This window comes from Leuresthes tenuis, unplaced genomic scaffold (genome assembly GCF_036924035.1).
Source record: "Leuresthes tenuis unplaced genomic scaffold, fLeuTen1.0.hap1 SCAF_34, whole genome shotgun sequence".
NCBI classification, from domain to species: Eukaryota; Metazoa; Chordata; class Actinopteri; order Atheriniformes; family Atherinopsidae; genus Leuresthes; species Leuresthes tenuis.
The window spans coordinates 75,695-147,783 of NW_027325388.1; the positions used below are offsets into that span (position 1 = coordinate 75,695).

A 72,089-nucleotide genomic window follows, 5' to 3' on the forward strand; every position below is an offset into this window, starting at 1 on the left:
TCAGAAAGGCTTTTTTCTCTCTTTTCTACATTATGGACTGTGGGGACACAAAACCGCTCTCTCTCTTTTTTTTTTTGATTGTGTGCCAGGGCGTTGTCTCATGTATTAGATTATGCTTAAGATACGAATGGGTTTATCAGTCACATCAGAATCCATACATACTGATCCTCCCGTAATAAAATGGTCGGATCTTATCAAACACACTTTGTTTCTTGTGACAAGTCAGCGAAACAGCGTATACACGTCAAGACACTGAATCAAGTTTGCCACAAGAACTCATAAGTTTGGCAGTATTGCTCTGCCGTCAGCAATCATACACCCATTTTATTTTCATGAGACATGTGCAGGCACCTGTTCATCTACTGTTCTATCACTATGAATTAGTTTATCTATTATCAATAAGGATACTTCTACAACTACTATCAAAGTATGTCTTCTTATGTTGTCAGTTGCTATATATGAATAAGTGGGTTGCTACTGAAAAGCATTAAGCATGTCACACAGCCCAAACATATAACATTTCAGGACACACCACACAGTTAACAACCACAGTGAAGCGTGTCAAAGCCCAAACATGTAACATTCAACAGGACACTTACACAACACATTCAAATCAAACAGTCAGACAACATACAAGAACATATACCCCAGCCGGGTAGGAAGGTCCAGCGCTCGGCCGTAACCCTTCTGTCTGTTTGGACTCTCACATACATTCGGTTAATCATAGAAAAACGAGAACAAAACTTTTTAGCCCCTTAAATTCATAAAACAGACATGATAGTCTGAGACGATAGGACTGCTTTTTAGTTTTTATTTGAATAAAAGAGGGTTTCCCGGTTGTGTCATTAGTGAGACAGAGATTTCATGGGTAAGTGAAACTTTTGAAGCAGTCCGAAGAAGTGTGAAGTACTCCGAAGAAGTGTGAGTACAGATTAAGGTCCTCATTGGAGACGTCCTTTGAGTGAAGGAATATATTTCCCCATTCCAAGTCTGAGAATGGGAAACAGTAGGTCTCAGACTTTTGACCCTACCGGGGGACCTAAGCATGATGAAATGAAAAAGACATATGGTCCAGAGGTTTTCCACCAGAAGGTTCTTTTAGTATGTTAGAAATAAGAAAATTAGAAGAAAAGTTTTGCAAATATGAGAAAGAGATGAAGCAAAAAAAAAGAAAATTAAGTTTAAATAAGAAGTAAGAAAGGTATAGAATTTTGGAAAAAATAAAGTGTATTAAGAGAAAGAAAGGAAAATGTTAAACAAATGCCATGACGGAATGATGATAATAATTTAGTATTAGCTGTGCCGGATCCAGACCTGGACTCCTGCCCTCCACAACGCCTGCAACAACAACAGCCAGCCCTGCCACAAGCCTCTGGCTCTCGGGAAGAAGGGACTTCTTCCATCCTCCCTCGGGAAGAAATTCCATCATTCTCACAACATCAGCTACATAGGTCTGATGATGAGGAAAAGGAAGACGTTTGGTTCTCCAGCGTACCTGCCCAAGAACTTTTAACGCAAGTGACAAAAATCCTTTACCCACAATCTGGACTTCAGAGATCTAAACGTGAGAAAAAACAAAACCAGATTCAAACCATGCCTATGGTTAAAGTTGCAGTTCCCACTGGACCATTACTGGTTTATCGACCCTGGACTGAGACTGACATCATGGAAGCATAACAATGCTTACCAGATCCAGAGATTTCTGGACCCCATTTTGCTGACGAGTTGCGAGATTTCTGCGCACAATTCTGCCCGACTGGGGTTGAATTGCGTCGCATATTGGCAAAAAAGTTCAAACCGTCCGACCTCTGCAAAATAGAGGCCAGTATGCTACAACTGGATTTGCGACCTACCAACAGTGAACGAGGACATAATGATAACGCTCAATATGAAGCAGCCAACCAAAGACTGTGTCAAGCCATCACCACTCAATTTCCAACCAAAATCAGAAACAGAAACAGAAACCTGGTGAAGGGACTGATGATTTTGTACACCGCATCCTTGAGGAAGTCAGCAAGCACAGCGGTCATCAGAGACCAAGGGATTTGGGTAATGAATCAGGACCATGGGAGAGTATTGCATGCAATGCAATAATTAAAGGCCTCATGCCAGATGTCGCCACTGAAGTAAAGAACATTTACGTGGGATGGTGTGAGGGTCCTCGTTTGGCTGACGTTCGCCGATATGCTCGCCATGCTCATAACCAAGTTGAGACGCGTAAGACAACCAAAAGGGACAAGTGTGAAAAGGAGCTGCATTTGGCAGCCATGACCATGTATTACGCAGTTGGTGTAAACAGAGGACGAGGCCGAAGTCGAAGACGTGGACGTGTGGGATCAGAGCTATGATCCGAATATTTGTTTTTACTGTGGCCAGACTGGACACTGGAAGAAGGACTGTCCACAGCTGAAAAGTGATGAAATTGGGCAAAAGGCTGACTGAGGGTGGGAGGCAGGTTCTGGACGTCACGCAGCAGCGGAGCCTCCACTAATGGGTGATAGCACAAACACACTCACACATTTTTCCTGCTCTGTGTAGTGAAGAAACGCTTGCCGACTGTGATTCACGTAGTAAAGTTTTGCATGCTATTTCCGTCCTAGAGCAAAGATATTTCTCTCAGAATATGGGAACTTATGTTCATCAGTAGTGACGTCAGGGGAGTTTTATTGTCCTCCAAAGTTAAGTGGAAACCACGTTTACTCTATGTCTGCCTCAGGCCAGGTTGTGAAGGAGAAAATGACAATGCCCATTGCGTGTTGTCACTCCCGATGAGCTCTCCTTCAAACACTAATTTTTGTTATCAGAGTTGTGTCCCATTAACCTGATGGGCTGTGATCTCATGTGTAAATTAGGCATTATTTTAACTTCTACACCAGAGGGTGTTAAGGTTATGTTACAGCCTGACAAAGTTTTCACAGCAGTGCAGTTTGATTCATCGGCACTTACATATGCTTATGAGTGGAAACTTCCCAGCTCTCCTTTTTCACAACAACTAGTGGAAGAAGCAAAAGTGTTAGTTTCACCCCTTTCTGATTTCATGCAACCTACTGATTTGCACTGCACATCACACATTTCTTTGGGGCCTGACAATGACTATGAGAAGAAGTGAAAAAATATGTGCGCCTACTTTATTGGCTGTGTCGCTCACTCCAGAGCACTTCGATTTTTTTAATGTTTGTGGTACTCGCCCTCACATTTCCTTGGCCAAACGTACACACTGGCAGTGACAAGGTGTGGGAGAGTTTGTTGCTACATGTCAGAAATAAATGGAGTGGACTGTTTCACCTGCTGATCCAAATTTGATGTTTTCTGAACGATTGTCAGCATACAAAAAAACATTTTTGAGTACAATGCATTGTCAAATAACTGTGGACTTAATTCCTACCACAGAATCACATTTTGAAGCATGTTTTTTATCTGAAACAGATTTGTCTTCGATACCCATGTTGGCTGAAGTGCCCAATGATCTTTGGGCTAAGAGCAAATATGATGTGGGGTTGATAAAAGGCTGTGAACCAGTAATTGTCACCCCTAAATCAGACTTTTGTCCATGTAAAAAACAGTACCCTTTTAAGCCTGAAGCAATTAAAGGGATTAAACCTGTTTTTCAATCTTTTCAGAAAACAGGCGTTATTGTTCCTTTTGAAAATTCACCTGTGCTTACTCCATTGTTTCCTGTTAAAAAGATTAAAGATGCTGGCCAGCCAGATGAATGGCGTTTTGTACAGGACCTCCAAGCGGTGAATGCTGCAGTTCAGCCACATGCTCCTACTGTGCCCAACCCACACACTATTTTGTCTCAAATTACATCAGATGCACAGTTTTTCTCAGTGGTTGACTTGTCGCCAGTGCACCCTGATAGCCCATTTTGGTTTGCTTTTTAGTTTGAAGGGAGATCTTGGACTTTTACCCGGTTATGCCAGGGGTACTGTGAAAGTCCCACTATTTACAATGCTGCCCTCAAAGCTAGTCTGGATTAACTTCAATCAACCACATATTTTGCAGTATATGGATGACATCCTTTTATGTGGTCCATCTAAACAACAGTGTGAAAAAGACAGTGAATCTGTTGAAACATCTTCCTTCTTATGGCCATAAAGCCAGCCTTTCTAAATTACAGTTTGTACAGGACGAAGTCACCTTTTTGGGTCATGTGATTTCTAAGGATGGGCGCTCACTTTCTCCTAAACGTGTTGCTGCAGTTCAGATCATTCCTAAACCGGTTACTAAAAAACAGCTTATGTCATTCTTAGGTATAACATCTTACTGCAGGAACTTTATTCCTAACTACTCTTTTCTCGAAGCTCTCTTAGGTGCTCTTATCCATGGTAAAGGCATCTGCAGTTCTGACATGCAGCTCCAGTCAGCTGATCGTGTTCCATGGACTCCTGAGGCTGAATCAGCCTTTAGTGAGCTTAAGCTGGCTCTTCAAACAGCACCAACACTTGGCATTCCAGATCCTCATAAACCTTTCATACAGGCAGTTGATGAGAAGCATGGTTGTATGACATCTGTTCTTATGCAGGAACATGGGGCAGGCAAAGGCCAGTGGCTCATTTCTCAGCAAAACTGGACTCTGTGGCTGCAGGCCTGCCTGGTTGTCTTCGTGCTGTTGCAGCTGCAGAGAAAGCTGTCCTGGCCTCCCAAGATATTGTGGGCTACGCTAATTTGACTGTTTTGGTTCCTCATACTGTTGCCATTATTCTTCTCGAGCAGAAAACTTCACATCTTTCAACTGCTTGTTGGCTCAGATACACCTCTGTGCTCCGTGATATGCCAAATGTCACTGTTAAACGTTGTACTGTTCTGAATCCTGCTACTTTGCTTCCGACTCCTGAGGATGGGGAGCCTCATGACTGTGAAGCTGTTTTGGAACAAGTTTGTACACCCCGACCTGATCTTTTAGAGACTCCTCTTCCAAACTCTGACATGATTCTTTTTGTAGATGGATCAGCTTTGCGTGATCCAGCCACAGGTACTAACTGTGTTTGGTTTGCAGTATGTTCTTCACATGACACTTTGTTGTCTGGTTCTCTTCCTAAACATTTCTCCGCTCAAACTACTGAACTTATTGCACTTACTGAAGCTTGTAAGTTGGCAGCTGGTAAGTCTGTCACTATTTACACAGATTCCAGATATGCTTTTGGTGTTGTTCATGACTTTGGTGCGCTGTGGAAACACAGGCATTTCCTTAAATCAGATGGTAAAACTATTCTGAACTCCAAGCAGGTTTCTGATCTTCTTGATGCGATCCATTTGCCTACAGCAATCTCGGTCTGTAAGTGTGCGGCTCACACTAACTCAGACGATCCTGTTGCTTGTGGTAATGCCAGAGCTGATGCTGCAGCTAAGCAAGCAGCTAATTTTTTTCCTGTTTTTGCTTCCCTCTCTTTGCAGGCAGAAGACTCCCTCACAGATCTCCATGCTTTGCAAACTTTTGCCTCTGCAGATGAAATTTGGTCCTCTGGACGCATTTGGTCCTCTGTGGGTGCAAATCATACGGATGGTGTTTGGATGGGACCTGAGGGTAAACCCTGTCTACCTAAACATTTTTTTCCTCATTTTTCAAAATTGACACATGGGTTGAACCATGTGTCAAAAGGAGGGATGCTGAATGCACTCACTGCTCAGTGGTTCACAAAAGGGTTCAGTTCATATGCGCAAAAATACTGTCAGTCATGTATGGTTTGTGCCACACATAATGTAGGAAAGGCATTACACACATCGCAAGTTGCACACCCTCCACCAGAGAAACCTTTTGAACATTTGATGATGGATTTTGTTGAACTCACACCAGCTGAAGGAAAGAAATATGCACTAGTAATAGTGGACGTGTTTAGTAAATGGGTTGAAGTTTTCCCTGCAAAACATGCAAACAGTAATGCAGTGACTAAAGCACTGCTAAACAGAAATCATTCCTAGATGGGGCATTCCAGAGAAGATCAGCAGTGATAATGGCCCACATTTTGTAAACACTGCATTGACTGAGGTTGGTAAATTCCTGGGAATAAGCTTGCGCACACATTGTGCTTATCATCCACAGAGTGGAGGTGCTGTGGAAAGAGAAAATGGTACATTAAAGTCCAAGTTAGCCAAATGTTGTGAAGAAACAGGTCTGCCATGGACAAAAGCATTACCTATTGTGCTTACCTACATGAGAATGAGAATCAGAGCTCAAGTGAATCTCAGCCCATTTGAAATTTTATTTGGCAGACCTCCTAACCTGGGATTGGGACCTGTAACCAGACCCCTCCCTTCCACAACTGTTTGTGATGATGCTATGTTGTCTTACTGTCGAAACCTTTCCACTGTTCTATCTCAAGTTTCACAGGCAGTAAAAGCAGCCCTTCCAGCCACAGAAAACACACCACTCCAACCAGATGACAGGTGGTGAAGGAACTTCGCAGGAAACATTGGAAGTCCAAACGTTGGCAAGGCCCGTTCCAGGTGCTACTGGTCACTCACACAGCTGTTAAAGTTGCAGAGAGAGCAACCTGGATTCATGCCAGTCACTGTAAGAAGGTACCAGAACCAGTAGATGACTTCCACCCTGACATACATCAGCCTAACCAACACGCCCGGAAGGACAAAGATAAGAGTCAGCAGTAAAAGCTGTACTCCACCGGTGTGTTAAGTGCTAGTAACCTCTGACACCGAAGATTGAAACATCCTTACTGAGACCAGCGATGAAGATGATCATACACATGCTGTGAACCATGGAAGAAACTGTTTGTTGTTTGTATTTTCTTATTTGTAACCAGCATGTGCACATTGTATCTTGATTTCACAGGAAGCAATAATACAGGGCTGCTGTATTTCCCCACGACCCGAGAGACCACCAGACGCCCGAAGCCACACAGCGCCCCCCAGCACACACCCAACCGCCCAGAGCGACGGGACAGCAACCCACCACCACCACTATGTGATCAAGCTAATCAGAAGGGACCAGAGAGAATTAAATTCAGCCAATTGATGTTTTGAGGAAGCAGACATTGTTTCCATGCTAATATAATCTAAAAGAAAATTTCTAAACTGGTTAATACACAGATTGTTCTTCGCTTTCCAGTTCATGAGAATAGTTTTCTTTGCTATACATAACACTGTGAGGATCATGTGTGCTAAGCTAAATTCCACGTTGATGTTGTCTAAGTCACCCAGTATGCACAGTGTGGGGCATGCAGGAATGCTACACTTTAGTCATGTTGATAGGTCCGCACAGACTTCAAGCCAGAACTTCTGGACAGGCGCACAAAACCACAAAGCGTGTGCATAATCATCAGGTGTGTTATCTGTGCAATGTGAGCAGATGTTTGAGTGTGTTAAACCCATCCTGAACATCCTTTGTCCTGTATAGTGTGTTCTATGAAGAATTTTGTATTGTATGAGCTGTAAATTAGGATTTCGAGTCATTCTGAAGGTGTTCAAACATATATGTGGCCAGAAGCTATGACTAGAACTGATGGATAAATCTGCCTCCCATTTTGAGGACGGTAGAGACATTGTGTCATCTATCTTAGACAATAATTTATATATTTTTGATAGTAGTTTTGGGGTGCAGATGCTTAGAAATTCTACTACCCTAATCGGGAGTTGTAAGTCTGGTTGGTGGAGGATATATTTCTTTTTTATTATAGACTTAAGTTGTTGATATTCTAGGAATTTATTGCTGCCTATCTCATGTTGTGATATGAGCTCATCAAATGAAATAAAATGTCCATTTTGGATTATATGTTCCAGATGTTTGATTCCTTTGATCTTCCACAGAGTAAAGTTTAGCATTTTTTTGTTTTGCAGGATGTCAGGATTGTTCCAGATGGGTGTAAGCTTACACGGGACAAGTGAAGACTTTGTTATTTTAAGAAATTCCCACCAGGCTGTCAGAGAGGTGCTGATGTTAATGCTTTTGAAACATTTGTGATTTTTTACGTTTTGACTAATAAGTGGCAGGTCAGAGATTTCCAGATTATCACACAATGCTTGTTCTATATTTATCCAAGTTCATCTATTGGGCTAGGTTTAAACCATTTTGATATATACCGTAACCTATTGGCTAAGGAATAGTGCTGAAAATTAGGTAAATCTAATCCACCACTGTCCTTGGTCTTCTGTAGGGTTTTTAAACTAATACGTGGTGGTTTGTTTTTCCACGGAAATTTGGAGATGCATGAATCTAGTGACTTAAACCAAGTAGCAGGTTGGTTTTATGGGGATCATTGAGAACAAATAGTTAACTTTTGGTAGTATCATCATTTTAATGGTTGTAACTCTCCCCATAAGTGATATAGGTAAGGACTTCCAACGAGAGAGATTGTCCTCTACTGTCTTTAATAAGTGCACATAAATTAGCTTTGTTAGCTCTGAGAGCCTGGAGGAAATGTTTATGCCTAAATATCTAATATTTCCTGACTGTAAAGTGATCGCAGGTATATTCTGGACCCTACAGTTAATGGGCAGAACTGTGGTCTTAGACCAATTGATAGAGTAGTCAGAAAGTGCTGAGAATTTATTTATGAGTGTGATCGTGAGTGAGAGACGTCTGTGAGTTCTGAAGGAAAAGTAATACATCATCAGCATAAAGACTTATTTTATGCTCAATATTTTGGGGTTGGATGTCTTTAATATTTCTATCTTGTCTGATAGCAGCTGCTAAAGGTTTGATGAAAATAGCAAAAAGTGAGGGAGAAAGTGAGCAACCCTGTCTTGTACTTCTCTGCAGACTGAAGCTTGGAGAAGTTTGATCATTTGTCCTGACACTTGCATTTGGGGAGTCAGTTATTTTCTTGTGAGGAGATAAGAGACTTTAATAATAATATCTTGCAAGAGAGAACAACACAGTACAGAATACAGAGTTGCTCTGACCACTGAAGCAAAAACACACAGTTATATTGCCCGCTCATCACGTCATCTGTTTTTGGGTATAATTGATTGTTCTTCTAACTTTCCTCCCCAACCATCAGTTGAGGTTACCCAGACACACTCGTAAATACCAGCCTAACCCTGTCCCCCCTAAAGTGCAGCTATCTCATTATAACAAGCCCACCATTGTAAAGAGGAATTTAAGAAAACAGGGCAGGGTGGTACCTTGCAGCTCGGTCATTTGCAGGTTATACACAGTAACACTCAATACAATGCATATAAGAATTATTTTCCATTACATTCCTCCCTTTTGATTATAATAATACCATTATATTAATCAACCCAAAAGAAACAAGGAAAATAATAACTTTATCTGTAAAACATCAGCCTGCATTTGCACACAACGTGAGTTTAAAATGCAGGCATCATAGTAATAAAGGGTCCAATGATAAACAATCAAAACATGAACAATTAAACATGATTATCTTCATCCCTCTCTAAGTCAGCGTCACTAGAGGAAAAATTTTGAAAGCAAGAAAGTTATTTGAGTCATTTGGTCTTTTTCACACTGTTGTTTAGATGGACTACATAAAATGATGTCATCCACATACTGCAAAAGAGCAGAGCCTGTGGTTGATTGAAGTTAATCCAGACTAGCTTTGAGGGCAGCATTGTAAATAGTGGGACTTTCACAGTACCCCTGGCATAACCGGGTAAAAGTCCAAGATCTCCCTTCAAACTAAAAAGCAAACCAAAATGGGCTATCAGGGTGCACTGGCGACAAGTCAACCACTGAGAAAAACTGTGCATCTGATGTAATTTGAGACAAAATAGTGTGTGGGTTGGGCACAGTAGGAGCATGTGGCTGAACTGCAGCATTCACCGCTTGGAGGTCCTGTACAAAACGCCATTCATCTGGCTGGCCAGCATCTTTAATCTTTTTAACAGGAAACAATGGAGTAAGCACAGGTGAATTTTCAAAAGGAACAATAACGCCTGTTTTCTGAAAAGATTGAAAAACAGGTTTAATCCCTTTAATTGCTTCAGGCTTAAAAGGGTATTGTTTTTTACATGGACAAAAGTCTGATTTAGGGGTGACAATTACTGGTTCACAGCCTTTTATCAACCCCACATCATATTTGCTCTTAGCCCAAAGATCATTGGGCACTTCAGCCAACATGGGTATCGAAGACAAATCTGTTTCAGATAAAAAACATGCTTCGAAATGTGATTCTGTGGTAGGAATTAAGTCCACAGTTCTTTGACAATGCATTGTACTCAAAAATGTTTTTTGTATGCTGACAATCGTTCAGAAAACATCAAATTTGGATCAGCAGGTGAAACAGTCCACTCCATTTCTTTCTGACATGTAGCAACAAACTCTCCCACACCTTGTCACTGCCAGTGTGTACGTTTGGCCAAGGAAATGTGAGGGCGAGTACCACAAACATTAAAAAAATCGAAATGCTCTGGAGTGAGCGACACAGCCAATAAAGTAGGCGCACATATTTTTTCACTTCTTCTCATAGTCATTGTCAGGCCCCAAAGAAATGTGTGATGTGCAGTGCAAATCAGTAGGTTGCATGAAATCAGAAAGGGGTGAAACTAACGCTTTTGCTTCTTCCACTAGTTGTTGTGAAAAAGGAGAGCTGGGAAGTTTCCACTCATAAGCATATGTAAGTGCCGATGAATCAAACTGCACTGCTGTGAAAACTTTGTCAGGCTGTAACATAACCTTAACACCCTCTGGTGTAGAAGTTAAAATAATGCCTAATTTACACATGAGATCACAGCCCATCGGGTTAATGGGACACAACTCTGATAACAAAAATGAGTGTTTGAAGGAGAGCTCATCGGGAGTGAAAACACGCAATGGGCATTGTCATTTTCTCCTTCACAACCTGGCCTGATGCAGACATACAGTAAACGTGGTTTCCACTTAACTTTGGAGGACAATCAAACTCCCCTGACGTCACTACTGATGAACATAAGTTCCTATATTCTGAGAGAAATATCTTTGCTCTAGGACGGAAATAGCATGCAAAACTTTACTACGTGAATCACAGTCGGCAAGCGTTGCTTCACTACACAGAGCAGGAAAAATGTGTGAGTGTGTTTGTGCTATCACCCATTAGTGGAGGCTCCGCTGCTGCGTGACGTCCAGAACCTGCCTCCCACCCTCAGTCAGCCTTTTGCCCAAATTCATCACTTTTTAGCTGTGGACAGTCCTTCTTCCAGTGTCCAGTCTGGCCACAGTAAAAACAAATATTCGGATCATAGCTCTGGCGTGGCTCCTCTCCCACACGTCCACGTCTTCGACTTCGGCCTCGTCCTCTGTTTACACCAACTGTGTAATACATGGTCATGGTTGCCACATGCAGCTCCTTTTCACACTTGTCCCTTTTGGTTGTCTTACGCGTCTCAACTTGGTTCTGAGCATGGCGAGCATATCGGCGAACGTCAGCCAAACGAGGACCCTCACACCATCCCACGTAAATGTTCTTTACTTCAGTGGCGACATCTATATAATATTGTCTGGGTCCCGTTAAAACATGTATTTTTCCCATCTAATTCCTTGTTTGCTTTAAAACAAGTATTCCCCATTTTCTATCCCTTCAGTAGCCAACCAGTTTGTATGGAGTACACTGGAGCAACTTGACTGATCAGTAAAACACTGCTTTTGTTGTCACCGCAAGGCTTCCCCCGTCGGTTGTTTCACTGAGACACTACTGAGTAACTACAACTCAACACAGTTTATACACATAACATTCATATACATACTAACAAACAAACAAACAATAATTTATCGCAATTTTCTCATCTCTGTTTGAACGTACACCCAGGTAAATATTCCTGTAGTCTTCTCATACCGACTATGGACCCATTCATTGTTTAACTTCACTGTTTTGCAAATCCTAATTGAATATTACACATTGACATTGAACTTTACTGGATAAGCAGGTCTTCATTGCATTCAGCAGCCTATATGTGAGCATCTATGTGTAAGCTGTTCTTCTTTGCATTTATCAGCAGCAAGCAATTCTTCACTGCACATGCATATGTAAATAGTAAAACAATTCCAATGTGTTAGCGAAACCTTCTATATCACAGTGGTTTCTAAGATCTATTTTAAGTTCTTTGCCATCAGTGAGATGACATAGTTTACAAAGTGTGTCAAATTATCACTGAAGATCTTTTCAGGAATTTCAAATCTAGAAATGAGTTATTTTACGCGTGATTTTGCTACTGAGAGTGCATCTGCTTGTGCACATGGAAATATTTCAGACCATTTGGTAAAAACCTCTGTTGTCACTGAGCAGAATCGTTTCCCTTAACATTAATTTAGTTCAATGAAATCTACACAATAATGAAATAATGAAATACAAACAAATATGTTGAAAAAGATACACTGGCTTAGGGAATTATCTTCGTTTTGGTCTTAGATTGCCCTGTGGAATGTATTTTGCACATATTTGACCTGCTAGACAAAACTTTATTCATTTATTTATTCTAAAAAAAAAAATTCAATAATTAGTAAAACCATATGCTGTAAAAACCTTGTTCATTATTGCTTCCATCCCTCCTGTTGAGACATGACATGGTCCGTGGCTCAATACTGCAGCATATTCAAACAAATTCTTTGGCAGTATGGTTTTCCTTCCGGTCATTCATACGAGTCTATTGTAGATGGCAATTGAATAACATCTAATAATGCTAAAATATTTGTAGTTTATACATTTAGCTGTGGATGTCAACATACCTGTTTTTCCAATGCTGTGTTAACACATGTACAGTTGAGAAGGCATACTGACTGTCAGTGTAAACGTTAACAACCTTTTTGTTATTTAATTTACAAGCTTCAGTTAAAGCTACCAATTCGACTGCTTGAACAGAGTAATTTTTTGGTAGTTGGTGTTTTAAGAAAACTTCAGTTTCTGTTACTACTGCAAATCCTGTAGCATTTGTGCCATCAGGGTTTTTTGCTTGACCTGTTGAATAAATATAGTTATTTCTGCATTTTCATAACGTATATCAGTTAAGTCTGGCCTGGGTAAAACACTGATGGTTATTTCTGACATGCAATCATGAGGCTTTCCATCTGTGGGGTAGGTAGCAGTGTGGATGGATTAAGTGTAGCACATCTCTCGACAACAAGGTGTGGCTGTGAAAGAAGAACTGTTATGTAGGAGAGATGTCTGGTAAAGATATTTTGTTAAGTAACCATATCACAGCCACTGCATGAGGTACCTTAAGTGTTAATGGGTGAAATAACACAATTATTGTTGATGCCTGCACTGCCAATGGCTTCTGGCCATTGATTCAAAAGTACGATCTCGTCCCTGTTTCCCCCTTTCAGTGGACACTTGCCCCTAATTACCGCAATTCAGCAGGGGGTCTTTCATTAGGAGTACTGGACTCCCCCGTGCACGGTTTCAGCTCCGACCCTGGAAAGCGGAAAAAACGTTGAGATCTGGTTTGAGGACCCAATTGTTGAGAAAAGTCTCTCAATGAGACTCAGAGTTGCTGGAGTCAGTTAATGCAAATGTTTAATCTTGCAGCAAGTTCAAGAATGTGTGTGTGAATGGGTGTATGTGTGCGAACGTGTGTGAGTTTGTGTATGTGAGAGTTTAATGAACCTGTTATCCACAGGCAGGTCTTAACTAGTATGGCACAGGTCCAGCCTGTCTCATCTTTTTTGGAAGGTCCAGCGCTCGGCCGTAACCCTTCTGTCTGTTTGGACTCTCACATACATTCGGTTAATCATAGAAAAACGAGAACAAAACTTTTTAGCCCCTTAAATTCATAAAACAGACATGGTGCAGTTATTTCCATTCTAGAAAATAAGAGTAATCACCACCATTCCTATAAATTCTGGATATTCTAACAATCTGAATCTTTTTTAAATGTTCGATGAAGCCCTTTGCTGTTCTGTTTAGAGACTCAGCTGATCATAAACCAAGTTTTGCTCTTGAACCAAGCTTCTAAACTCTTCACCTTTTTCATTTCTCAGTTAGTATTCACTTTAAAACTGATTAAAAGAAAAATTAAATGAATGCCTATCAACAAATGTGGGATCTAAACTCTAGTGCTTTCTCTAAAATAATTTCCTTCAATTCAGAAATGTGTGTGTGTAAGTCACAACACCCGTGACACCAAAACGGCTTTCTTTTCTCTCTTTTCTCTACACTCTGCACTGTGAGCACACACACCAAATCAGAAAGGCTTTTTTCTCTCTTTTCTACATTATGGACTGTGGGGACACAAAACCGCTCTCTCTCTTTTTTTTTTTGATTGTGTGCCAGGGCGTTGTCTCACGTATTAGATTATGCTTAAGATACGAATGGGTTTATCAGTCACATCAGAATCCATACATACTGATCCTCCCGTAATAAAATGGTCGGATCTTATCAAACACACTTTGTTTCTTGTGACAAGTCAGCGAAACAGCGTATACACGTCAAGACACTGAATCAAGTTTGCCAAAAGAACTCATAAGTTTGGCAGTATTGCTCTGCCGTCAGCAATCATACACCCATTTTATTTTCATGAGACATGTGCAGGCACCTGTTCATCTACTGTTCTATCACTATGAATTAGTTTATCTATTATCAATAAGGATACTTCTACAACTACTATCAAAGTATGTCCGGACTTCTTATGTTGTCAGTTGCTATATATGAATAAGTGGGTTGCTACTGAAAAGCATTAAGCATGTCACACAGCCCAAACATATAACATTTCAGGACACTTACACAACACATTCAAATCAAACAGTCAGACAACATACAAGAACATATACCCCAGCCGGCATTGCTCCCTGCCTATTTTCCTACAACTCACTATGTGTGCGCACACCTTTATTCACAAACTCTTCAACTTATACTCTTTTACCGAAGCTGCTACAGCTCGATTGGCCAAATACCCTTAGATCCTATTTCGGTGAATTTGACATCTGCCTTGTTGTTGTTGAGCAGCACTAATGAGTTGTTTCTATTTTTGGCAGGCTTTACCTTTGCGGATGAAGCCCTTTCTGTCTGTGCAAAAGAAATCTTGTTACTGTGCAGAGTGACTTCTCTGAGTAGAGTCGCCTTACTTGTTGCGACTGTGCCGATGTTCGAAGCTGGAGTGCAAAGTTGTTGCTTGAATGGTGCTCGCTGGAGCGTGTGGTAGTGTAAAGTTATACCATTTAAAAGGGCTGAAGAGTGCTCAGTGCAGCGGGTGGGCGGAGGTGCAAAGTGACACTATGGCCATAAAAAGAACACCGCTACAAGTGCGCATTGTGCCAGGAAGGGCCCTCGGACGTGAACCAGTGGACAGTTATCGCTTCTCGGCCTTTTGGCTAAGATCAAGTGTAGTATCTGTTCTTATCAGTTTAATGTCTGATATGTCCTCTATGCGAGACTACATATTAAATGGATTTTTATCAATAGGAGTTGAAAAAGGAGCTTGCTCCGTTCACTCCAAGCATCGACCCGGTACTGCAGTGCCGCTGGGAACGGTGCGCTCTCCTCTGCTCTTGTGAAAAAGCAAACAGCGGTGCAGGATGGAAGTTTCAGGGAGCCTAAGATGAAACTTTCTTTTAATCTGCTGATAAAAGAGAGTGAATGCGAAGCAGACTTTAACACGGCTCTGGGAGCGAGCCGAGTGCGGGCTAACCGGGAGAATTGCTTGAAAGAAACGCGACACCGAATGAGCAGTCAGATCAAAGCCTCAATACGGTGTTCCCGTGTTGTTTGTGGCTGCCTTGTCTTTTGCACAGAGTAAAAGACAAGGCAGCCATCGAATAGGGCCCGATTGTTCCTACTTGGTCAGCCGAGGAGCAAGGGGGGGGAGCAAGCGTCTCAACCAAGCAAAGCTCACCATGGGGAAGGTGGCTATGCCAACTAGCCTGATGCCCTGCTCCCGCAGTGATGGATAATCATACACTGGTTTCTCTTCATAATGTACAAGTCTTTCGCCTTTTACTAAAGACTTCCGTGGAGAGCAGCACTAATGAATTGTTTCTATTTTTGGCAGGCTTTACCTTTGCGGGTGAAGCCCTTTCTGTCTGTGCAAAAGAAATCTTGTTACTGTGCAGAGTGACTTCTCTGAGTAGAGTCGCCTTACTTGTTGCGACTGTGCCGATGTTGCTTGAATGGTGCTCGCTGGAGCGTGCGGTAGTGTAAAGTTATACCATTTAAAAGGGTTGAAGAGTGCTCAGTGCAGCGGGTGGGCGGAGGTGCAAAGTGACACTATGGCCATAAAACGAACACCGCTACAAGTGCGCATTGTGCCAGGAAGGGCCCTCGGACGTGAACCAGTGGACAGTTATCGCTTCTCGGCCTTTTGGCTAAGATCAAGTGTAGTATCTGTACTTATCAGTTTAATATGTGATATGTCTATGCAAGGACTACATATTAAATGGATTTTTATCAATAGGAGTTGAAAAAGGAGCTTGCTCCGTTCACTCCAAGCATCGACCCGGTACTGCAGTGCCGCTGGGAACGGTGCGCTCTCCTCTGCTTTTGTGAAAAAGCAAACAGCGGTGCAGGATGGAAGTTTCTTTAATCTGCTGAGAAAAGAGAGTGAATGCGAAGCAGACTTTAACACGGCTCTGGGAGCGAACCGAGTGCGGGCTAACCAGGAGAATTGCTTGAAAGAAACGCGACACCGAATGAGCGGTCAGAACAAAGCCTCAATACGGTGTTCCTGTGGTGTTTTTATAAAATGCGGTGTAAAAAAAGGTGTGAATGCCCCATAGAAAACTAAAAGGTGGAGCGGAAGTGTTCGGCTGCAAGAAGGTGTGAATGTCCGACTATATTTGGTGAAAAGCAGGTGAAGCAAGGTCTGAATGCCCAACCTTACATCATCAAAAGCGAGATCAGAGGTTTTTGGCTGCAAGAAGGCCATAGTTTGCCAAAAGCGGGTAAGGTGCGAATGATCGGCTAAATATCAACAAAAGTGGGGGCAGAGGTCTTCGGATGCAAGTGGGTGTGAATATCCCACCATACAAGTATGGTGGAGAGGAAGCTGTGAATGGCCGACCATAGTTTGCAAAAAGCGGGTGAGAAAAGGTGCGAATGTCCAACCATACATGATCAAAACAGGGAGCGGAGGTGTTTGGCTGCGACAAGGTGTGAATGTCCACCCATAATTAATGAAAAGCGGGCAACAAGTAGGTTCGAATGCCCAACCATACATCATCAAAAGCAGGAGTGGATGTGTTCGGCTACAAGAAGGTTTGAATGTCCAAGCATAGTTTGTAAAAAGCGGGTAAGAAAAGGTTCGAATGCCCGAACATACACCATCAAAAGAGGGAGCGGAGGTGTTCCGCTGTAAGACGGTGTGAATGTCCGACCATAGTTGGTAAAAAGTGGGTATGAAAAGGTTCGAATGCCCAAATTCGGCTGCAAAAAACTGTGTTCGGCTGCAAAAAGGTGTGAATGTTCGACTAAATTTTGTAAAAAGCGGGTAAGACAAGGTGCGAATGCCTGACAATCTATGATCAAAAGCGGGAGGAGAGGTCTTCGGATGAGAGTGGTTTAGAATTTCCAACCATAATCTATAAAATGCGGTGAAAAAAAAGGTGTGATAGAACACTAAAAGGTGGAGCGGAAGTGTTCGGCTGCAAGAAGGTGTGAATGTCCGACTATATTTAGTGAAAAGCAGGTGAAGCAAGGTCTGCATGCCCAACCTTACATCATGAAAAGCGAGATCAGAGGTGTTTGGCTGAGAGAAGGCCACAGTTTGCGATGCAATAATTAAAGGCCTCATGCCAGATGTCGCCACTGAAGTAAAGAACATTTACGTGGGATGGTATGAGGGTCCTCGTCTGGCTGACGTTCGCCGATATGCTCGCCATGCTCAGAACCAAGTTGAGACGCGTAAGACAACCAAAAGGGACAAGTGTGAAAAGGAGCTGCATTTGGCAGCCATGACCATGTATTACGCAGTTGGTGTAAACAGAGCACGAGGCCGAAGTCGAAGACGTGGACGTGTGAGAGAGGAGGTCGAAATGGGCCACGCCAGAGCTATGATCCGAATATTTGTTTTTACTGTGGCCAGACTGGACACTGGAAGAAGGACTGTCCACAGCTGAAAAGTGATGAAATTTGGCCAAAGGCTGACTGAGGGTGGGAGGCAGGTTCTGGACGTCACGCGGCAGCGGAGCCTCCACTAATGGGTGATAGCACAAACACACTCACACATTTTTCCTGCTCTGTGTAGTGAAGAAACGCTTGCCGACTGTGATTCACGTAGTAAAGTTTTGCATGCTAGTTCCGTCCTAGAGCAAAGATATTTCTCTCAGAATATAGGAACATGTTCATCAGTAGTGACGTCAGGGGAGTTTGATTGTCCTCCAAAGTTAAGTGGAAACCACGTTTACTCTATGTCTGCATCAGGCCAGGTTGTGAAGGAGAAAATGATATCGCCCATTGCGTGTGTCACTCCCGATGGGCTCTCCTTCAAACACTCATTTTTGTTATCAGAGTTGTGTCCCATTAACCTAATGGGCTGTGATCTCATGTGTAAATTAGGCATTATTTTAACTTCTACACCAGAGGGTATTAACGTAATGTTACAGTCTGACAAAGTTTTCACAGCAGTGCAGTTTGATTCATCTGCACTTACATATGCTTATGAGTGGAAACTTCCCAGCTCTCCTTTTTCACAACAACTAGTGGAAGAAGCAAAAGCGTTAGTTTCACCCCTTTCTGATTTCATGCAACCTGCTGATTTGCACTGAAGATCACACATTTCTTTGGGGCCTGACAATGACTATGAGAAGAAGTGAAAAAATATGTGCGCCTACTTTATTGGCTGTGTCGCTCACTCCAGAGCAATTCGATTTTTTTAATGTTTGTGGTACTCGCCCTCACATTTCCTTGGCCAAACCTACACACTGGCATTGACAAGGTGTGGGAGAGTTTGTTGCTACATGTCAGAAAGAAACGGATTGGACCGTTTCACCTGCTGATCCAAATTTTATGTTTTCTGAAGGATTGTCAGCATACAAAAAAATATTTTTGAGTACAATGCATTGTCAAAGAACTGTGGAATTAATTCCTACCACAGAATCACATTTTGAAGCATGTTTTTAATCTGAAAAAGATTTGTCTTCGATACCCATGTTGGCTGAAGTGCCCAATGATCTTTGGGCGAAGAGCAAATATGATGTGGGGTTGTTTATTGTTGAAACTAGATTAGAAGTAGATAAATATGAAGGACAAAGCAGTTTGAACTTGGTTTGAGAGAAGGAATTAATTTTATTGCAAAATCCGAATTCATGCATAACTCGTCAAATAGATAGTGATGTGTCGTTCGTGAGCAATTCGTTCGACATGAACAAATTTTTTATATGACTCGGGAGTAACGAGTTGTCTCAGTGAGTGATTCGTTCATTTTCATGCAGTACCCTTCCTCACCACATGGCAGGCGGCAGCTTCATAAGCTCAGTCAGCAGGACAGGAAACAGTATTGATTCGTTCATGACTCAACTCCTCGACTGACAGGTCCTCGCACAGGAAACAGTATTGATTAGTTTACGACTCAACTCCTTGGGTCTTCGTTCATTTGTCACGTTTTAAATTCTACGTTTCATTTGACAGGCTGAAGAGCAGTAGGCACAACAGTTCGTTCAGAAACCGGATCATTAATCTCATAGACTATTCTACCATCAACAACTTGGAAACCACAATCGACTCTCTAGATGCAGAAAAAGCATTTAATGGAGTGAACTGGAAATTTTTTTACAAACTATGCTCGGACATTCAAACCTTCTTGTAACCGAACACATCCAGTCCTGCTTTTGATGATGTATGGTTGGGCATTCGCACCTTTTTTTTTACCCATTTTTGAGGAATTATGGGTGGACATTCACACCTTCTTGAAGCTGAACACCTCCTCTCCCACTTATGATCATGTGCGGTTGGATATTCGAACATTTTTTTTCATGTTTTCTAGCAATTATTGATGGACATTCAGACCTTATTGCAGCTGAACACCTCCGCTCCCGCTTTTGATGGTGTATAGTCGGGCTTCCGAGCCTTTTCTTCCCCGGTTTTTACAAATTATGGTTGGACATTTAGACCTTCTTGCAGCCGAAAACCTCCGTTCCCTCTTTTGATCATACATTGTCCGGCATTCGCACCTTTTCTTACCCGCTTTTTACAAACCATGGTCGGACTTTCACACCTTTTAGTAGCCAAACAACTCCGCTCCCGCTATATATTGTGTACAGTCGGGTATTTTAACCTTTTCTTACCCGCTTTTTACCAATTATGGTCGGACATTCACACCTTCTTACAGCGGAACACCTCCGCTCCCTGTTTTGATCATTTATGGTCTGGCAATACTACCTTTTCTTACCCGTTTTTGAGTAATTATGGCTGGACATTCACAGCTTCTTGTAGCCGAACACATCCACTCCTGCTTTTGATGATGTATGGTATGGCATTCGAACCTACTTGTTGCCCGCTTTTCATTAATTAGGGGTGGACATTCACACCTTGTCGCACCCAAACACCTCCGCTCCCTGTTTTGATCATGTATGGTTGGACATTCGCACCTTTTCTCACCCGCTTTTTGCAAACTATGGTCGGCCATTCACAGCTTCCTCTCCACCATACTTGTATGGTGGGATATTCACACCCACTTGCATCCGAAGACCTCCGCCCCCACTTTTATTTATATTTTACTTCACTTTTACTTGATATTTAGTCGGTCATTCGCACCTTACCCGCTTTTGGCAAACTATGGCCTTCTTGCAGCCAAACACCTCTGATCTCGCTTTTGATGATGTAAGGTTGGGCATTCAGACCTTGCTTCACCTGCTTTTCACCAAATATAGTCGGACATTCACACCTTCTTGCAGCCGAACACTTCCGCTCCACCTTTTAGTTTTCTATGGGGCATTCACACCTTTATTTTCACCGCATTTTATAAAAACACCACAGGAACACCATATTGAGGCTTTGTTCTGACCGCTCATTCGGTGTCGCATTTCTTTCAAGCAATTCTCCTGGTTAGCCCGCACTCGGCTCGCTCCCAGAGCCGTGTTAAAGTCTACTTCGCATTCACTCTCTTTTCTCAGCAGACTAAAAGAAAGTTTCATCTTGGGGTCCCTGAAACTTCCATCCTGCACCGCTGTTTGCTTTTTCACAAGAGCAGAGGAGAGCGCACCGTTCCCAGCGGCACTGCAGTACCGGGTCGATGCTTGGAGTGAACGGAGCAAGCTCCTTTTTCAACTCCTATTGATACAAATCCATTTAATATGTGGTCCTTGCATAGACATATCACAACTTGGTTTGAGTGAAGGAATTAATTTTATATCAAAATCCGGAATTGTGTAGAACTCGTGAAACGACGCTTATTCTCGGATTCCTGAAAAGGTTTAGTGTTGTTCTCTCCTATCCTGCAAAGTACAACGTTCTTTTTTGTTCAAAGCTATTTAGACATGGATAAATATGAAGGAAAATGCAGTTTTAACTTGGTTTGAGTGAAGGAATTCATTTTATATCAAAATCCGGAATTGTGCATTATGGCAGCAGAATTGTAGTCTGAATACCTTTATGCCAAACAGATTTGCTTTGCCAAGGGAAGTTTTATAATTGTTTATTGTTTATGTTTACAATATATAAACTAGCAGAATAAATAATTCATCCTCCTGGTCCCTCCCACCCCGGAGGGGGCAGCCAGAGACTGGCTGCAATAGGCATCCCCGCTACCTGGGACCCAACACAGGGCAGGAGGGCCTGATGTCCACCAGGCTCGGGGCCTGCAGTCACCATATTCCGGGAGCTACTGTACCCCCAGAAGGAACCCATCCCGCCCCACCCCACTCAACCCAACCCCACCCCAGAGGACCTCTACAAAAACAAACAAACAACAACAAAAATCAAACAAACAAACAAACAAATCACCCGGTTACACCAGTCGCAGCAGCCCGGGCCTGAGACCCACCATCACCCAGGTCCCCCCAGGCCCCCCCCAACAGGGGAAAAGCACACCCCCATACAGACCCCCTCCTCCTCACCGCACGCCCCAACACCCTAAAAAAAACAACCACCTGCGGACACCTTGGAGTTCCCAGAGCAACAAGGCCGGCACCAGGACCTGCACCAACCAACGCATACTGTGGCATGTCCAGGGCAACCCAGACCCCCCAGGCACAGGCAGGGCCCCGCCCCGGGCACAAGGCAGCGGCAAGCCACCAGGTCCAGGCCCAGCTCCACCACCCACGCCAGAGCGGCCCCGTCACCCGGTACAGAGCCAGCAGCCACCACCCCAAGGCCCCTAAGGGACCCCGCCCCACACCGCAAGACAGCCCCACCCGCAAGCCCCCAAAACTGCCCTCCAAGCCCGACACACAGTCCCCCCCAGCAATGACCAACCCGGTCCCCACGACCCGAGAGACCACCAGACGCCCGAAGCCACACAGCCCCCCCCCAGCACACACCCAACCGCCCAGAGCGACGGGACATCAACCCACCACCAACACTATGTGATCAAGCTAATCAGAGGGGACCAGAGAGAATTAAATTCAGCCAATTGATGTTTTGAGGAAGCAGACATTGTTTCCATGCTAATATAATCTAAAAGAACATTTCTAAACTGGTTAATACACAGATTGTTCTTCGCTTTCCAGTTCATGAGAATAGTTTTCTTTGCTATACATAACACTGTGAGGATCATGTGTGCTAAGCTAAATTCCACGTTGATGTTGTCTAAGTCACCCAGTATGCACAGTGTGGGGCATGCAGGAATGCTACACTTTAGCCATGTTGATAGGTCCGCACAGACTTCAAGCCAGAACTTCTGGACAGGCGCACAAAACCACAAAGCGTGTGCATAATCATCAGGTGTGTTATCTGTGCAATGTGAGCAGATGTTTGAGTGTGTTAGACCCATCCTGAACATCCTTTGTCCTGTATAGTGTGTTCTATGAAGAATTTTGTATTGTATGAGCTGTAAATTAGGATTTCGAGTCATTGTGAAGGTGTTCAAACATATTTGTGGCCAGAAGCTATGACTAGAACTGATGGATAAATCTGCCTCCCATTTTGAGGACGGTAGAGACATTGTGTCATCTATCTTAGACAATAATTTATATATTTTTGATAGTAGTTTAGGGGTGCAGATGCTTAGAAATTCTGCTACCCTAATCGGGAGTTGTAAGTCTGGTTGGTGGAGGATATATTTCTTTGTTATTATAGACTTAAGTTGTTGATATTCTAGGAATTTATTGCTGCCTATCTCATGTTGTGATATGAGCTCATCAAATGAAATAAAATGTCCATTTTGGATTATATGTTCCAGATGTTTGATTCCTTTGATCTTCCACAGAGTAAAGTTTAGCATTTTTTTGTTTTGCAGGATGTCAGGATTGTTCCAGATGGGTGTAAGCTTACACGGGACAAGTGAAGACTTTGTTATTTTAAGAAATTCCCACCAGGCTGTCAGAGAGGTGCTGATGTTAATGCTTTTGAAACATTTGTGATTTTTCACTATTTGACTAATAAGTGGCAGGTCAGAGATTTCCAGATTATCACACAATGCTTGTTCTATACTTATCCATGTTCATCTATTGGGCTAGGTTTAAACCATTTTGATATATACTGTAACCTATTGGCTAAGGAATAGTGCTGAAAATTAGGTAAATCTAATCCACCCTGTCCTTGGTCTTCTGTAGGGTTTTTAAACTAATACGTGGTGGTTTGTTTTTCCACAGAAATTTAGAGATGCATGAATCTAGTGACTTAAACCAAGTAGCAGGTGGTTTTATGGGGATCATTGAGAACAGATAGTTAACTTTTGGTAGTATCATCATTTTAATGGTTGTAACTCTCCCCATAAGTGATATAGGTAAGGACTTCCAACGAGAGAGATCGTCCTTTACTGTCTTTAATAATTCCACATTGAGGCGGCCTGTTGCCACTGCGGGTTCTTTCAGAGAGACTCAGAGACAGAGGACGGTTCAACGTATAGTTTATTTAACCCTTTTTCATGAATGTGGAGTCGTTCGCAGGCCTTCCCTCCCGGTTCGTGCTGCCGACTCCACTTCAATCCTCCTTACAGCTCTGAGTTTTTTAAAGAGGAGAGTGATTAGACAAGTGACTGCCGGTGTACTAATCACTCACCTAGTCCTGCTCCCCAGAGCTCTCTCCACAGCTCTCTCCTGCAGCTGATGCACCACGCCCCCTCCACATACCTCCACCGCCTGACCTTGGCCGGGGAGCGGTCCGGCCTAACCCCCCCCCCCCCCCCCCCCCCCCCCCCCCCCCCACACACACACACACACACACACCTCGCCATGCGAGCTGTAAAGGAAGTCGGCCACAGCCATCTGTGCCCCCGGCCTATGGACCACTTTGAATTTAAAAGGCTGTAGTGCCAGATACCAGCGGGTGATCCGTGCATTGACATTTTTCATTCGGTGGAGCCACTGGAGGGGAGCAAGGTCCGAGCAAAGGGTGAATGGGCGCCCCAGCAAGTAATACCGCAGAGCGCCGACCACCCACCGGATGGCCAGGCACTCCCTCTCCACCGTGTTGTATCTGGTCTCCCTCTCGGATAGTTTCTGGCTGATGTAAAGCACTGGGTGGTCAACGCCCCGCACCTGCTGGGACAGAACAGCCCCCAACCCCCTTCCCGATGCATCAGTCTGCAGGACAAATGGGAGAGAGGAGTTAGGTGTGTGGAGAAGAGGCTCCCCACAGAGGGTCTGCTTTACCCTCTCAAGTGACACCTGGCACTGCTTCGTCCACCGGACCGGATCAGAGGCACCTTTTCGGGTAAGGTTGGTCAAAGGGCTGGTCAGCTCCGCGAAGTTGGGAATAAATCGCCGGTAATATCCGGCCAGCCCCAAAAACCGCCTCACCTCTTTCTTGGTCTTAGGTTTTGGGCAGGCTGCAATCGCTGCTGTCTTGTCTACCTGTGGACGCACCAGTCCGCCGCCCAAGTGGTACCCCAGATACCGTACCTCCCTCCATCCAACTGCACACTTCTTTGGTTTGGCCGTGAGCCCCGTGACTCCAGCACTGCCGCCATCTGCTGAACATGCTCCGCCCAGCTGTTGCTATGGATGATGACGTCATCCAGGTAAGCGGCAGCATACGCAGGAACTTACATCATGAAAAGCGAGATCAGAGGTGTTTGGCTGAGAGAAGGCCACAGTTTGCGATGCAATAATTAAAGGCCTCATGCCAGATGTCGCCACTGAAGTAAAGAACATTTACGTGGGATGGTGTGAGGGTCCTCGTTTGGCTGACGTTCGCCGATATGCTCGCCATGCTCATAACCAAGTTGAGACGCGTAAGACAACCAAAAGGGACAAGTGTGAAAAGGAGCTGCATTTGGCAGCCATGACCATGTATTACGCAGTGTGTGTAAACAGAGGACGAGGCCGAAGTCGAAGACGTGGACGTGTGGGAGAGGAGGTCGAAATGGGCCACGCCAGAGCTATGATCCGAATATTTGTTTTTACTGTGGCCAGACTGGACACTGGAAGAAGGACTGTCCACAGCTGAAAAGTGATGAAATTGGGCAAAAGGCTGACTGAGGGTGGGAGGCAGGTTCTGGACGTCACGCGGCAGCGGAGCCTCCACTAATGGGTGATAGCATAAACACACTCACACATTTTTCCTGCTCTGTGTAGTGAAGAAACGCTTGCCGACTGTGATTCACGTAGTAAAGTTTTGCATGCTATTTCCGTCCTAGAGCAAAGATATTTCTCTCAGAATATAGGAAATTATGTTCATCAGTAGTGACGTCAGGGGAGTTTGATTGTCCTCCAAAGTTAAGTGGAAACCACGTTTACTCTATGTCTGCATCAGGCCAGGTTGTGAAGGAGAAAATGACAATGCCCATTGCGTGTTGTCACTCCCGATGAGCTCTCCTTCAAACACTCATTTTTGTTATCAGAGTTGTGTCCCATTAACCTGATGGGCTGTGATCTCATGTGTAAATTAGGCATTATTTTAACTTCTACACCAGAGGGTGTTAAGGTTATGTTACAGTCTGACAAAGTTTTCACAGCAGTGCAGTTTGATTCATCGGCACTTACATATGCTTATGAGTGGAAACTTCCCAGCTCTCCTTTTTCACAACAACTAGTGGAAGAAGCAAAAGCGTTAGTTTCACCCCTTTCTGATTTCATGCAACCTACTGATTTGCACTGCACATCACACATTTCTTTGGGGCCTGACAATGACTATGAGAAGAAGTGAAAAAATATGTGCGCCTACTTTATTGGCTGTGTCGCTCACTCCAGAGCACTTCGATTTTTTTAATGTTTGTGGTACTCGCCCTCACATTTCCTTGGCCAAACGTACACACTGGCAGTGACAAGGTGTGGGAGAGTTTGTTGCTACATGTCAGAGAGAAATGGAGTGGACCGTTTCACCTGCTGATCCAAATTTAATGTTTTCTGAACGATTGTCAGCGTACAAAAAAACATTTTTGAGTACAATGCATTGTCAAAGAACTGTGGACTTAATTCCTACCACAGAATCACATTTTGAAGCATGTTTTTTATCTGAAACAGATTTGTCTTCGATACCCATGTTGGCTGAAGTGCCCAATGATCTTTGGGCTAAGAGCAAATATGATGTGGGGTTGATAAAAGGCTGTGAACCAGTAATTGTCACCCCTAAATCAGACTTTTGTCCATGTAAAAAACAATACCCTTTTAAGCCTGAAGCAATTAAAGGGATTAAACCTGTTTTTCAATCTTTTCAGAAAACAGGCGTTATTGTTCCTTTTGAAAATTCACCTGTGCTTACTCCATTGTTTCCTGTTAAAAAGATTAAAGATGCTGGCCAGCCAGATGAATGGCGTTTTGTACAGGACCTCCAAGCGGTGAATGCTGCAGTTCAGCCACATGCTCCTACTGTGCCCAACCCACACACTATTTTGTCTCAAATTACATCAGATGCACAGTTTTTCTCAGTGGTTGACTTGTCGCCAGTGCACCCTGATAGCCCATTTTGGTTTGCTTTTTAGTTTGAAGGGAGATCTTGGACTTTTACCCGGTTATGCCAGGGGTACTGTGAAAGTCCCACTATTTACAATGCTGCCCTCAAAGCTAGTCTGGATTAACTTCAATCAACCACAGGCTCTGCTCTTTTGCAGTATGTGGATGACATCCTTTTATGTAGTCCATCTAAACAACAGTGTGAAAAAGACAGTGAATCTGTTGAAACATCTTCCTTCTTATGGCCATAAAGCCAGCCTTTCTAATTTACAGTTTGTACAGGACGAAGTCACCTTTTTGGGTCATGTGATTTCTAAGGATGGGCGCTCACTTTCTCCTAAACGTGTTGCTGCAGTTCAGATCATTCCTAAACCGGTTACTAAAAAACAGCTTATGTCATTCTTAGGTATAACATCTTACTGCAGGAACTTTATTCCTAACTACTCTTTTCTCGAAGCTCTCTTAGGTGCTCTTATCCATGGTAAAGGCCTCCAGTCAGCTGATCGTGTTCCATGGACTCCTGAGGCTGAATCAGCCTTTAGTCAGCTTAAGCTGGCTCTTCAAACAGCACCAACACTTGGCATTCCAGATCCTCATAAACCTTTCATACAGGCAGTTGATGAGAAGCATGGTTGTATGACATCTGTTCTTATGCAGGAACATGGGGCAGGCAAAGGCCAGTGGCTCATTTCTCAGCAAAACTGGACTCTGTGGCTGCAGGCCTGCCTGGTTGTCTTCGTGCTGTTGCAGCTGCAGAGAAAGCTGTCCTGGCCTCCCAAGATATTGTGGGCTACGCTAATTTGACTGTTTTGGTTCCTCATGCTGTTGCCATTATTCTTCTCGAGCAGAAAACTTCACATCTTTCAACTGCTCGTTGGCTCAGATACACCTCTGTGATATGCCAAATGTCACTGTTAAACGTTGTACTGTTCTGAATCCTGCTACTTTGCTTCCGACTCCTGAGGATGGGGAGCCTCATGACTGTGAAGCTGTTTTGGAACAAGTTTGTACACCCCGACCTGATCTTTTAGAGACTCCTCTTCCAAACTCTGACATGATTCTTTTTGTAGATGGATCAGCTTTGCGTGATCCAGCCACAGGTACTAACTGTATTTGGTTTGCAGTATGTTCTTCACATGACACTTTGTTGTCTGGTTCTCTTCCTAAACATTTCTCTGCTCAAACTACTGAGCTTATTGCACTTACTGAAGCTTGTAAGTTGGCAGCTGGTAAGTCACTATTTACACAGATTCCAGATATGCTTTTGGTGTTGTTCATGACTTTGGTGCGCTGTGGAAACACAGGCATTTCCTTAAATCAGATGGTAAAACTATTCTGAACTCCAAGCAGGTTTCTGATCTTCTTGATGCGATCCTTTTGCCTACAGCAATCTCGGTCTGTAAGTGTGCGGCTCACACTAACTCAGACGATCCTGTTGCTTGTGGCAATGCCAGAGCTGATGCTGCAGCTAAGCAAGCAGCTAAATCTTTTCCTGTTTTCGCTTCCCTCTCTTTGCAGGCAGAAGACTCCCTCACAGATCTCCATGCTTTGCAAACTTTTGCCTCTGCAGATTAAATTTGGTCACACTTAGCATACTGACTGTCAGTGTAAACGTTAACAACCTTTTTGTTATTTAATTTACAAGCTTCAGTTAAAGCGAGTAATTTTTTGGTAGTGGTTGTTTTAAGAAAACTTCAGTTTTTGTTACTACTGTAAATCCTGTAGCATTTGTGCCATCAGGGTTTTTTGCTTGACCTGTTGAATAAATATAGTTATTTCTGCATTTTCATAACGTATATCAGTTAAGTCTGGCCTGGGTAAAACACTGATGGTTATTTCTGACATGCAATCATGAGGCTTTCCATCTGTGGGGTAGGTAGCAGTGTGGATGGATTAAGTGTAGCACATCTCTCGACAACAAGGTGTGGCTGTGAAAGAAGAACTGTTATGTAGGAGAGATGTCTGGTAAAGATATTTTGTTAAGTAACCATATCACAGCCACTGCATGAGGTACCTTAAGTGTTAATGGGTGAAATAACACCATTATTGTTGATGCCTGCACTGCCAATGGCTTCTGGCCATTGATTCAAAAGTACGATCTCGTCCCTTTTTCCCCCTTTCAGTGGACACTGGCCCCTAATTACCGCAATTCAGCAGGGGGTCTTTCATTAGGAGTACTGGACTCCCCCGTGCACGGTTTCAGCTCCGACCCTGGACAGCGGAAAAAACGTTGAGATCTGGTTTGAGGACCCAATTGTTGAGAAAAGTCTCTCAATGAGACTCAGAGTTGCTGGAGTCAGTTAATGCAAAGGTTTAATCTTGCAGCAAGTTCAAGAATGTGTGTGTGTATGGGTGTATGTGTGCGAACGTGTGTGAGTTTGTGAGAGTTTAAAGAACCTGTTATCCACAGGCAGGTCTTAACTAGTATGGCACGGGTCCAGCCTGTCTCATCTTTTTTGGAAGGTCCAGCGCTCGGCCGTAACCCTTCTGTCTGTTTGGACTCTCACATACATTCGGTTAATCATAGAAAAACGAGAACAAAACTTTTTAGCCCCTTAAATTCATAAAACAGACATGGTGCAGTTATTTCCATTCTAGAAAATAAGAGTAATCACCACCATTTCTATAAATTCTGGATATTCTAACAATCTGAATCTTTTTTAAATGTTCGATGAAGCCCTTTGCTGTTCTGTTTAGAGACTCAGCTGATCATAAACCAAGTTTTGCTCTTGAACCAAGCTTCTAAACTCTTCACCTTTTTCATTTCTCAGTTAGTATTCACTTTAAAACTGATTAAAAGAAAAATTAAATGAATGCCTATCAACAAATGTGGGATCTAAACTCTAGTGCTTCCTCTAAAATAATTTCCTTTCTCAATTCAGAAATGTGTGTGTTTAAGTCACAACTCCCGTGACACCAAAACGGCTTTCTTTTCTCTCTTTTCTCTACACTCTGCACTGTGAGTACACACACCAAATCAGAAAGGCTTTTTTCTCTCTTTTCTACATTATGGACTGTGGGGACACAAAACCGCTCTCTCTCTTTTTTTTTTTGATTGTGTGCCAGGGCGTTGTCTCACGTATTAGATTATGCTTAAGATACGAATGGGTTTATCAGTCACATCAGAATCCATACATACTGATCCTCCCGTAATAAAATGGTCGGATCTTATCAAACACACTTTGTTTCTTGTGACAAGTCAGCGAAACAGCGTATACACGTCAAGACACTGAATCAAGTTTGCCACAAGAACTCATAAGTTTGGCAGTATTGCTCTGCCGTCAGCAATCATACACCCATTTTATTTTCATGAGACATGTGCAGGCACCTGTTCATCTACTGTTCTATCACTATGAATTAGTTTATCTATTATCAATAAGGATACTTCTACAACTACTATCAAAGATGTCCGGACTTCTTATGTTGTCAGTTGCTATATATGAATAAGTGGGTTGCTACTGAAAAGCATTAAGCATGTCACACAGCCCAAACATATAACATTTCAGGACACACCACACAGTTAACAACCACAGTGAAGCGTGTCAAAGCCCAAACATGTAACATTCAACAGGACACTTACACAACATATTCAAATCAAACAGTCAGACAACATACAAGAACATATACCCCAGCCGGCATTGCTCCCTGCCTATTTTCCTACAACTCACTATGTGTGCGCACACCTTTATTCACAAACTCTTCAACTTATACTCTTTTACCGAAGCTGCTACAGCTCGATTGGCCAAATACCCTTAGATCCTATTTCGGTGAATTTGACATCTGCCTTGCATTTAACAGATTAGCGGTTTAGCAGTTTTAATTTAGTTTGAGTGAAGGAATTCATTTTATAGCAAAATCCAAAATCGTGAAGAAGAGAGAAGAAAGTAAGCTTATTCTCGGATTCCTGAAACTTTAGATTTGCTCTTTCTTTTACTGCAAAGTACAACGTTGAGCAGCACTAATGAGTTGTTTCTATTTTTGGCAGGCTTTACCTTTGTGGATGAAGCCCTTTCTGTCTGTGCAAAAGAAATCTTGTTACTGTGCAGAGTGACTTCTCTGAGTAGAGTCGCCTTACTTGTTGCGACTGTGCCGATGTTCGAAGCTGGAGTGCAAAGTTGTTGCTTGAATGGTGCTCGCTGGAGCATGCGGTAGTGTAAAGTTATACCATTTAAAAGGGCTGAAGAGAGCTCAGTGCAGCGGGTGGGCGGAGGTGCAAAGTGACACTATGGCCATAAAAAGAACACTGCTACAAGTGCCCATTGTGCCAGGAAGGGCCCTCGGACGTGAACCAGTGGACAGTTATCGCTTCTCGGCCTTTTGGCTAAGATCAAGTGTAGTATCTGTTCTTATCAGTTTAATGTCTGATGTGTCCTCTATGCGAGGACTACATATTAAATGGATTTTTATCAATAGGAGTTGAAAAAGGAGCTTGCTCCGTTCACTCCAAGCATCGACCCGGTACTCCAGTACCGCTGGGAACGGTGCGCTCTCCTCTGCTCTTGTGTAAAAGCAAACAGTGGTGCAGGATGGAAGTTTCAGGGAGCCCAAGATGAAACTTTCTTTTAATCTGCTGAGAAAAGAGAGTGAATGCGAAGCAGACTTTAACACGGCTCTGGGAGCGAGCCGAGTGCGGGCTAACCGGGAGAATTGCTTGAAAGAAACGCGACACCGAATGAGCGGTCAGAACAAAGCCTCAATACGGTGTTCCCATGTTGTTTGTGGCTGCCTTGTCTTTTGCACAGAGTAAAAGACAAGGCAGCCATCGAATAGGGCCCGATTGTTCCTACTTGGTCAGCCGAGGAGCAAGGGGGGGGGGGGGGGGGGGGGGCAAGCGTCTCAACCAAGCAAAGCTCACCATGGGGAAGGTGGCTATGCCAACTAGCCTGATGCCCTGCTCCCGCAGTGATGGATAATCGTACTCTGGTTTCTCTTCATAATGTACAAGTCTTTAGCCTTTTACTAAAGACTTCCGTGGAGAGCAGCACTAATGAATTGTTTCTATTTTTGGCAGGCTTTACCTTTGCGGGTGAAGCCCTTTCTGTCTGTGCAAAAGAAATCTTGTTACTGTGCAGAGTGACTTCTCTGAGTAGAGTCGCCTTACTTGTTGCGACTGTGCCGATGTTCAAAGCTGGAGTGCAAAGTTGTTGCTTGAATGGTGCTCGCTGGAGCGTGCGGTAGTGTAAAGTTATACCATTTAAAAGGGTTGAAGAGTGCTCAGTGCAGCGGGTGGGTGGAGGTGCAAAGTGACACTATGGCCATAAAAAGAACACCGCTACAAGTGCGCATTGTGCCAGGAAGGGCCCTCGGACGTGAACCAGTGGACAGATATCACTTCTCGGCCTTTTGGCTAAGATCAAGTGTAGTATCTGTTTTTATCAGTTTAATATGTGATATGTCTATGCAAGGACTACATATTAAATGGATTTTTATCAATAGGATTTGAAAAAGGAGCTTGCTCCGTTCACTCCAAGCATCGACCCGGTACTGCAGTGCCGCAGGGAACGGTGCGCTCTCCTCTGCTCTTGTGAAAAAGCAAACAGCGGTGCAGGATGGAAGTTTCTTTTAGTCTGCTGAGAAAAGAGAGTGAATGCGAAGTAGACTTTAACACGGCTCTGGGAGCGAGCCGAGTGCGGGCTAACCAGGAGAAATGCTTGAAAGAAACGCGACACCGAATGAGCGGTCAGAACAAAGCCTCAATACGGTGTTCCTGTGGTGTTTTTATAAAATGCGGTGAAAATAAAGGTGTGAATGCCCCATAGAAAACTAAAAGGTGGAGCGGAAGGAAGTGTTCGGCTGCAAGAAGGTGTGAATGTCCGACTATATTTGGTGAAAAGCAGGTGAAGCAAGGTCTGAATGCCCAACCTTACATCATCAAAAGCGAGATCAGAGGTTTTTGGCTGCAAGAAGGCCATAGTTTGCCAAAAGCGGGTAAGGTGCGAATGACCGACTAAATATCAACAAAAGTGGGGGCGGAGGTCTTCGGATGCAAGTGGGTGTGAATATCCCACCATACAAGTATGGTGGAGAGGAAGCTGTGAATGGCCGACCATAGTTTGCAAAAAGCGGGTGAGAAAAAGTGCGAATGTCCAACCATACATGATCGAAACAGGGTGTTTGGCTGCGACAAGGTGTGAATGTCCACCCATAATTAATGAAAAGCGGGCAACAAGTAGGTTCGAATGCCATACCATACATCATCAAAAGCAGGAGTGGATGTGTTCGGCTACAAGAAGGTTTGAATGTCCGAGCATAGTTTGTAAAAAGCGGGTAAGAAAAGGTTCGAATGCCCGAACATACACCATCAAAAGAGGGAGCGGAGGTGTTCCGCTGTAAAACGGTGTGAATGTCCGACCATAGTTGGTAAAAAGTGGGTATGAAAAGGTGCGAATGCCCAAATTCGGCTGCAAAAAACTGTGTTCGGCTGCAAAAAGGTGTGAATGTTCGACTAAAGTTTGTAAAAAGCGGGTAGGACAAGGTGCGAATGCCTGACAATGTATGATCAAAAGCGGAAGCGGAGGTGTTCAGCTGCAAGAAGGTCTAAATGTCCATAATTAATTGCTAGAAAACATGAAAGAAAATTTTCGAAAATCAATCCGCACATGATCATAAGTGGGAGAGGAGGTGTTCAGCTGCAAGAAGGTGTGAATATCCTACCATAATTGCTGAAAAATGTGTTAGAAACGGTAAGAATCCCGGACCATACCTCATCAAAAGCTAGAGAGGTGGTGTTCGGCTACAAGTAGGTGTGAATGTCTGACTAAAGTTCAAATATATTAACAAAAGCGGGAGGAGAGGTCTTCGGATGAGTGGTTGAGAATTTCCAACCATAATCTATAAAATGCGGTGAAAAAAAAGGTGTGATAGAAACCTAAAAGGTGGAGCGGAAGTGTTCGGCTGCAAGAAGGTGTGAATGTCCATCTATAGTTGGTGAAAAGCAGGAAAAGCAAGGTCTGAATGCCCAATCTTACATCATCAAAAGCGAGATCAGAGGTGTTTGGCGGCAAGAAAACGGGTAAGGTGTGAATGACCAACTAAATATCAACAAAAGTGGGGGCGGAGATCTTCGGATGCAAGTGGGTGTGAATATCCCACCATACAAGTATGGTGGAGAGGAAGCTGTGAATGGCCGACCATAGTTTGCAAAAAGCGGGTGAGAAAAGGTGCGAATGTCCAACCATACATGATCAAAACAGGGAGCGGAGGTGTTTGGCTGTGACAAGGTGTGAATGTCCACCCATAATTAATGAAAAGCGGGCAACAAGTAGGTTCGAATGCCCAACCATACATCAACAAAAGCAGGAGTGGATGTGTTTGGCTACAAGAAGGTTTGAATGTCCGAGCATAGTTTGTAAAAAGCGGGTAAGAAAAGGTGCGAATGCCCGACAAAGTATGATCAAAAGAGGGAGTGGAGGTTTTCGGCTACAAGAAGGTTTGAATGTTCGACCATAGTTTGTAAAAAGCGGGTAAGAAAAGGTGCGAATGCCCGACCATACACCATCAAAAGAGGGAGCGGAGGTGTTACACTTGAAAGACGGTGTGAATGTCCGACCATAGTTGGTAAAAAGTGGGTAAGAAAAGGTTCGAATGCCGGAATAAATACCATCAAAAGCGGAAGCGGAGGTGTTCGGCTGCAAGAAGGTGTGAACGTCCGACCAAAGTTTGTAAAAAGCAGTTAAGAAAAGGTTCGAATATCCAACCAAACATAATCAAAAGTGGGAGCAGAGCTGTTCGACTGCAAGTAGGTGTGAATATCCACCCATAATTCCTGAAAAATGGGTAAGAAAAGGTGCGCATGCCCAACCATACATCATCAAAAGAAGAAGTGGATGTGTTCTGCTACAAGAAGGTTTGAATGTCCAACCATAGTTTGTAAAAAGCGGGTAAGAAAAAGTTCGAATGCCCGAACATACACCATCAAAAGAGGGAGCGGAGGTGTTCCGCTGTAAGATGCTGCGAATGTCCGACCATAGTTGGTAAAAAGCGGGTAAGAAAAGGTTAAAAAACCGGACTGTACACAATCAATAGCGGGAGCGGAGTTGTTCGGCTACAAGAAGGTGTGAAAGTCCGACCATGGTTTGTAAAAAGCGGGTAAGACAAGGTGCGAATGCCCGACAATGTATGATCAAAAGAGGGAGCGGAGTTGTTCGGCTGCAAGGTCTGAATTTCCAACCATAATTTGTAAACACCGTTGAAGAAAAGGCTCGAAAGCCCGACTATACACCATCAAAAGCGGGAGCGGAGGTGTTCAGCTGCAAGAAGGTCTGAATGTCCACCAATAATTACTGAAAAATGGGTAAGAAAAGGTGTGAATGCCCAACTATACATCATCACAAGCAGAAGTGGATGTGTTCGGCCACAAGAAGGTTTAAATGTCCGACCATAGTTTGTAAAAGGCGGGTAAGAAAAGGTTCGAATGCCCGAACATACACCATCAAAAGAGGGAGCGGAGGTGTTACACTTGAAAGACGGTGTGAATGTCCGACCATAGTTGGTAAAAAGTGGGTAAGAAAAGGTTCGAATGCCGGAATATATACCATCAAAAGCGGAAGCGGAGGTGTTCGGCTGCAAGAAGGTGTGAACGTCCGACCAAAGTTTGTAAAAAGCAGTTAAGAAAAGGTTCGAATATCCAACCAAACATAATCAAAAGTGGGAGCAGAGCTGTTCGACTGCAAGTAGGTGTGAATATCCACCCATAATTCCTGAAAAATGGGTAAGAAAAGGTGCGCATGCCCAACCATACATCATCAAAAGAAGAAGTGGATGTGTTCTGCTACAAGAAGGTTTGAATGTCCAACCATAGTTTGTAAAAAGCGGGTAAGAAAAAGTTCGAATGCCCGAACATACACCATCAAAAGAGGGAGCGGAGGTGTTCCGCTGTAAGATGCTGCGAATGTCCGACCATAGTTGGTAAAAAGCGGGTAAGAAAAGGTTAAAAAACCGGACTGTACACAATCAATAGCGGGAGCGGAGTTGTTCGGCTACAAGAAGGTGTGAAAGTCCGACCATGGTTTGTAAAAAGCGGGTAAGACAAGGTGCGAATGCCCGACAATGTATGATCAAAAGAGGGAGCGGAGTTGTTCGGCTGCAAGGTCTGAATTTCCAACCATAATTTGTAAACACCGTTGAAGAAAAGGCTCGAAAGCCCGACTATACACCATCAAAAGCGGGAGCGGAGGTGTTCAGCTGCAAGAAGGTCTGAATGTCCACCAATAATTACTGAAAAATGGGTAAGAAAAGGTGTGAATGCCCAACTATACATCATCACAAGCAGAAGTGGATGTGTTCGGCCACAAGAAGGTTTAAATGTCCGACCATAGTTTGTAAAAGGCGGGTAAGAAAAGGTTCGAATGCCCGAACATACACAATCAAAAGAGGGAGCGGAGGTGTTTCACTGCAAGAAGGTGTGAATGTCCGAGCATAGTTTGTAAAAAGTGGGTAAGAAAAGGTTCGAATGCCAGAACATACACCATCAAAAGAGGGAGCGGAGGTGTTCCGCTGTAAGAAGGTGTGAATGTCCGACCATAGTTGGTAAAAAGCGGGTAAGAAAAGGCTAAAATACCCAACTCTACACAATCAATAGCGGGAGCGGAGTTGTTCGGCTAAAAGAAGGTATGAAAGTCCGACCATGGTTTGTAAAAAGCGGGTAAGAAAAGGTTCGAATGCCAAAATATACACCATCAAAAGCGGAAGCCGAGGTGTTCGGCTGCAAGTAGGTGTGAATGTCAGATCATAATTTGTAAAAAGCTGATGAGAAAGGTGTGAATGACCGACAATAATTGCTGAAAAATGTGTTAGAAAAGGTAAGAATGCCGGACCATTCATCATCAAAAGCCGGAGAAGAGGTGTTCGGCTGCAAGAAGCTGTGAATGTCCAGCCATAATAACTCAAAAACGGGTAAGAAAAGGTAGTATTGCCAGACCATAAATGATCAAAACAGGGAGCGGAGGTGTTCCGCTGTAAGAAGGTGTGAATGTCCCACCATAATTGGTAAAAAGCGGGTAAGAAAAGGTTAAAATACCCGACTGTACACAATCAATAGCGGGAGCGGAGTTGTTTGGCTACTAAAAGGTGTGAAAGTCCGACCATGGTTTGTAAAAAGCGGGTAAGAAAAGGTGCGAATGCCCTACAATGTATGATCAAAAGAGGGAACGGAGGTTTTCGGCTGCAAGAAGGTCTAAATGTCCAACCATAATTTGTAAAAACCGGGGAAGAAAAGGCTCGGAAGCCCGACTATACACCATCAAAAGCGGGAGCGGAGGTGTTCAGCTGCAAGAAGGTCTGAATGTCCATCAATAATTGCTAGAAAACATGAAAAAAAATGTTCGAATATCCAACCGCACATGATCATAAGTGGGAGCAGAGGGGTTCAGCTGCAAGAAGGTGTGAATGTCCACCCATAATTCCTCAAAAATGGGTAAAAAAAAAGGTGCGAATGCCCAACCATACATCATCAAAAGCAGGACTGGATGTGTTCGGCTACAAGAAGGTTTGAATGTCCGAGCATAGTTTGTAAAAAGCGGGTAAGAAAAGGTTCGAATGCCCGAACATACACCATCAAAAGAGGGAGCGGAGGTGTTCCGCCATAAGAAGGTGTGAATGTCCGACCGTAGTTGGTAAAAAGCGGGTAAGAAAAGGTTAAAATACCCGACTGTACACAATCAATAGCGGGAAGGGATGTGTTCGGCTACAAGAAAGTGTGAAAGTCCAACCATGTTTTGTAAAAAGTGGTTAAGAAAAGGTGCGAATGCCCGACAATGTATGATCAAAAGAGGGAGCGGAGGTTTTCGGCTGCAAGAAGGTCTGAATGTCCAACCATAATTTGTAAAAACCGGGGAAGAAAAGGCTCGAAAGCCCGACTATACACCATCAAAAGCGGGAGGAGAGGTGTTCAGCTGCAAGAAGGTCTCAATGTCCATCAATAATTGCTAGAAAACATGAAAGAAAATTTTCGAATATCAAACCGCACATGATCATATGCGGGAGAGGAGGTGTTCAGCTGTAAGATGGTGTGAATGTCCACCCATAATTCCTGAAAAATGGGTAAAAAAAGGTGCGAATGCCCAACCATACAACATCAAAAGCAGGTGTGAATGTCATCATAATTTGCAAAAACCTGATGAGAAATGGTGAGAATGCCCGACTATACACCATCAAATGCGGGAGCGGAGGTGTTCGGCTGTGAGTAGGTGTGAATGTCCGACCATACTTGCTGAAATATATGACAAAGCAGTTTTCACTTGGTTTGAGTGAAGGAATTCATTTTATATCAAAATCCGAAATTGTGTAGAACTCGTGGAAATAAGTTTATTCTCGGATTCCTAAAGGTTTAGTGTTGTTCTTTGGTATACTGCAAAGTAATACTTTCTATTTTGTTGAAACCCATTCAGACATGGATAAATATGAAGGACAAAGCAGTTTTACCTTGGTTTGAGTGAAGGAATTCATTTTATATCAAAATCCGAAATTGTGTAGAACTGGTGATAAGAAGCTTATTCTCGGATTCCTAAAGGTTTAGTGTTGTTCTTTGGTATACTGTAAAGTAATACTTTCTTTTTTGTTGAAACCTATTCAGACATGGATAAATATTAAGGACAAAGCAGTTTTAACTTGGTTTGAGTGAAGGAATTCATTTTATATCAAAATCTGAAATTGTGTAGAACTGGTGATAAGAAGCTTATTCTCGGATTCCTAAAGGTTTAGTGTTGTTCTTTGGTATACTGCAAAGTAATACTTTCTTTTTTGTTGAAACCGATTCAGACATGGATAAATATGAAGGACAAAGCAGTTTTAACTTGGTTTGAGTGAAGGAATTCATTTTATATCAAAATCCGAAATTGTGTAGAACTGGCGATAAGAAGCTTATTCTCGGATTCCTAAAGGTTTAGTGTTGTTCTTTGGTATACTACAAAGTAATACTTTCTTTTTTGTTGAAACTTATTCAGACATGGATAAATATTAAGGACAAAGCAGTTTTAACTTGGTTTGAGTGAAGGAATTCATTTTATATCAAAATCCGAAATTGTGTAGAACTGGTGATAAGAAGCTTATTCTCGGATTCCTAAAGGTTTAGTGTTGTTCTTTGGTATACTGCAAATTAATACTTTCTTTTTTGTTGAAACCTATTCAGACATGGATAAATATGAAGGACAAAGCAGTTTTAACTTGGTTTGAGTGAAGGAATTCATTTTATATCAAAATCCGAAATTGTGTAGAACTGGTGATAAGAAGCTTATTCTCGGATTCCTGAAAAGGTTTAGAGTTGTTCTTTCCTATCCTGCAAAGTACAACGTTCTTTTTTGTTTAAAGCTATTATGACATGGATAAATATGAAGGACAAAGCAGTTTTAACTTAATCGGTTTCAACAAAATAGAAAGTATTACTTTGCAGTATACCAAAGAACAACACTAAACCTTTTCAGGAATCCGAGAATAAGCTTCTTATCACCAGTTCTACACAATTTCGGATTTTGATATAAAATGAATTCCTTCACTCAAACCAAGTTAAAACTGCTTTGTCCTTCATATTTATCCATGTCTGAATCGGTTTCAAGCCTTTTCTTCCCCGGTTTTTACAAATTATGGTTGGACATTCAGACCTTCTTTTAGCCGAAAACCTCCGCTCCCTCTTTTGATCATACATTGTCGGGCATTCGCACCTTTTCTTACCCGCTTTTTACAAAACATGGTCGGACTTTCACACCTTCTTGTAGCCGAACACATTCGCTCCCGCTATTGATTGTGTACAGTCGGGTATTTTAACCTTTTCTTACCCACTTTTTACCAACTACGGTCGGACATTCACACCTTCTTATGGCGGAACACCTCCGCTCCCTCTTTTGATGGTGTATGTTTGGGCATTCGAACCTTTTCTTACCCGCTTTTTACAAACTATGGTCGGACATTCAAACCTTCTTGTAGCCGAACACATCCAGTTCTGCTTTTGAGGATGTATGGTTGGACTTTCACACCTTTTACTAGCCAAACAACTCCGCTCCCGCTATTGATTGTGTACAGTCGGGTATTTTAACCTTTTCTTACCCGCTTTTTACCAATTATGGTCGGACATTCACACCTTCTTACAGCGGAACACCTCCGCTCGCTGTTTTGATCATTTATGGTCTGGCAATACTACCTTTTCTTAAACGTTTTTGAGTAATTGTGGCTGGACATTCACAGCTTCTTGCATCCGAACACCTTTTCTCTGCTTTTGATGATGAATAGTCCGGCATTCTTACCTTTTCTAACACATTTTTCAGTAATTATTGTCGGTCATTCACACCTTTCTCATCAGCTTTTTGCAAATTATGATCTGACATTCACACCTACTTGCAGCCGAACACCTCGGCTTCCGTTTTTGATGGTGTATATTTTGGCATTCGAACCTTTTCTTACCCACTTTTTACAAACTATGCTCGGACATTCACACCTTCTTGCAGCGAAACCCCTCCGCTCCCTCTTTTGATTGTGTATGTTTGGGCATTCGAACCTTTTCTTACCCGCTTTTTACAAACTATGGTCGGACATTCAAACCTTCTTGTGGCCGAACACATCCACTTCTGCTTTTGATGATGTATAGTTGGGCATTCACATCTTTTCTTACCCATTTTTCAGTAATTATTGGTGGACATTCAGACCTTCTTGCTGCTGAACCCCTCTGCTCCCGCTTTTGATGGTGTATAGTCGGGCTTTCGAGGCTTTTCTTCAACGGTGTTTACAAATTATGGTTGGAAATTCAGACCTTGCAGCCGAACACCTCCGCTCCCTCTTTTGATCATACATTGTCGGGCATTCGCACCTTGTCTTACCCGCGTTTTACAAACCATGGTCGGACTTTCACACCTTCTTGTAGCCGAACAACTCCGCTCCCGCTATTGATTGTGTACAGTCGGGTATTTTAACCTTTTCTTACCCGCTTTTTACCAATTATGGTCGGACTTTCACACCGTCTTACAGCGGAACACCTCCGCTCCCTCTTTTGATGGTGTATGTTCGGGCATTCGAACTTTTTCTTACCCACTTTTTACAAACTATGGTCGGACATTCAAACCTTCTTGTAGCAGAACACATCCACTTCTTCTTTTGATGATGTATGGTTGGGCATTCGCACCTTTTCTTACCCATTTTTCAGGAATTATGGGTGGACATTCACACCTATTTGCAGTCGAACAGCTCTGCTCCCACTTTTGATTATGTTTGGTTGGATATTCGAACCTTTTCTTAACTGCTTTTTACAAACTTTTGTCGGACGTTCACACCTTCTTGCAGCCGAACACCTCCGTTTCCGCTTTTGATGGTATATATTCGGGCATTCGAACCTTTTCTTACCCGCTTTTTACCAACTATGGTCGGACATTCGCACCATCTTACAGCGGAACACCTCCGCTCCCTCTTTTGATGGTGTATTTTCGGGCATTCGCACCTTTTCTTACCCGCTTTTTACAAACTATGGTTGGACATTCAAACCTTCTTGTAGCCGAAAACCTCCACTCCCTCTTTTGATCATACATTGTCGGGCATTCGCACCTTTTCTTACCCGCTTTCTACAAACTATGCTCGGACATTCAAACCTTCTTGTAGCCAAACACATCCACTCCTGCTTTTGTTGATGTATGGTTGGGCATTCGAACCTACTTGTTGCCCGCTTTTCATTAATTATGGGTGGACATTCAGACCTACTTGCAGCCGAACACCTCGGCTTCCGCTTTTGATGGTGTATATTTTTGCATTCGAACCTTTTCTTACCCGCTTTTTACAAACCATGGTCGGACTTTCACACCTTCTTTTAGCCGAACAACTCCGCTACCGCTATTGATTGTGTAGAGTCGGGTATTTTAACCTTTTCTTACCCGCTTTTTACCAACAATGGTTGGACATTCACACCTTCTTACAGGGGAACACTTCCGCTCCCTCTTTTGATGGTGTATGTTCGGGCATTCGAACCTTTTCTTACCCACTTTTTACAAACTATGCTCGGACATTCACACCTTCTTGCAGCGAAACACCTCCGCTCCCTCTTTTGATTGTGTATGTTCGGGCATTCAAACCTTTTCTTACCCGCCTTTTACAAACTATGGTCGGACATTCAAACCTTCTTGTGGCCGAACACATCCACTTCTGCTTTTGATGATGTATAGTTGGGCATTCACACCTTTTCTTACCCATTTTTCAGTAATTATTGGTGGACATTCAGACCTTCTTGCAGCTGAACACCTCTGCTCCCGCTTTTGATGGTGTATAGTCGGGCTTTCGAGGCTTTTCTTCAACGGTGTTTACAAATTATGGTTGGAAATTCAGACCTTGCAGCCGAACACCTCCGCTCCCTCTTTTGATCATACATTGTCGGACATTCGCACCTTGTCTTACCCGCGTTTTACAAACCATGGTCGGACATTCACAGCTTCCTCTCCACCATACTTGTATGGTGGGATATTCACACCCACTTGCATCCGAAGACCTCCGCCCCCACTTTTGTTGATATTTAGTCGGTCATTCACACCTTACCCGTTTTCTTGCAGCCAAACACCTCTGATCTCGCTTTTGATGATGTAAGATTGGGCATTCAGACCATGCTTTTCCTGCTTTTCACCAACTACAGACGGACATTCACACCTTCTTGCAGCCGAACACTTCCGCTCCACCTTTTAGGTTTCTATCACACCTTTTTTTTCACCGCATTTTATAGATTATGGTTGGAAATTCTCAACCACTAATCCGAAGACCTCTCCTCCCGCTTTTGTTAATATATTTGAACTTTAGTCAGACATTCACACCTACTTGCAGCCGAACACCACCTCTCTAGCTTTTGATGATGTATGGTCCGGCATTCCTACCGTTTCTAACACATTTTTCAGCAATTATGGTAGGACATTCACACCTTCTTGCAGCTGAACACCTCCTCTCCCACTTATGATCATATGCAGATTGATTTTCGAAAATTTTGTTTCATGTTTTCTAGCAATTAATGATGGACATTTAGACCTTCTTGCAGCTGAATACCTCCGCTCCCGCTTTTGATCATACATGGTCAGGCATTCGAACCTTGTCTTACAAACTTTAGTCAAACATTCACACCTTTTTGCAGCCCAACAGTTTTTTTCAGCCGATTTTGGGCATTCGAACCTTTTCATACCCACTTTTTACCAACTATGGTCGGACATTCAAACCTTCTTGTAGCCGAACACATCCAGTCCTGCTTTTGATGATGTATGTTCAGGCATTCGAACCTTTTCTTACCCGCTTTTTACAAACTATGCTCGGACATTCAAATCTTCTTGTAGCCAAACACATCCACTCCTGCTTTTGATGATGTATGGTTGGGCATTCGAACCTACTTGTTGCCCGCTTTTCATTAATTATGGGTGGACATTCACACCTTGTCGCAGCCAAACACCTCCGCTCCCTGTTTTCATCATGTATGGTTGGACATTCGCACCTTTTCTCACCCGCTTTTTGCAAACTATGGTCGGCCATTCACAGCTTCCTCTCCACCATACTTCTATGGTGGGATATTCACACCCACTTGCATCCGAAGACCTCCGCCCCCACTTTTGTTGATATTTAGTCGGTCATTCGCACCTTACCCACTTTTGGCAAACTATGGCCTTCTTGCAGCCAAAAACCTCTGATCTCGCTTTTGATGATGTAAGGTTGGGCATTCAGACCTTGCTTCACCTGCTTTTCACCAAATATAGTCGGACATTCACACCTTCTTGCAGCCGAACACTTCCGCTCCACCTTTTAGTTTTCTATGGGGCATTCACACCTTTTTTTTCACCGCATTTTATAAAAACACCACAGGAACACCGTATTGAGGCTTTGTTCTGACCGCTCATTCGGTGTCGCGTTTCTTTCAAGCAATTCTCCTGGTTAGCCCGCACTCGGCTCGCTCCCAGAACCGTGTTAAAGTCTACTTCGCATTCACTCTCTTTTCTCAGCAGACTAAAAGAAAGTTTCATCTTGGGCTCCCTGAAACTTCCATCCTGCACCGCTGTTTGCTTTTTCACAAGAGCAGAGGAGAGCGCACCGTTCCCAGGGGCACTACAGTACCGGGTCGATGCTTGGAGTGAACGGAGCAAGCTCCTTTTTCAACTCCTATTGATACAAATCCATTTAATATGTAGTCCTCGCATAGAGGACACATCAGACATTAAACTAATAAGAACAGATACTACACTTGATCTTAGCCAAAAGGCCGAGAAGCGTTAACTGTCCACTGGTTCACGCCCGAGGGCCCTTCCTGGCACAATGCGCACTTGTAGCGGTGTTCTTTTTATGGCCATAGTGTCACTTTGCACCTCGGCCCACCCGCTGCACTGAGCACTCTTCAGCCCTTTTAAATGGTATAACTTTACACTACCGCACGCTCCAGCGAGCACCATTCAAGCAACAACTTTGCACTCCAGCTTCGAACATTGGCACAGTCGCAACAAGTAAGGCGACTCTACTCAGAGAAGTCACTCTGCACAGTAACAAGATTTCTTTTGCACAGACAGAAAGGGCTTCATCCGCAAAGATAAAGCCTGCCAAAAATAGAAACAACTCATTAGTGCTGCTCAACGTTGTACTTTGCAGTAAAACAAAGAGCAAATCTAAAGATTCAGGAATCCGAGAATAAGCTTACTTCCATGAGTTCTTCACGATTTCGGATTTTGCTATAAAATGAATTCCTTCACTCAAACTAAATTAAAACTGCTAAACCGCTAATCTGTTATATGTAAGGCAGATGTCAAATTCACCGAAATAGGATCTAAGGGTATTTGGCCAATCGAGCTGTAGCAGCTTCGGTAAAAGAGTATAAGTTGAAGAGTTTGTGAATAAAGGTGTGCGCACACATAGTGAGTTGTAGGAAAATAGGCAGGGAGCAATGCCGGCTGGGGTATAGGTTCTTGTATGTTGTCTGACTGTTTGATTTGAATGTGTTGTGTAAGTGTCCTGTTGAATGTTACATGTTTGGGCTTTGACACGCTTCACTGTGGTTGTTAACTGTGTGGTGTGTCCTGAAATGTTATATGTTTGGGCTGTGTGACATGCTTAATGCTTTTCAGTAGCAACCCACTTATTCATATATAGCAACTGACAACATAAGAAGTCCGGACATACTTTTATAGTAGTTGTAGAAGTATCCTTATTGATAATAGATAAACTAATTCATAGTGATAGAACAGTAGATGAACAGGTGCCTGCACATGTCTCATGAAAATAAAATGGGTGTATGATTGCTGACGGCAGAGCAATACTGCCAAACTTATGAGTTCTTGTGGCAAACTTGATTCAGTGTCTTGACGTGTATACGCTGTTTCGCTGACTTGTCACAAGAAACAAAGTGTGTTTGATAAGATCCGACCATTTTATTACGGGAGGATCAGTATGTATGGATTCTGATGTGACTGATAAACTCATTCGTATCTTAAGCATAATCTAATACGTGAGACAACGCCCTGGCACACAATCAAAAAAAAAAAAAGAGAGAGCGGTTTTGTGTCCCCACAGTCCATAATGTAGAAAAGAGAGAAAAAAGCCTTTCTGATTTGTTGTGTGTGCTCACAGTGCAGAGTGTAGAGAAAAGAGAGAAAAGAAAGCCGTTTTGGTGTCACGGGTGTTGTGACTTACACACACACATTTCTGAATTGAGAAAGGAAATTATTTTAGAGGAAGCACTAGAGTTTAGATCCCACATTTGTTGATAGGCATTCATTTAATTTTTCTTTTAATCAGTTTTAAAGTGAATACTAACTGAGAAATGAAAAAGGTGAAGAGTTTAGAAGCTTGGTTCAAGAGCAAAACTTGGTTTATGATCAGCTGAGTCTCTAAACAGAACAGCAAAGGGCTTCATCGAACATTTAAAAAAGATTCAGATTGTTAGAATATCCAGAATTTATAGGAATGGTGGTGATTACTCTTATTTTCTAGAATGGAAATAACTGCACCATGTCTGTTTTATGAATTTAAGGGGCTAAAAAGTTTTGTTCTCGTTTTTCTATGATTAACCGAATGTATGTGAGAGTCCAAACAGACAGAAGGGTTACGGCCGAGCGCTGGACCTTCCAAAAAAGATGAGACAGGCTGGACCCGTGCCATACTAGTTAAGGCCTGCCTGTGGATTACAGGTTATTTAAACTCTCACACACACAAACTCACACACGTTCGCACACATACACCCATACACACACACATTCTTGAACTTGCTGCAAGATTAAACATTTGCATTAACTGACTCCAGCAACTCTGAGTCTCATTGAGAGACTTTTCTCAACAATTGGGTCCTCAAACCAGATCTCAACGTTTTTTCCGCTGTCCAGGGTCGGAGCTGAAACCGTGCACGGGGGAGTCCAGTACTCCTAATGAAAGACCCCCTGCTGAATTGCGGTAATTAGGGGCCAGTGTCCACTGAAAGGGGAAAAAGGGACGAGATCGTACTTTTGAATCAATGGCCAGAAGCCATTGGCAGTGCAGGCATCAACAATAATGGTGTTATTTCACCCATTAACACTTAAGGTACCTCATGCAGTGGCTGTGATATGGTTACTTAACAAAATATCTTTACCAGACATCTCTCCTACATAACAGTTCTTCTTTCACAGCCACACCTTGTTGTCGAGAGATGTGCTACACTTAATCCATCCACACTGCTACCTACCCCACAGATGGAAAGCCTCATGATTGCATGTCAGAAATAACCATCAGTGTTTTACCCAGGCCAGACTTAACTGATATACGTTATGAAAATGCAGAAATAACTATATTTATTCAACAGGTCAAGCAAAAAAACCCTGATGGCACAAATGCTACAGGATTTGCAGTAGTAACAGAAACTGAAGTTTTCTTAAAACAACCACTACCAAAAAATTACTCGAATTGGTAGCTTTAACTGAAGCTTGTAAATTAAATAACAAAAAGGTTGTTAACGTTTACACTGACAGTCAGTATGCCTTCTCAACTGTACATGTGTTAACACAGCATTGGAAAAACAGGTATGTAGACATCCACAGCTAAATGTATAAACTACAAATATTTTAGCATTATTAGATGTTATTCAATTGCCATCTACAATAGACTCGTATGAATGACCGGAAGGAAAACCATACTGCCAAAGAATTTGTTTAAATATGCTGCAGTATTGAGCCACGGACCATGTCATGTCTCAACAGGAGGGATTGAAGCAATAATGAACAAGGTTTTTACAGCATATGGTTTTACTAATTATTGAATTTTTTTTTTTAGAATAAATAAATGAATAAAGTTTTGTCTAGCAGGTCAAATATGTGCAAAATACATTCCACAGGGCAATCTAAGACCAAAACGAAGATAATTCCCTAAGCCAGTGTATCTTTTTCAACATATTTGTTTGGATTTCATTATTTCATTATTGTGTAGATTTCATTGAACTAAATAAATGTTAAGTGAAACGATTCTGCTCAGTGACAACAGAGGTTTTTACCAAATGGTCTGAAATATTTCCATGTGCACAAGCAGATGCACTCTCTGTAGCAAAATCACGCGTAAAATAACTAATTTCTAGATTTGAAATTCCTGAAAAGATCTTCAGTGATAATTTGACACACTTTGTAAACAATGTCATCTCACTGATGGCAAAGAACTTAAAATAGACCTTAGAAACCACTGTGATATAGAAGGTTTCGCTAACACATTGGAATTGTTTTACTATTTACATATGCATGTGCAGTGAAGAATTGCTTGCTGCTGATAAATGCAAAGAAGAACAGCTTACACATAGATGCTCACATATAGGCTGCTGAATGCAATGAAGACCTGCTTATCCAGTAAAGTTCAATGTCAATGTGTAATATTCAATTAGGATTTGCAAAACAGTGAAGTTAAACAATGAATGGGTCCATAGTCGGTATGAGAAGACTACAGGAATATTTACCTGGGTGTACGTTCAAACAGAGTTGAGAAAATTGCGATAAATTATTGTTTGTTTGTTTGTTAGTATGTATATGAATGTTATGTGTATAAACTGTGTTGAGTTATAGTTACTCAGTAGTGTCTCAGTGAAACAACCGACGGGGGAAGCCTTGCGGTGACAACAAAAGCAGTGTTTTACTGATCAGTCAAGTTGCTCCAGTGTACTCCATACAAACTGGTTGGCTACTGAAGGGATAGAAAATGGGGAATACTTGTTTTAAAGCAAACAAGGAATTAGATGGGAAAAATACATGTTTTAACGGGACCCAGACAATATTATATAGATGTCGCCACTGAAGTAAAGAACATTTACATGGGATGGTGTGAGGGTCCTCGTTTGGCTGACGTTCGCCGATATGCTCGCCATGCTCAGAACCAAGTTGAGACGCGTAAGACAACCAAAAGGGACAAGTGTGAAAAGGAGCTGCATTTGGCAACCATGACCATGTATTACGCAGTTGGTGTAAACAGAGGACGAGGCCGAAGACGTGGACGTGTGGGAGAGGAGGTCGAAATGGGCCACGCCAGAGCTATGATCCGAATATTTGTTTTTACTGTGGCCAGACTGGACACTGGAAGAAGGACTGTCCACAGCTAAAAAGTGATGAAATTGGGCAAAAGGCTGACTGAGGGTGGGAGGCAGGTTCTGGACGTCACGCGGCAGCGGAGCCTCCACTAATGGGTGATAACACAAACACACTCACACATTTTTCCTGCTCTGTGTAGTGAAGCAACGCTTGCCGACTGTGATTCACGTAGTAAAGTTTTGCATGCTATTTCCGTCCTAGAGCAAAGATATTTCTCTCAGAATATAGGAACTTATGTTCATCAGTAGTGACGTCAGGGGAGTTTGATTGTCCTCCAAAGTTAAGTGGAAACCACGTTTACTGTATGTCTGCATCAGGCCAGGTTGTGAAGGAGAAAATGACAATGCCCATTGCGTGTTGTCACTCCCGATGAGCTCTCCTTCAAACACTAATTTTTGTTATCAGAGTTGTGTCCCATTAACCTGATGGGCTGTGATCTCATGTGTAAATTAGGCATTATTTTAACTTCTACACCAGAGGGTGTTAAGGTTATGTTACAGCCTGACAAAGTTTTCACAGCAGTGCAGTTTGATTCATCGGCACTTACATATGCTTATGAGTGGAAACTTCCCAGCTCTCCTTTTTCACAACAACTAGTGGAAGAAGCAAAAGCGTTAGTTTCACCCCTTTCTGATTTCATGCAACCTGCTGATTTGCACTGCACATCACACATTTCTTTGGGGCCTGACAATGACTATGAGAAGAAGTGAAAAAATATGTGCGCCTACTTTATTGGCTGTGTCGCTCACTCCAGAGCACTTCGATTTTTTTAATGTTTGTGGTACTCGCCCTCACATTTCCTTGGCCAAACGTGCACACTGGCAGTGACAAGGTGTGGGAGAGTTTGTTGCTACATGTCAGAAAGAAATGGAGTGGACTGTTTCACCTGCTGATCCAAATTTGATGTTTTCTGAACGATTGTCAGCATACAAAAAAATATTTTTGAGTACAATGCATTGTCAAAGAACTGTGGACTTAATTCCTACCACAGAATCACATTTTGAAGCATGTTTTTTATCTGAAACAGATTTGTCTTCGATACCCATGTTGGCTGAAGTGCCCAATGATCTTTGGGCTAAGAGCAAATATGATGTGGGGTTGATAAAAGGCTGTGAACCAGTAATTGTCACCCCTAAATCAGACTTTTGTCGATGTAAAAAACAATACCCTTTTAAGCCTGAAGCAATTAAAGGGATTAAACCTGTTTTTCAATCTTTTCAGAAAACAAGCGTTATTGTTCCTTTTGAAAATTCACCTGTGCTTACTCCATTGTTTCCTGTTAAAAAGATTAAAGATGCTGGCCAGCCAGATGAATGGCGTTTTGTACAGGACCTCCAAGCGGTGAATGCTGCAGTTCAGCCACATGCTCCTACTGTGCCCAACCCACACACTATTTTGTCTCAAATTACATCAGATGCACAGTTTTTCTCAGTGGTTGACTTGTCGCCAGTGCACCCTGATAGTCCATTTTGGTTTGCTTTTTAGTTTGAAGGGAGATCTTGGACTTTTACCCGGTTATGCCAGGGGTACTGTGAAAGTCCCACTATTTACAATGCTGCCCTCAAAGCTAGTCTGGATTAACTTCAATCAACCACAGGCTCTGCTCTTTTGCAGTATGTGGATGACATCCTTTTATGTAGTCCATCTAAACAACAGTGTGAAAAAGACCAAATTACTCAAATAACTTTCTTGCTTTCAATATTTTTCCTCTAGTGACGCTGACTTAGAGAGGGATGAAGATAATCATGTTTAATTGTTCATGTTTTGATTGTTTATCATTGGACCCTTTATTACTATGATGCCTGCATTTTAAACTCACGTTGTGTGCAAATGCAGGCTGATGTTTTACAGATAAAGTTATTATTTTCCTTGTTTCTTTTGGGTTGATTAATATAATGGTATTATTATAATCAAAAGGGAGGAATGTAATGGAAAATAATTCTTATATGCTTTGTATTGAGTGTTACTGTGTATAACCTGCAAATGACCGAGCTGCAAGGTACCACCCTGCCCTGTTTTCTTAAATTCCTCTTTACAATGGTGGGCTTGTTATAATGAGATAGGTGCACTTTAGGGGGGACAGGGTTAGGCTGGTATTTACGAGTGTGTCTGGGTAACCTCAACTGATGGTTGGGGAGGAAAGTTAGAAGAACAATCAATTATACCCAAAAACAGATGACGTGATGAGCGGGCAATATAACTGTGTGTTTTTGCTTCAGTGGTCAGAGCAACTCTGTATTCTGTACTGTGTTGTTCTCTCTTGCAAGATATTATTATTAAAGCCTCTTATCTCCTCACAAGAAAATAACTGACTCCCCAAATGCAAGTGTCAGGACAAATGATCAAACTTCTCCAAGCTTCAGTCTGCAGAGAAGTACAAGACAGGGTTGCTCACTTTCTCCCTCACTTTTTGCTATTTTCATCAAACCTTTAGCAGCTGCTATCAGACAAGATAGAAATATTAAAGACATCCAACCCCAAAATATTGAGCATAAAATAAGTCTTTATGCTGATGATGTATTACTTTTCCTTCAGAACTCACAAACGTCTCTCACTCACACGATCACACTCATAAATAAATTCTCAGCACTTTTTGACTACTCTATCAATTGGTCTAAGACCACAGTTCTGCCCATTAACTGTAGGGTCCAGAATATACCTGCGATCACTTTACAGTCAGGAAATATTAGATATTTAGGCATAAACATTTCCTCCAGGCTCTCAGAGCTAACAAAGCTAATTTATGTGCAATTATTAAAGACAGTAGAGGACAATCTCTCTCGTTGGAAGTCCTTACCTATATCACTTATGGGGAGTGTTACAACCATTAAAATGATGATACTACCAAAAGTTAACTGTTTTGTTCTCAATGATCCCCATAAAACCAACCTTCTACTTGGTTTAAGTCACTAGATTCATGCATCTCCAAATTTCTGTGGAAAAACAAACCACCACGTATTAGTTTAAAAACCCTACAGAAGACCAAGGACAGTGGTGGATTAGATTTACCTAATTTTCAGCACTATTCCTTAGCCAATAGGTTACGGTATATATCAAAATGGTTTAAACCTAGCCCAATAGATGAACATGGATAAATATAGAACAAGCATTGTGTGATAATCTGGAAATCTCTGACCTGCCACTTATTAGTCAAAACGTAAAAAATCACAAATGTTTCAAAAGCATTAACATCAGCACCTCTCTGACAGCCTGGTGGGAATTTCTTAAAATAACAAAGTCTTCACTTGTCCCGTGTAAGCTTACACCCATCTGGAACAATCCTGACATCCTGCAAAACCAAAAAATGCTAAACTTTACTCTATGGAAGATCAAAGGAATCAAACATCTGGAACATATAATCCAAAATGGACATTTTATTTCATTTGATGAGCTCATATCACAACATGAGATAGGCAGCAATAAATTCCTAGAATATCAACAACTTAAGTCTATAATAACAAAGAAATATATCCTCCACCAACCAGACTTACAACTCCCGATTAGGGTAGCAGAATTTCTAAGCATCTGCACCCCAAAACTACTATCAAAAATATATAAATTATTGTCTAAGATAGATGACACAATGTCTCTACCGTCCTCAAAATGGGAGGCAGATTTATCCATCAGTTCTAGTCATAGCTTCTGGCCACAAATATGTTTGAACACCTTCAGAATGACTCAAAATCCTAATTTACAGCTCATACAATACAAAATTCTTCATAGAACACACTATACAGGACAAAGGATGTTCAGGATGGGTCTAACACACTCAAACATCTGCTCACATTGCACAGATAACACACCTGATGATTATGCACATGCTTTGTGGTTTTGTGCGCCTGTCCAGAAGTTCTGGCTTGAAGTCTGTGCGGACCTGTCAACATGGCTAAAGTGTAGCATTCCTGCATGCCCCACACTGTGCATACTGGGTGACTTAGACAACATCAACGTGGAATTTAGCTTAGCACACATGATCCTCACAGTGTTATGTATAGCAAAGAAAACTATTCTCATGAACTGGAAAGCGAAGAACAATCTGTGTATTAACCAGTTTAGAAATCGCTCTGGGCGGTTGGGTGTGTGCTGGGGGGGGCTGTGTGGCTTCGGGCGTCTGGTGGTCTCTCGGGTCGTGGGGACCGGGTTGGTCATTGCTGGGGGGGACTGTGTGTCGGGCTTGGAGGGCAGTTTTGGGGGCTTGCGGTTGGGGCTGTCTTGCGGTGTGGGGCGGGGTCCCTTAGGGGCCTTGGGGTGGTGGCTGCTGGCTCTGTACCGGGTGACCGGGCCGCTCTGGCGTGGGTGGTGGAGCTGGGCCTGGACCTGGTGGCTTGCCGCTGCCTTGCGCCCGGGGCGGGGCCCTGCCTGTGCCTGGGGGGTCTGGGTTGCCCTGGACATGCCACAGTATGCGTGGGTTGGTGCAGGTCCTGGTGCCGGCCTTGTTGCTCTGGGAACTCCAAGGTGTCCGCAGGTGGTTGTTTTTTTTAGGGTGTTGGGGCGTGCGGTGAGGAGGAGGGGGTCTGTATGGGGGTGTGCTTTTCCCCAGTTGGGGGGGGGCCTGGGGGGGCCTGGGTGATGGTGGGTCTCAGGCCCGGGCTGCTGCGACTGGTGTAACCGGGTGATTTGTTTGTTTGTTTGTTTGATTTTTGTTGTTGTTTGTTTGTTTTTGTAGAGGTCCTCCGGGGTGGGGTTGGGTTGAGTGGGGTGGGGCGGGATGGGTTCCTTCTGGGGGTACAGTAGCTCCCGGAATATGGTGACTGCAGGCCCCGAGCCTGGTGGACATCAGGCCCTCCGGCCCTGTGTTGGGTCCCAGGTAGCGGGGATGCCTATTGCAGCCAGTCTCTGGCTGCCCTCTCTGAGGTGGGAGGGACAAGGAGGATGAATTAATTATTCTGCTAGTATATATATTGTAAACATAAACAATAAACATTTATAAAACTTCCCTTGGCAAAGCAAATCTGTTTGGCATAAAGGTATTCAGACTACAATTCTAGTGCAGCAAGTTCAAGAATGTGTGTGTGTATGGGTGTATGTGTGCGAACGTGTGTGAGTTTGTGTGTGTGAGAGTTTAAAGAACCTGTTATCCACAGGCAGGTCTTAACTAGTATGGCACGGGTCCAGCCTGTCTCATCTTTTTTGGAAGGTTCAGCGCTCGGCCGTAACCCTTCTGTCTGTTTGGACTCTCACATACATTCGGTTAATCATAGAAAAACGAGAACAAAACTTTTTAGCCCCTTAAATTCATAAAACAGACATGGTGCAGTTATTTCCATTCTAGAAAATAAGAGTAATCACCACCATTCCTATAAATTCTGGATATTCTAACAATCTGAATCTTTTTTAAATGTTCGATGAAGCCCTTTGCTGTTCTGTTTAGAGACTCAGCTGATCATAAACCAAGTTTTGCTCTTGAACCAAGCTTCTAAACTCTTCACCTTTTTCATTTCTCAGTTAGTATTCACTTTAAAACTGATTAAAAGAAAAATTAAATGAATGCCTATCAACAAATGTGGGATCTAAACTCTAGTGCTTCCTCTAAAATAATTTCCTTTCTCAATTCAGAAATGTGTGTGTGTAAGTCACAACACCCGTGACACCAAAACGGCTTTCTTTTCTCTCTTTTCTCTACACTCTGCACTGTGAGCACACACAACAAATCAGAAAGGCTTTTTTCTCCCTTTTCTACATTATGGACTGTGGGGACACAAAACCGCTCTCTCTTTTTTTTTTTGGATTGTGTGCCAGGGCGTTGTCTCACGTATTAGATTATGCTTAAGATACGAATGGGTTTATCAGTCACATCAGAATCCATACATACTGATCCTCCCGTAATAAAATGGTCGGATCTTATCAAACACACTTTGTTTCTTGTGACAAGTCAGCCAAACAGCGTATACACGTCAAGACACTGAATCAAGTTTGCCACAAGAACTCATAAGTTTGGCAGTATTGCTCTGCCGTCAGCAATCATACACCCATTTTATTTTCATGAGACATGTGCAGGCACCTGTTCATCTACTGTTCTATCACTATGAATTAGTTTATCTATTATCAATAAGGATACTTCTACAACTACTATCAAAGTATGTCCGGACTTCTTATGTTGTCAGTTGCTATATATGAATAAGTGGGTTGCTACTGAAAAGCATTAAGCATGTCACACAGCCCAAACATATAACATTTCAGGACACACCACACAGTTAATAACCACAGTGAAGCATGTCAAAGCCCAAACATGTAACATTCAACAGGACACTTACACAACACATTCAAATCAAACAGTCAGACAACATACAAGAACCTATACCCCAGCCGGCATTGCTCCCTGCCTATTTTCCTACAACTCACTATGTGTGCGCACACCTTTATTCACAAACTCTTCAACTTATACTCTTTTACCGAAGCTGCTACAGCTCGATTGGCCAAATACCCTTAGATCCTATTTCGGTGAATTTGACATCTGCCTTGCATGTAACAGATTAGCGGTTTAGCAGTTTAAATTTAGTTTGAGTGAAGGAATTCATTTTATAGCAAAATCCAAAATCGTGAAGAACTCATGGAAGTAAGCTTATTCTCGGATTCTTGAAACTTTAGATTTGCTCTTTCTTTTACTGCAAAGTACAACGTTGAGCAGCACTAATGAGTTGTTTCTATTTTTGGCAGGCTTTACCTTTGCGGATGAAGCCCTTTCTGTCTGTGCAAAAGAAATCTTGTTACTGTGCAGAGTGACTTCTCTGAGTAGAGTCGCCTTACTTGTTGCGACTGTGCCGATGTTCGAAGCTGGAGTGCAAAGTTGTTGCTTGAATGGTGCTCGCTGAAGCGTGCGGTAGTGTAAAGTTATACCATTTAAAAGGGCTGAAGAGTGCTCAGTGCAGCGGGTGGGCGGAGGTGCAAAGTGACACTATGGCCATAAAAAGAACACCGCTACAAGTGCGCATTGTGCCAGGAAGGGCCCTCGAACGTGAACCAGTGGACAGTTATCGCTTCTCGGCCTTTTGGCTAAGATCAAGTGTAGTATCTGTACTTATCAGTTTAATGTCTGATGTGTCCTCTATGCAAGGACTACATATTAAATGGATTTGTATCAATAGGAGTTGAAAAAGGAGCTTGCTCCGTTCACTCCAAGCATCGACCCGGTACTGCAGTGCCGCTGGGAACGGTGCGCTCTCCTCTGCTCTTGTGAAAAAGCAAACAGCGGTGCAGGATGGAAGTTTCTTTTAATCTGCTGAGAAAAGAGAGTGAATGCGAAGCAGACTTTAACACGGCTCTGGGAGCGAGCCGTGTGCGGGCTAACCGGGAGAATTGCTTGAAAGAAATGCGACACCGAATGAGCGGTCAGAACAAAGCCTCAATACGGTGTTCCTGTGGTGTTTTTATAAAAAAAAAGGTGTGAATGCCCCATAGAAAACTAAAAGGTGGAGCGGAAGTGTTCGGCTGCAAGAAGGTGTGAATGTCCGACTATATTTGGTGAAAAGCAGGTGAAGCAAGGTCTGAATGCCCAACCTTACATCATCAAAAGCGAGATCAGAGGTTTTTGGCTGCAAGAAGGCCATAGTTTGCCAAAAGCGGGTAAGGTGCGAATGACCGACTAAATATCAACAAAAGTGGGGGCGGAGGTCTTCGGATGCAAGTGGGTGTGAATATCCCACCATACAAGTATGGTGGAGAGGAAGCTGTGAATGGCCGACCATAGTTTGCAAAAAGCGGGTGAGAAAAGGTGCGAATGTCCAACCATACATGATCAAAACAGGGAGCGGAGGTGTTTGGCTGCGACAAGGTGTGAATGTCCACCCATAATTAATGAAAAGCGGGCAACAAGTAGGTTCGAATGCCCAACCATACATCATCAAAAGCAGGAGTGGATGTGTTCGGCTACAAGAAGGTTTGAATGTCCGAGCATAGTTTGTAATAAGCGGGTAAGAAAAGGTTCGAATGCCCGAACATACACCATCAAAAGAGGGAGCGGAGGTGTTCCGCTGTAAGACGGTGTGAATGTCCGACCATATTTGGTAAAAAGTGGGTATGAAAAGGTTCGAATGCCCAAATTCGGCTGCAAAAAACTGTGTTCGGCTGCAAAAAGGTGTGAATGTTTGACTAAAGTTTGTAAAAAGCGGTTAAGACAAGGTGCGAATGCCTGACAATGTATGATCAAAAGCGGAAGAAGAGGTGTTCAGCTGCAAGAAGGTCTAAATGTCCATCATTAATTGCTAGAAAACATGAAAGAAAATTTTCGAAAATCAATCCGCACATGATCATAAGTGGGAGAGGAGGTGTTCAGCTGCAAGAAGGTGTGAATGTCCTACCATAATTGCTGAAAAATGTGTTAGAAACGGTAAGAATGCTGGACCATACATCATCAAAAGCTAGAGAGGTGGTGTTCGGTTGCAAGTAGGTGTGAGTGTCTGACTAAAGTTGAAATATATTAACAAAAGCGGGAGGAGAGGTCTTCGGATGAGTGGTTGAGAATTTTCAACTATAATCTATAAAATGCGGTGAAAAAAAAGGTGTGATAGAAACCTAAAAGGTGGAGCGGAAGTGTTCGGCTGCAAGAAGGTGTGAATGTCCGTCTATAGTTGGTGAAAAGCAGGAAAAGCAAGGTCTTATTGCCCAATCTTACATCATCAAAAGCGAGATCAGAGGTGTTTGGCTGCAAGAAAACGGGTAAGGTGTGAATGACCGACTAAATATCAACAAAAGTGGGGGCGGAAGTCTTCGGATGCAAGTGGGTGTGAGTATCCCACCATACAAGTATGGTGGAGAGGAAGCTGTGAATGGCCGACCATAGTTTGCAAAAAGCGGGTGAGAAAAGGTGCGAATGTCCAACCATACATGATCAAAACAGGGAGCGGAGGTGTTTGGCTGCGACAAGGTGTGAATGTCCACCCATAATTAATGAAAAGCGGGCAACAAGTAGGTTCGAATGCCCAACCATACATCATCAAAAGCAGGAGTGGATGTGTTCGGCTACAAGAAGGTTTGAATGTCCGAGCATAGTTTGTAAAAAGCGGGTAAGAAAAGGTTCGAATGCCCGAACATACACCATCAAAAGAGGGAGCGGAGGTGTTCCGCTGTAAGACGGTGTGAATGTCCGACCATATTTGGTAAAAAGTGGGTATGAAAAGGTTCGAATGCCCAAATTCGGCTGCAAAAAACTGTGTTCGGCTGCAAAAAGGTGTGAATGTTTGACTAAAGTTTGTAAAAAGCGGGTAAGACAAGGTGCGAATGCCTGACAATGTATGATCAAAAGCGGAAGAAGAGGTGTTCAGCTGCAAGAAGGTCTAAATGTCCATCATTAATTGCTAGAAAACATGAAAGAAAATTTTCGAAAATCAATCCGCACATGATCATAAGTGGGAGAGGAGGTGTTCAGCTGCAAGAAGGTGTGAATGTCCTACCATAATTGCTGAAAAATGTGTTAGAAACGGTAAGAATGCCGGACCATACATCATCAAAAGCTAGAGAGGTGGTGTTCGGTTGCAAGTAGGTGTGAGTGTCTGACTAAAGTTGAAATATATTAACAAAAGCGGGAGGAGAGGTCTTCGGATGAGTGGTTGAGAATTTTCAACTATAATCTATAAAATGCGGTGAAAAAAAAGGTGTGATAGAAACCTAAAAGGTGGAGCGGAAGTGTTCGGCTGCAAGAAGGTGTGAATGTCCGTCTATAGTTGGTGAAAAGCAGGAAAAGCAAGGTCTTATTGCCCAATCTTACATCATCAAAAGCGAGATCAGAGGTGTTTGGCTGCAAGAAAACGGGTAAGGTGTGAATGACCGACTAAATATCAACAAAAGTGGGGGCGGAGGTCTTCGGATGCAAGTGGGTGTGAATATCCCACCATACAAGTATGGTGGAGAGGAAGCTGTGAATGGCCGACCATAGTTTGCAAAAAGCGGGTGAGAAAAGGTGCGAATGTCCAACCATACATGATCAAAACAGGGAGCGGAGGTGTTTGGCTGCGACAAGGTGTGAATGTCCACCCATAATTAATGAAAAGCGGGCAACAAGTAGGTTCGAATGCCCAAACATACATCAACAAAAGCAGGAGTGGATGTGTTTGGCTACAAGAAGGTTTGAATGTCCGAGCATAGTTTGTAAAAAGCGGGTAAGAAAAGGTGCGAATGCCCGAACATACACCATCAAAAGAGGGAGCGGAGGTGTTTCGCTGTAAGATGGTGCGAATGTCCGACCATAGTTGGTAAAAAGCGGGTAAGAAAAGGTTCGAATGCCCGAACATACACCATCAAAAGAGGGAGCGGAGGTGTTCCGCTGTAAGACGGTGTGAATGTCCGACCATATTTGGTAAAAAGTGGGTATGAAAAGGTTCGAATGCCCAAATTCGGCTGCAAAAAACTGTGTTCGGCTGCAAAAAGGTGTGAATGTTTGACTAAAGTTTGTAAAAAGCGGGTAAGACAAGGTGCGAATGCCTGACAATGTATGATCAAAAGCGGAAGAAGAGGTGTTCAGCTGCAAGAAGGTCTAAATGTCCATCATTAATTGCTAGAAAACATGAAAGAAAATTTTCGAAAATCAATCCGCACATGATCATAGGTGGGAGAGGAGGTGTTCAGCTGCAAGAAGGTGTGAATGTCCTACCATAATTGCTGAAAAATGTGTTAGAAACGGTAAGAATGCCGGACCATACATCATCAAAAGCTAGAGAGGTGGTGTTCGGTTGCAAGTAGGTGTGAGTGTCTGACTAAAGTTGAAATATATTAACAAAAGCGGGAGGAGAGGTCTTCGGATGAGTGGTTGAGAATTTTCAACTATAATCTATAAAATGCGGTGAAAAAAAAGGTGTGATAGAAACCTAAAAGGTGGAGCGGAAGTGTTCGGCTGCAAGAAGGTGTGAATGTCCGTCTATAGTTGGTGAAAAGCAGGAAAAGCAAGGTCTTATTGCCCAATCTTACATCATCAAAAGCGAGATCAGAGGTGTTTGGCTGCAAGAAAACGGGTAAGGTGTGAATGACCGACTAAATATCAACAAAAGTGGGGGCGGAGGTCTTCGGATGCAAGTGGGTGTGAATATCCCACCATACAAGTATGGTGGAGAGGAAGCTGTGAATGGCCGACCATAGTTTGCAAAAAGCGGGTGAGAAAAGGTGCGAATGTCCAACCATACATGATCAAAACAGGGAGCGGAGGTGTTTGGCTGCGACAAGGTGTGAATGTCCACCCATAATTAATGAAAAGCGGGCAACAAGTAGGTTCGAATGCCCAAACATACATCAACAAAAGCAGGAGTGGATGTGTTTGGCTACAAGAAGGTTTGAATGTCCGAGCATAGTTTGTAAAAAGCGGGTAAGAAAAGGTGCGAATGCCCGAACATACACCATCAAAAGAGGGAGCGGAGGTGTTTCGCTGTAAGATGGTGCGAATGTCCGACCATAGTTGGTAAAAAGCGGGTAAGAAAAGGTTCGAATGCCCGAATATATACCATCAAAAGCGGAAGCGGAGGTGTTCGGCTGCAAGAAGGTGTGAACGTCCGACCACAGTTTGTAAAAAGCAGTTAAGAAAAGGTTCGAATATCCAACCAAACATAATCAAAAGTGGGAGGAGAGCTGTTCGACTGCAAGTAGGTGTGAATGTCCACCCATAATTCCTGAAAAATGGGTAAGAAAAGGTGCGAATATCCAACCATACATCATCAAAAGAAGAAATGGATGTGTTCTGCTACAAGAAGGTTTGAATGTCCGAACATAGTTTGTAAAAAGTGGGTAAGAAAAAGTTCGAATGCCCGAACATACACCATCAAAAGAGGGAGCGGAGGTGTTCCGCTGTAAGACGGTGTGAATGTCCGAGCATAATTGGTAAAAAGCGGGTAAGAAAAGGTTAAAATACCCGACTCTACACAATCAATAGCGGGAGCGGAGTTGTTCGGCTAAAAGAAGGTGTGAAAGTCCGACCATGGTTTGTAAAAAGCGGGTAAGAAAAGGTTCGAATGCCAAAATATACACCATCAAAAGCGGAATCCGAGGTGTTCGGCTGCAAGTAGGTGTGAATGTCAGATCATAATTTGCAAAAAGCTGATGAGAAAGGTGTGAATGACCGACAATAATTGCTGAAAAATGTGTTAGAAAAGGTAAGAATGCCGGACCATTCATCATCAAAAGCGGGAGAAGAGGTGTTCCGCTGTAAGATGGTGTGAATGTCCGACCATAGTTGGTAAAAAGCGGGTAAGAAAAGGTTCGAATGCCCGAATATATACCATCAAAAGCGGAAGCGGAGGTGTTCAGCTGCAAGAAGGTGTGAACGTCCGACCAAAGTTTGTAAAAAGCAGTTAAGAAAAGGTTCGAATATCCAACCAAACATAATCAAAAGTGGGAGCAGAGCTGTTCGACTGCAAGTAGGTTTGAATGTCCACCCATAATTCCTGAAAAATGGGTAAGAAAAGGTGCGAATGCCCAACCATACATCATCAAAAGAAGAAGTGGTGGTGTTCTGCTACAAGAAGGTTTGAATGTCCGACCATAGTTTGTAAAAAGTGGGTAAGAAAAAGTTTGAATGCCCGAACATACACCATCAAAAGAGGGAGCGGAGGTGTTCCGCTGTAAGACGGTGTGAATGTCCGACCATAATTGGTAAAAAGCGGGTAAGAAAAGGTTAAAATACCCGACTGTACACAATCAATAGCGGGAGCGGAGTTGTTCGGCTACAAGAAGGTGTGAAAGTCCGACCATGGTTTGTAAAACGCGGGTAAGACAAGGTGCGAATGCCCGACAATGTATGATCAAAAGAGGGAGCGGAGGTGTTCGGCTGCAAGGTCTGAATTTCCAACCATAATTTGTAAACACTGTTGAAGAAAAGCCTCGAAAGCCCGACTATACACCATCAAAAGCGGGAGCGGAGGTGTTCAGCTGCAAGAAGGTCTGAATGTCCATCAATAATTACTGAAAAATGGGTAAGAAAAGGTGTGAATGACCAACTATACATCATCAAAAGCAGAAGTGGATGTGTTCGGCCATAAGAAGGTTTGAATGTCCGACCATAGTTTGTAAAAGGCGGGTAAGAAAAGGTTCGAATGCCCGAACATACACAATCAAAAGAGGGAGTGGAGGTGTTTCGCTGCAAGAAGGTGTGAATGTCCGAGCATAGTTTGTAAAAAGTGGGTAAGAAAAAGTTCGAATGCCAGAACATACACCATCAAAAGAGGGAGCGGAGGTGTTCCGCTGTAAGAAGGTGTGAATGTCCGACCATAGTTTGTAAAAAGCGGGTAAGAAAAGGTTAAAATACCCGACTCTACACAATCAATAGCGAGAGCGGAGTTGTTCGGCTAAAAGAAGGTGTGAAAGTCCGACCATGGTTTGTAAAAAGCGGGTAAGAAAAGGTTCGAATGCCAAAATATACACCATCAAAAGCGGAAGCCGAGGTGTTCGGCTGCAAGTACGTGTGAATGTCAGATCATAATTTGCAAAAAGCTGATGAGAAAGGTGTGAATGACCGACAATAATTGCTGAAAAATGTGTTAGAAAAGGTAAGAATGCCGGACCATTCATCATCAAAAGCGGGAGAAGAGGTGTTCGGCTGCAAGAAGCTGTGAATGTCCAGCCATAATTACTGAAAAACGGGTAAGAAAAGGTAGTTTTGCCAGACCATAAATGATCAAAACAGGGAGCGGAGGTGTTCCGCTGAAAGAAGGTGTGAATGTCCGACCATAATTGGTAAAAAGCGGGTAAGAAAAGGTTAAAATACCCGACTGTACACAACCAATAGCGGTACCGGAGTTGTTTGGCTACTAAAAGGTGTGAAAGTCCGACCATGGTTTGTAAAAAGCGGGTAAGAAAAGGTGTGAATGCCGGACAATGTATGATCAAAAGAGGAAACAGAGGTTTTCGGCTGCAAGAAGGTCTAAATGTCCAACCGTAATTTGTAAAAACCGGGGAAGAAAAGGCTCGGAAGCCCGACTATACACCATCAAAAGCGGGTGCAGAGGGGTTCAGCTGCAAGAAGGTCTGAATGTCCATCAATAATTGCTAGAAAACATGAAAAAAATTTTTCGAATATCCAACCGCACATGATCATAAGTGGGAGAGGAGGTGTTCAGCTGCAACAAGGTGTGAATGTCCACCCATAATTCCTCAAAAATGGGTAAAAAAAAAAGGTGCGAATGCCCAACATACATCATCAAAAGCAGGACTGGATGTGTTCGGCTACAAGAAGGTTTGAATGTCCGAACATAGTTTGTAAAAAGCGGGTAAGAAAAGGTTCGAATGCCCGAACATACACCATCAAAAGAGGGAGCGGAGGTGTTCCGCCATAAGAAGGTGTGAATGTCCGACCATAGTTGGTAAAAAGCGGGTAAGAAAAGGTTAAAATACCCGACTGTACACAATCAATAGCGGGAGCGAATGTGTTCGGCTACAAGAAGGTGTGAAAGTCCGACCATGTTTTGTAAATAGCGGGTAAGAAAAGGTGCGAATGCCCGACAATGTATGATCAAAAGAGGGAGCGGAGGTTTTCGGCTAAAAGAAGTTCTGAATGTCCAACCATAATTTGTAAAAACCGGGGAAGAAAAGGCTCGAAAGCCCGACTATACACCATCAAAAGCGGGTGCAGAGGGGTTCAGCTGCAAGAAGGTCTGAATGTCCATCAATAATTGCTAGAAAACATGAAAGAAAATTTTCGAATATCAAACCGCACATGATCATAAGTGGGAACGGAGGTGTTCAGCTGCAAGAAGGTGTGAATGTCCACCAATAATTCCTCAAAAAATGGGTAAAAAAAATGGTGCGAATGCCCAACCATACATCATCAAAAGCAGGACTGGATGTGTTCGGCTACAAGAAGGTTTGAATGTCCGAGCATAGTTTGTAAAAAGCGGGTAAGAAAAGGTTCGAATGCCCAACCATACATCATCAAAAGCCGGTGTGAATGTCAGATCATAATTTGCAAAAACCTGATGAGAAATGGTGAGAATGCCTGACTATACACCATCAAATGCGGGAGCGGAGGTGTTCGGCTGTGAGTAGGTGTGAATGTCCAACCATACCTGCTGAAAAATATGACAAAGCAGTTTTCACTTGGTTCTAGTGAAGGAATTCATTTTATATCAAAATCCGAAATTGTGTAGAACTCGTGGAAATAAGTTTATTCTTTGATTCCTAAAGGTTTAATGTTATTCTTTGGTATACTGCAAAGTAATACTTTCTATTTTGTTGAAACCGATTCAGACATAGATGAATATGAAGGACAAAGCAGTTTTAACTTGGTTTGAGTGAAGGAATTCATTTTATATCAAAATCCGAAATTGTGTAGAACTCGTCAATCGACGCTTATTCTCGGATTCCTGAAAAGGTTTAGAGTTGTTCTTTCCTATCCTGCAAAGTACAACGTTCTTTTTTTGTTTAAAGCTATTTAGACATGGATAAATATGAAGGACAAAGCAGTTCCTTCTGTGGGTACAGTAGCTCCCGGAATATGGTGACTGCAGGCCCTGAGCCTGGTGGACATAAGGCCCTCCTGCCCTGTGTTGGGTCCCAGGTTGCGGGGATGCCTATTGCAGCCAGTCTCTGGCTGCCCTCTCCGGCGTGGGAGGGACCAGGCGGATGAATTAATTATTCTGCTAGTTTATATATTTTAAACATAAACAATAAACATTTATAAAACTTCCCTTGGCAAGGCAAATCTGTTTGGCATAAAAGGTATGCAGACTACAATTCTGCTGCCATAATGCACAACTCTGGATTTTGATATAAAATGAATTCCATCACTCAAACCAAGTTAAAACTGCTTTGTCCTTCATATTTATCCATGTCATAATAGCTTTAAAGAAAAAAAGAACGTTGTACTTTGCAGGATAGGAAATAACAACACTAAACCTTTAGGAATCCGAGAATAATCTTATTTTCACGAGTTCTACACAATTTCGGATTTTGATATAAAATGAATTCCTTCACTCAAACCAAGTTAAAACTGCTTTGTCCTTCATATTTATCCATGTCTAAATAGCTTTAAACAAAAAAAGAACGATGTGCTTTGCAGGATAGGAAAGAACAACTCTAAACCTTTTCAGGAATCCGAGAATATGCGTCGATTGACGAGTTCTACACAATTTCGGATTTTGATATAAAATGAATTCCTTCACTCAAACCAAGTTAAAACTGCTTTGTCCTTCATATTTATCCATGTCTGAATAGCTTTAAACAAAAAAGAACGTAGTACTTTGCAGGATAGGAAAGAACAACACTAATTTTTTTCATGAATCCGATAATAAGCTTCTTTTCACGAGTTCTACACAATTCCGGATTTTGATATAAAATGAATTCCTTCAATCAAACCAAGTTAAAACTGCTTTTGTCCTTAATATTTATCCATGTCTGAATAGGTTTCAACAAAAAAGAAAGTATTACTTTGCAGTATACCAAAGAACAACACTAAACCTTTAGTAATCCGAGAATAAGCTTCTTTTCACCAGTTCTACACAATTTAGGATTTTGATATAAAATGAATTCCTTCACTCAAACCAAGTTAAAACTGCTTTGTCCTTCATATTTATCCATGTCTGAATCGGTTTCAACAAAATAGAAAGTATTACTTTGCATTATACCAAAGAACAACACTAAACCTTTAGGAATCCGAGAATAAACTTATTTCCACGAGTTCTACACAATTTCGGATTTTGATATAAAATGAATTCCTTCACTCAAACCAAGTGAAAACTGCTTTGTCATATTTTTCAGCAAGTATGGTCGGACATTCACATCTACTCACAGCTGAACACCTCCGCTCCCGCATTTGATGGTGTATAGTCGGGCATTCTCACCATTTATCATCAGGTTTTTAAATTATGATCTGACATTCACACCTGCTTTTGATGTTGTATGGTTGGGCATTCGCACCTTTTTTTATCCATTTTTCAGGAATTATGGGTGGACATTCACACCTTCTTGTAGCTGAACACCTCCTCTCCCGCATATGATTGTGTGCGGTTTGATATTCAAAAAATTTTCTTTCATGTTTTCTAGAAATTATTGATGGACATTGAGACCTTCTTGCAGCTGAACACCTCTGCTCCCGCTTTTGATGGTGTATAGTCGGGCTTTCGAGCCTTTTCTTCCCCGGTTTTTACAAATTATGGTTGGACATTTAGACCTTCTTGCAGCCGAAAACCTCCGTTCCCTCTTTTGATCATACATTGTCCGGCATTCGCACCTTTTCTTACCCGCTTTTTACAAACCATGGTCGGACTTTCACACCTTTTAGTAGCCAAACAACTCCGCTCCCGCTATTGATTGTGTACAGTCGGGTATTTTAACGTTTTCTTACCCGCTTTTTACCAATTATGGTCGGACATTCACACCTTCTTACAGCGGAACACCTCCGCTCCCTGTTTTGATCATTTATGGTCTGGCAATACTACCTTTTCTTACCCATTTTTGAGTAATTATGGCTGGACATTCACAGCTTCTTGCAGCCGAACACCTCTTCTCCTGCTTTTGATGATGACTGGTCCGGCATTCTTACCTTTTCTAACACATTTTTCAGCAAGTATTGTCGGTCATTCACACCTTTCTCATCAGCTTTTTGCAAATTATGATCTGACATTCACACCTACTTGCAGCTGAACACCTCGGCTTCCGCTTTTGATGGTGTATATTTTGGCATTCGAACCTTTTCTTACCCGCTTTTTACAAACCATGGTCGGACTTTCACACCTTCTTTTAGCCGAACAACTCCGCTCCCGCTATTGATTGTGTAGAGTCGGGTATTTTAACCTTTTCTTACCCGCTTTTTACCAACTATGGTCGGACATTCACACCTTCTTGCAGCGAAACACCTCCGCTCCCTCTTTTGATTGTGTATGTTCGGTCATTCGAACCTTTTCTTACCCGCCTTTTACAAACTATGGTCGGACATTCAAACCTTCTTGTGGCCGAACACTTCCACTTCTGCTTTTGATGATGTATAGTTGGGCATTCACACCTTTTCTTACCCATTTTTCAGTAATTATTGGTGGACATTCAGACCTTCTTGCAGCTGAACACCTCCGCTCCCGCTTTTGATGGTGTATAGTCGGGCTTTCGAGGCATTTCTTCAACGGTGTTTACAAATTATGGTTGGAAATTCAGACCTTGCAGCCGAACAACTCCGCTCCCTCTTTTGATCATACATTGTCGGGTATTCGCACCTTGTCTTACCCGCGTTTTACAAACCATGGTCGGACTTTCACACCTTCTTGTAGCCGAACAACTCCGCTCCCGCTATTGATTGTGTACAGTCGGGTTTTTTAACCTTTTCTTACCCGCTTTTTACCAACTATGGTCGGACATTCGCAGCATCTTACAGCGGAACACCTCCGCTCCCTCTTTTGATGGTGTATGTTCGGGCATTCGAAGTTTTTCTTACCCACTTTTTACAAACTATGGTCGGACATTCAAACCTTCTTGTAGCAGAACACATCCACTTCTTCTTTTGATGATGTATGGTTGGGCATTCGCACCTTTTGTTACCCATTTTTCAGGAATTATTGGTGGACATTCACACCTACTTGCAGTCGAACAGCTCTGCTCCCACTTTTGATTATGTTTGGTTGGATATTCGAACCTTTTCTTAACTGCTTTTTACAAACTTTGGTCGGATGTTCACACCTTGCAGCCGAACACCTCCGCTTCCTCTTTTGATGGTATATATTCGGGCATTCGCACCTTTTCTTACCCGCTTTTTACAAACTATGGTCGGACATTCAAACCTTGTAGCCGAAAACCTCCACTCCCTCTTTTGATCATACTTTGTCGGGCATTCGCACCTTTTCTTACCCGCTTTTTACAAACTATGCTCGGACATTCAAACCTTCTTGTAGCCAAACACATCCACTCCTGCTTTTGTTGATGTATGGTTGGGCATTCGAACCTACTTGTTGCCCGCTTTTCATTAATTATGGGTGGACATTCACACCTTGTCGCAGCCAAACACCTCCGCTCCCTGTTTTGATCATGTATGGTTGGACATTCGCACCTTTTCTCACCCTATTTTTGCAAACTATGGTCGGTCATTCACAGCTTCCTCTCCACCATACTTGTATGGTGGGATATTCACACCCACTTGCATCCGAAGATCTCCGCCCCCACTTTTGTTGATATTTAGTCGGTCATTCACACCTTACCCGTTTTCTTGCCGCCAAACACCTCTGATCTCACTTTTGATGATGTAAGATTGGGCATTCAGACCTTGCTTTTCCTGCTTTTCACCAACTATAGATGGACATTCACACCTTCTTGCAGCCGAACACTTCCGCTCCACCTTTTAGGTTTCTATCACACCTTTTTTTTCACCGCATTTTATAGATTATGGTCGGAAATTCTCAACCACTCATCCGAAGACCTCTCCTCCCGCTTTTGTTAATATATTTGAACTTTAGTCAGACATTCACACCTACTTGCAGCCGAACACCACCTCTCTAGCTTTTGATGATGTATGGTCCGGCATTCTTACCGTTTCTAACACATTTTTCAGCAATTATGGTAGGACATTCACACCTTCTTGCAGCTGAACACCTCCTCTCCCACTTATGATCATGTGCGGATTGATTTTCGAAAATTTTCTTTCATGTTTTCTAGCAATTAATGATGGACATTTAGACCTTCTTGCAGCTGAACACCTCCGCTCCCGCTTTTGATCATACATTGTCAGGCATTCGCACCTTGTCTTACCCGCTTTTTACAAACTTTAGTCAAACATTCACACCTTTTTGCAGCCGAACACAGTTTTTTGCAGCCGAATTTGGGCATTCAAACCTTTTCATACCCACTTTTTACCAAATATGGTCGGACATTCACACAGTCTTACAGCGGAACACCTCCGCTCCCTCTTTTGATGGTGTTTGTTCGGGCATTCGAACCTTTTCTTACCCGCTTTTTACAAACTATGCTCAGACATACAAACCTTCTTGTAGCCGAACACATCCACTCCTGCTTTTGATGATGTATGGTTGGGCATTCGAACCTACTTGTTGCCCGCTTTTCATTAATTATGGGTGGACATTCACACCTTGTCGCAGCCAAACACCTCCGCTCCCTGTTTTGATCATGTATGGTTGGACATTCGCACCTTTTCTCACCCGCTTTTTGCAAACTATGGTCGGCCATTCACAGCTTCCTCTCCACCATACTTGTATGGTGGGATATTCACACCCACTTGCATCCGAAGACCTCCGCCCTCACTTTTGTTGATATTTAGTCGGTCATTCGCACCTTACCCGCTTTTGGCAAACTATCGCCTTCTTGCAGCCAAAAACCTCTGATCTCGCTTTTGATGATGTAAGGTTGGGCATTCAGACCTTGCTTCACCTGCTTTTCACCAAATATAGTCGGACATTCACACCTTCTTGCAGCCGAACACTTCCGCTCCACCTTTTAGTTTTCTATGGGGCATTCACACCTTTTTTTTTATAAAAACACCACAGGAACACCGTATTGAGGCTTTGTTCTGACCGCTCATTCGGTTCGCGTTTCTTTCAAGCAATTCTCCTGGTTAGCCCGCACTCGGCTCGCTCCCAGAGCCGTGTTAAAGTCTACTTCGCATTCACTCTCTTTTCTCAGCAGACTAAAAGAAACTTCCATCCTGCTCCGCTGTTTGCTTTTTCACAAGAGCAGAGGAGAGCGCACCGTTCCCAGCGGCACTGCAGTACCGGGTCGATGCTTGGAGTGAACGGAGCAAGTTCCTTTTTCAAATCCTATTTATAAAAATCCATTTAATATGTAGTCCTTGCATAGACATATCACATATTAAACTGATAAAAACAGATACTACACTTGATCTTAGCCAAAAGGCCGAGAAGCGATATCTGTCCACTGGTTCACGTCCGAGGGCCCTTCCTGGCACAATGCGCACTTGTAGCGGTGTTCTTTTTATGGCCATAGTGTCACTTTGCACCTCCACCCACCCGCTGCACTGAGCACTCTTCAACCCTTTTAAATGGTATAACTTTACACTACCGCATGCTCCAGCGAGCACCATTCAAGCAACAACTTTGCACTCCAGCTTTGAACATCGGCACAGTCGCAACAAGTAAGACGACTCTACTCAGAGAAGTCACTCTGCACAGTAACAAGATTTCTTTTGCACAGACAGAAAGGGCTTCATCCACAAAGGTAAAGCCTGCCAAAAATAGAAACAACTCATTAGTGCTGCTCAACGTTGTACTTTGCAGTAAAAGAAAGAGCAAATCTAAAGTTTCAGGAATCCGAGAATAAGCTTACTTTCTTCTTTCTTCTTTACGATTTTGGATTTTGCTATAAAATGAATTCCTTCACTCAAACTAAATTAAAACTGCTAAACCGCTAATCTGTTAAATGCAAGGCAGATGTCAAATTCACCGAAATAGGATCTAAGGGTATTTGGCCAATCGAGCTGTAGCAGCTTCGGTAAAAGAGTATAAGTTGAAGAGTTTGTGAATAAAGGTGTGCGCACACATAGTGAGTTGTAGGAAAATAGGCAGGGAGCAATGCCGGCTGGGGTATATGTTCTTGTATGTTGTCTGACTGTTTGATTTGAATATGTTGTGTAAGTGTCCTGTTGAATGTTACATGTTTGGGCTTTGACACGCTTCACTGTGGTTGTTAACTGTGTGGTGTGTCCTGAAATGTTATATGTTTGGGCTGTGTGACATGCCTAATGCTTTTCAGTAGCAACCCACTTATTCATATATAGCAACTGACAACATAAGAAGTCCGGACATCTTTGATAGTAGTTGTAGAAGTATCCTTATTGATAATAGATAAACTAATTCATAGTGATAGAACAGTAGATGAACAGGTGCCTGCACATGTCTCATGAAAATAAAATGGGTGTATGATTGCTGACGGCAGAGCAATACTGCCAAACTTATGAGTTCTTGTGGCAAACTTGATTCAGTGTCTTGACGTGTATACGCTGTTTCGCTGACTTGTCACAAGAAACAAAGTGTGTTTGATAAGATCCGACCATTTTATTACGGGAGGATCAGTATGTATGGATTCTGATGTGACTGATAAACCCATTCGTATCTTAAGCATAATCTAATACGTGAGACAACGCCCTGGCACACAATCAAAAAAAAAAAAAGAGAGAGCGGTTTTGTGTCCCCACAGTCCATAATGTAGAAAAGAGAGAAAAAAGCCTTTCTGATTTGGTGTGTGTGCTCACAGTGCAGAGTGTAGAGAAAAGAGAGAAAAGAAAGCCGTTTTGGTGTCACGGGAGTTGTGACTTAAACACACACATTTCTGAATTGAGAAAGGAAATTATTTTAGAGGAAGCACTAGAGTTTAGATCCCACATTTGTTGATAGGCATTCATTTAATTTTTCTTTTAATCAGTTTTAAAGTGAATACTAACTGAGAAATGAAAAAGGTGAAGAGTTTAGAAGCTTGGTTCAAGAGCAAAACTTGGTTTATGATCAGCTGAGTCTCTAAACAGAACAGCAAAGGGCTTCATCGAACATTTAAAAAAGATTCAGATTGTTAGAATATCCAGAATTTATAGAAATGGTGGTGATTACTCTTATTTTCTAGAATGGAAATAACTGCACCATGTCTGTTTTATGAATTTAAGGGGCTAAAAAGTTTTGTTCTCGTTTTTCTATGATTAACTATGTGAGAGTCCAAACAGACAGAAGGGTTACGGCCGAGCGCTGGACCTTCCAAAAAAGATGAGACAGGCTGGACCCGTGCCATACTAGTTAAGACCTGCCTGTGGATAACAGGTTCTTTAAACTCTCACAAACTCACACACGTTCGCACACATACACCCATACACACACACATTCTTGAACTTGCTGCAAGATTAAACCTTTGCATTAACTGACTCCAGCAACTCTGAGTCTCATTGAGAGACTTTTCTCAACAATTGGGTCCTCAAACCAGATCTCAACGTTTTTTTCGCTGTCCAGGGTCGGAGCTGAAACCGTGCACGGGGGAGTCCAGTACTCCTAATGAAAGACCCCCTGCTGAATTGCGGTAATTAGGGGCCAGTGTCCACTGAAAGGGGGAAAAAGGGACGAGATCGTACTTTTGAATCAATGGCCAGAAGCCATTGGCAGTGCAGGCATCAACAATAATGGTGTTATTTCACCCATTAACACTTAAGGTACCTCATGCAGTGGCTGTGATATGGTTACTTAACAAAATATCTTTACCAGACATCTCTCCTACATAACAGTTCTTCTTTCACAGCCACACCTTGTTGTCGAGAGATGTGCTACACTTAATCCATCCACACTGCTACCTACCCCACAGATGGAAAGCCTCATGATTGCATGTCAGAAATAACCATCAGTGTTTTACCCAGGCCAGACTTAACTGATATACGTTATGAAAATGCAGAAATAACTATATTTATTCAACAGGTCAAGCAAAAAACCCTGATGGCACAAATGCTACAGGATTTACAGTAGTAACAAAAACTGAAGTTTTCTTAAATTAACCACTACCAAAAAATTACTCTGTTCAAGCGGTCGAATTGGTAGCTTTAACTGAAGCTTGTAAATTAAATAACAAAAAGGTTGTTAACGTTTACACTGACAGTCAGTATGCTAAGTGTGACCAAATTTCATCTGCAGAGGCAAAAGTTTGCAAAGCATGGAGATCTGTGAGGGAGTCTTCTGCCTGCAAAGAGAGGGAAGCGAAAACAGGAAAAGATTTAGCTGCTTGCTTAGCTGCAGCATCAGCTCTGGCATTGCCACAAGCAACAGGATCGTCTGAGTTAGTGTGAGCCGCACACTTACAGACCGAGATTGCTGTAGGCAAAAGGATCGCATCAAGAAGATCAGAAACCTGCTTGGAGTTCAGAATAGTTTTACCATCTG

General features: G+C 42.7%; 9 non-coding genes and 1 pseudogene across 9 annotated transcripts; 7 read left to right on the forward strand and 3 right to left on the reverse strand.

The window, feature by feature from the left end:
- The first annotated feature begins 15,176 nt into the window (after positions 1-15,176).
- LOC140285324 (U2 spliceosomal RNA) lies at positions 15,177-15,366 on the forward strand. Its single transcript, XR_011910416.1, has one exon. It is a non-coding gene; the product is annotated as a U2 spliceosomal RNA (small nuclear RNA).
- Positions 15,367-15,777: 411 nt separating this feature from the next.
- LOC140285276 (U5 spliceosomal RNA) lies at positions 15,778-15,891 on the forward strand. The gene has a single exon (XR_011910372.1). It is a non-coding gene; the product is annotated as a U5 spliceosomal RNA (small nuclear RNA).
- A 275-nt stretch (positions 15,892-16,166) lies between these two features.
- LOC140285330 (U2 spliceosomal RNA) lies at positions 16,167-16,354 on the forward strand. Its single transcript, XR_011910422.1, has one exon. It is a non-coding gene; the product is annotated as a U2 spliceosomal RNA (small nuclear RNA).
- A 4,653-nt stretch (positions 16,355-21,007) lies between these two features.
- Positions 21,008-21,157, reverse strand: LOC140285251 (U2 spliceosomal RNA; annotated as a pseudogene).
- A 9,953-nt stretch (positions 21,158-31,110) lies between these two features.
- On the forward strand, positions 31,111-31,301 carry LOC140285312 (U2 spliceosomal RNA). Its single transcript, XR_011910405.1, has one exon. It is a non-coding gene; the product is annotated as a U2 spliceosomal RNA (small nuclear RNA).
- A 423-nt stretch (positions 31,302-31,724) lies between these two features.
- On the forward strand, positions 31,725-31,838 carry LOC140285274 (U5 spliceosomal RNA). Its single transcript, XR_011910370.1, has one exon. It is a non-coding gene; the product is annotated as a U5 spliceosomal RNA (small nuclear RNA).
- Positions 31,839-32,136: 298 nt separating this feature from the next.
- Positions 32,137-32,324, forward strand: LOC140285204 (U2 spliceosomal RNA). Its single transcript, XR_011910341.1, has one exon. It is a non-coding gene; the product is annotated as a U2 spliceosomal RNA (small nuclear RNA).
- An 11,497-nt stretch (positions 32,325-43,821) lies between these two features.
- Positions 43,822-44,012, reverse strand: LOC140285326 (U2 spliceosomal RNA). Its single transcript, XR_011910418.1, has one exon. It is a non-coding gene; the product is annotated as a U2 spliceosomal RNA (small nuclear RNA).
- An 11,282-nt stretch (positions 44,013-55,294) lies between these two features.
- LOC140285323 (U2 spliceosomal RNA) lies at positions 55,295-55,485 on the forward strand. The gene has a single exon (XR_011910415.1). It is a non-coding gene; the product is annotated as a U2 spliceosomal RNA (small nuclear RNA).
- A 13,417-nt stretch (positions 55,486-68,902) lies between these two features.
- LOC140285205 (U2 spliceosomal RNA) lies at positions 68,903-69,090 on the reverse strand. Its single transcript, XR_011910342.1, has one exon. It is a non-coding gene; the product is annotated as a U2 spliceosomal RNA (small nuclear RNA).
- Positions 69,091-72,089: the final 2,999 nt, after the last annotated feature.